This window comes from Dipodomys merriami, unplaced genomic scaffold (genome assembly GCF_024711535.1).
Source record: "Dipodomys merriami isolate MVZ:Mamm:240054 unplaced genomic scaffold, mDipMer1.0.p SCAF_2, whole genome shotgun sequence".
Lineage (NCBI taxonomy): Eukaryota > Metazoa > Chordata > Mammalia > Rodentia > Heteromyidae > Dipodomys > Dipodomys merriami.
The window spans coordinates 90,132,137-90,204,225 of record NW_027203381.1 but is presented as its reverse complement, the minus strand read 5'-3'; the positions used below and the strand labels follow the sequence as shown (position 1 = coordinate 90,204,225).

At 34.6% G+C, this 72,089-nt stretch overlaps 6 protein-coding genes across 6 annotated transcripts; 2 read left to right on the top strand and 4 right to left on the bottom strand.

Annotated features, from left to right (window-relative positions):
* Positions 1–6,036: 6,036 nt before the first annotated feature.
* On the bottom strand, positions 6,037–6,966 carry LOC138831704 (olfactory receptor 5H19-like). Its single transcript, XM_070028753.1, has one exon. The coding sequence runs from the start codon at positions 6,964–6,966 to the stop codon at positions 6,037–6,039; it is 930 nt and encodes a 309-aa protein (XP_069884854.1).
* Positions 6,967–15,345: 8,379 nt separating this feature from the next.
* On the bottom strand, positions 15,346–16,293 carry LOC138831703 (olfactory receptor 5H8-like). The gene has a single exon (XM_070028752.1). The coding sequence runs from the start codon at positions 16,273–16,275 to the stop codon at positions 15,346–15,348; it is 930 nt and encodes a 309-aa protein (XP_069884853.1). The 5' UTR covers positions 16,276–16,293.
* Positions 16,294–25,835: 9,542 nt separating this feature from the next.
* LOC138831702 (olfactory receptor 5AC1-like) lies at positions 25,836–26,768 on the bottom strand. The gene has a single exon (XM_070028751.1). It carries the CDS (start codon positions 26,757–26,759, stop codon positions 25,836–25,838), a length of 924 nt encoding a protein of 307 aa, XP_069884852.1. The 5' UTR covers positions 26,760–26,768.
* Positions 26,769–45,348: 18,580 nt separating this feature from the next.
* On the bottom strand, positions 45,349–46,266 carry LOC138831701 (olfactory receptor 5AC1-like). Its single transcript, XM_070028749.1, has one exon. The coding sequence runs from the start codon at positions 46,264–46,266 to the stop codon at positions 45,349–45,351; it is 918 nt and encodes a 305-aa protein (XP_069884850.1).
* Positions 46,267–54,965: 8,699 nt separating this feature from the next.
* LOC138831700 (olfactory receptor 5K3-like) lies at positions 54,966–55,895 on the top strand. The gene has a single exon (XM_070028748.1). The coding sequence runs from the start codon at positions 54,966–54,968 to the stop codon at positions 55,893–55,895; it is 930 nt and encodes a 309-aa protein (XP_069884849.1).
* Positions 55,896–60,707: 4,812 nt separating this feature from the next.
* On the top strand, positions 60,708–61,646 carry LOC138831699 (olfactory receptor 5K3-like). Its single transcript, XM_070028747.1, has one exon. It carries the CDS (start codon positions 60,708–60,710, stop codon positions 61,644–61,646), a length of 939 nt encoding a protein of 312 aa, XP_069884848.1.
* The last annotated feature ends 10,443 nt before the right edge of the window (positions 61,647–72,089 follow it).

The following is a 72,089-nucleotide window of genomic DNA, read 5'->3' as shown; positions in this document are numbered from 1 at the left end:
CACATATTTATTTATGTTCTTTACGGTTAGAATAAAAACAATAAAATACAATTAAGAGGAACAAATCAATTTCCTAACTAGCTATTTTTCTTACATTTCAGTTCTTTCCTTATGAAAATAAATATAGAGATAATTAACTTATAGTTTTCTTTTTCCTCTTGTCCATTCTAGTATTCTGTAAATGCAATCTTAAATCACTAGAACTCAACAAAAGAATTAACTTTCTATGCAAATAAGAGTAGTTTAGAAATCATTTTCCTACCTTAGAAAAAATTGTAGAGAAGTTTAAAAGCAACAGGCTTTAAAAAGGTACAATCTATAAAAGTCAGAGAGAGCACAGCCAGGACAAAATTACAGGAAGCAATTCTAACACATTTGTACACTCTGAGACTTCATTTCCTAAGCTGAAGCAATGTTACTCTATAAATATGCCTTCAAAATAAACCAGTTGTACAACCATTTACTCTTGCTAAAAGTCAAGTGAGAACTGAATTCCCCAAGAGCCAGTGGGTTCCTATAGGACAAAGGGAAACCATTCTACTGGGCATTGCAGACTTAGACAATCTAGGGAAACTTTAAATTGCTCCATAGTGTTTTTACAGAATTAGAATTTATAAATATAAAGTTACCTCAGACAATTCTGCTTAAATTACTAATATTCTATTGTACATCTCTATTTTCCAGCACAAGTGAAATTGCTGAAATGTTTAGGAAAACTTTTACTTTACATGTAAAATGTAGTCATCTGAATGTTTCAGCTTATATAATTTTGTAACACTCCTTCAATCATAATTTTAACAAGGCCAAAGATCTATTCTAAAGTTATAATAAATCACAGCACAAATTCCAAACATGTGCCTAACTAACTCTATCAGTTTATGCTGAAATCTGATGAAAATGTTTACCAGTTATGATGGAGGAATAAAGAAACAAAGATGAGAAATACATGGAAAGTGCATTTGATAAGGTCTAACACCCCATTATAATGAAAGCTCTGGAGAAATGAAGAATCCATGGAACATTCTTCAATATAATGAAGGCTGTGTATGACAAACCTACAGCTAGAATTATACTTAATGGTGAAAATCTAAAGCCATTTCCTCTTCAGGAACAAGACGAGGATGTCCACTCTTTCCACTTCTCTTCAATTTACAATGCCTAGCTACAGCAATCAGACAAGATGCGAACATAAAGAGGATACAAATAGGGAAAGATGAAGTAAAATTCTCCCTCTTTGCAGTGACATGATCTTGTATTTAAAGAATCCCACGGACTCCACTCCCAAGTTACTCAAGCTGATTCAAAACTTTGGCAAAGTAGCAGGGTATAAAATTAACCCTCAAACATCAATGGCTTTTCTGTATGCCAATAACAAGGAAAGCATGGCTGAAATCAGGAAAGCAACTCCTTTTGTAATAGCCCCACAAAAAATACAATACCTAGGAATTAACTAAACAAGTGAAGGACCTCTATAATGAAAACTTTAAAAAAAACCTGAAAAAGAAAATTAAAGCAGAACTAAAGACGTGGAAAAACCTCCTATGCTCCTGGATTGATTGGGAGGATTAACATCGTGAATGGCAATATCGCCAAAGGCTACCTACAAATTCAATGCAATACCCGTCAATATCCCAAACTCATTCTTTTTTATTATTAATTTTTTATTGTGAAAATACTTTACAGAGGGGTTAGAATTACTTGAGCAAGGTCATGAGTACATTTCTTATCAAGCACTGTTGCCTCCTCCTTTGTTTCCCCTTAACATCCCTGTCCTCCCATCTCCTTTTCTCCCCGCATCTTGTACATCTCATTGTTGGATTGGGTCCACCTGTATCCATATTTAAACAATTTGTTTTTTCCCTTCCCCTCCACAAATTATACCAACATCAAATACAGTGAAAACAGGGGTTATACCATGGGGGAGGGACATACAAAGCAACAAAATAATCATCTTATAAATATATTAGAAACAATAGCAAGAAAGAAAAACCATTTGAGTCCTTATCTTGGGGTTCATTTTGCCTAATATCAACTTATCTGACTGTTTCTGCTTGTCTCAGAACTATACTAGTTATTGCAAATAAGGGAAACCTTGGGACCTATGTTTCTTTGGGCCTGGCTTACTTCACTTAATATATTTTTTTCCAAGTCTTTCCATTTCCCAACCTCATTCTTTAATGAAATAGAAGAAGCAATCTCAAAATTTATATGGAACAATAAAACACCCCACATAGCAAAAAAAAAACATCAGAAAGAACAGTGATGGAGTAATATCAATACCAAACTGCAAATTCTACTACAAAGCCATAGTAATCAAAACAGCTTGTTACATTCATCCATTGAGGGACATCTAGATTGAATCCATATCTTGGCTATGGTAAAAAAAAAAATCAAAGAAGATTGGGAAGATAGGATTGGATCAAATTTAAAAGTTTCTTGCTGGCAAAGGACGTAGCTAACAAGCTAAAGAATTCATAACCTGAAATATTTTATTATTTAAAAAAAAGTTAAATAGCAAAAAAAATAGGAAGCTCACCAAATGGGAGAAGATTTTTACCAGTCATATATGAGACAAGGCCTAATATTCAAAATATAAACCCTCAAAAAATAAACCCTCAAAGAAACAACACAATTAATTAATGGGCCAATATACACATGAGAAAATGTTCACCATCTCTGGCTAAAAAAGAAATGCAAATCAAAACACTGAGATTCCACCTTGCCACTGTAAGAATGGCCAATATCAAGTAAACTAACTATAACAAATGCTGGTATTGATGGGCCAAAATGGAATTCTATTGCATTTGTTCAACCCCTCTGGAAAGCGGTATGGAGGTTCCGCAAAAAACTAAACATAGAATCTCTTATGATCCAGCATTTTCACTCCTGGGCATTTATCCAATGGAACACAAACCAGGCCACACTAAACCTACCGGCACTGACACAGTCATTGCTGCATTATTTACCGTATCCAAAATGTGGAATCAGCCCAGAGTCCTTGATTTTTAAAGGAATAAAGAAAGGAAGCATACCCGGAAGGTTCTTGGCACATATTTAGACATATCTGTGTTCATTTGTCATAGCTAACTTTAAATTCAGACTGAGAAAATATCACTCTGAATTTATAGGTCTTTGCATTATTCATGCTATTTCTTTGGGTATGCTTTGTATAATATTGTTACAGATATGTTAAAAAGAAAAAAAAGCTTAAAAATATCTTAAAATATGCATATACACATAAAGATATATATGTATTAATTTATATACATAAAGCTATACATAGCTTCCTTCATATCTCCAGGTTAGGAAATTAATATACTCAGAATACATGCAGAATAACTCCATTTTATTAGTATTTTCATGAAGTAGATTAAAGCAAGCTGCTTTGTAAATAGCTGCATAAAATGGATAAAATTTCCTATTAGACATCATCCTTTCTATGAGAAATGATCTCAAAATATTCTCAATGAGGAATAAACCTTCATTAGTGTAGAAGAAACTCCATTTCCTTATGTCATGAATTTAGTCTTTGATTCTTACTAAAAAAAAATTGTCCAGATAATTTTAAAACAGCATTCCAATGGAAACAGTAGAAATTTAAGAAAATGCATGTAATCATGAAGGAGAAAAAGTAACAGCCACTTGGAATGTAATTCATTTTGTATTTCTGGGGCTTTAGGGCTATCTCCCAGAGGAACTAAAGCAAAGTATATTAACTGCTCTAATCTTGTAAAGCTTTAGAATCCTGCAATAATGATACATGTTAAATATTTGTATGGTTTGTATTCTTTACTTATTAATATGTAATAGCTTCTTTATGAAACTTTGTCATGTTCTACACACACACACATACCTAAGTATTACTGAAAAGAAGTTGGATTCATGATAGTTTTGACTGCCATAAGTTAGCAAGTTGAGTAGGCATGAAGCAGTGAATACAACTTAATAATTTTTATAGTTGAGAAATAATGTGAGCCAGGCACCGGTGGTTCAGGCTTGTTATTCTAGCTACTCGAGAGACTGAGATCTTAAGATCAGGGTTCAAAGTAAGCCCAGGAAGTAAAGTCCATGAGACTCTCATCTCCGATTAACCAACACAAAACTGAACTCAAAGAGATAGAGCCTTGAGTAAATGAGCTCAGGTAAAGCACCAAGGCTCCAAGCTCAAGCCCCACAACCAACAACAACAAAGAGAATTAATAATTACAATTAATACTTGCAATTAATGATTGTGATGCAGTGTCAAGTGTGCCTAGAAGGCATATATAAGTCATTAAATTGCTTTAAAGAGTGATCTTTTCATTTGTCTTTGGATCTTTGGTACTCTGTGGAAGACCTACAAGTAGTCTCACTGTTATATTTTAGTAAGGTCTTGAATAGAATATATCCTTTTAATAATAAATAAAGCTGTAGAACTTTTTGTATAGGACAGCAGGTTAGGGAATTTTTTAAGGGATCTAATGAATGACAGCCTATATCTGAGAGAGTAAAGTAGGTCCACAAGTCATGCAGAGCCCCTTTTAGGTATAAAACCAGTACTATTCACATTTGGAGAATTGTGGAAGAAATTTATGAGATGAATCTAGTTACATTGGAAATGACCCAAGAAAAGGCACTCCGACACACAAAGAAAATAGGCAACATATTCACTGAATATACTCTCACACACATATGTGCATATACATATTTGTATATGTACACCATTCAGGCACACAGAGTGGTAGTAATGACAATCCATTAACTGTTATTGAAGAAAGGTATAATGTAACTAGTACTTTAATTGTAAAGAATCATCTGGCAGCAATGTTTGGAAGAAAGAGAGTGTCGGGAAGTTGGAGACAAACATATTGAAAGTTTTACAAAAACACGGGTGAGTAGATTCGGCAGGAAATGCCTCAGTTGTGCGTGGAATCTTCATGCTGGGAGAGGTGAAGAGCTTGGTCTTACTAGTCACAGAGAGGGTCAAAAGCTAATGATCAAGGATATTACTCAGGATAAATTTATAGAAATGCTTATTTTTACATCTTTCTCAGAAACTTCATGAACACTATGACATCGTATCATTTGATCACTACAAAATACACTTAACACTCCTCATTTCAACTATACATACATAGATATTCCTGATTTCTCAACACTTTAATCTTTAAAGATAACAAAAAATAAAGGGTCTAGGATAACCAAGAGCCGTTGCTTTCAATTTTCTACTCTCTTTGTACATTTCCCTTCAGTTTAAATTTCGGCTTAATTTCTTAATATCATGAATTAGTGGAACTTTTGAGATTTTTAGAAAATACAGGAATAAAACTACAAGGAAGACATTGTGGAGAGTGAGGGTACCTGACTTGTCCTCAGGCCTTTAACCACACTGGGCACAATAGGTAGAGAACACTCACTTACAATTTTGCCATGTCATAGTTCTGTTATTTTCTCTACCTTTCTGATTATTCCACTGTGTGACACCTGAGCTCAAATCTTTCACTTGCCACTAGAGTACAATGTGAGACTCTTTGATAGTTAGCCACATTCCAGGGATTTGGTCTGTTCCTCCTCTATACAAGTAAATATGGTGTTTATCCAAGTTATATTACTGGGATAATATCTAAGACATATTTTTAGCAGAAATTACAGAATTTTATAGGATAATACATTTGTTAATGCACCTAGAAAAATTTGGGTTGTCACAAAATTACTGGTTTGCTTTTGAAATATATATGCAGATATTTTAAAGACCATTCTTAGGTACCTCTAAGTTACCTTATTAAATGCCAGGCTTATTATAATTGCAAAAGTCTTTAGACAAAGAACAAAGTGCAGCCACGTTAAACATATGCTATTTTGTGGATTTTTTTTACAAAAGAGAAACAGTAAAAATATGATTTCTCTGTATTGGGGCTTAACTCAGTCACTCCTCCAGCCCTGCTTTTTTGCTACTTATTTTAGAGACATAAGTCTCACAGGCTATTTTGCCTAAAATTGCTTCCAACAGTAATTCTCTGAATTATATCCATCCATCCAATAGCTTAGGACACAGTTTTAAACATTTCTTTTCAAGATTTTTTTCACTGAATCTATGACTTGCTTATTTCTCAGACTGTAGATAATGGGATTTAACACAGGAATTATGACAGTGTAAAACAGAGAGTCCACCATGTCCTGATCCTCTATCTGTGGAGAAGCAGGGTGCACATACATGAAGAGAAGGGGCCCATAGTATAAAGACACAGAGAAGAGATGGGCCCCACAGGTAGAAAAGGCCTTTCTTATGACTTTGGCAGATTTCTTTTTTAAGATGGTAAAGAGAACAAGTGTGTAAGAGACAAGAACTATCAAAATAGTAAACACCTGAATTGAACCAGAAAAAATAAAAACAATTATATAATTAATAGACGTGTCAGTACAGGAAATCTTAAATAATGATATAATGTCACAATAAAAGTGGTGTATTGCATTGGAATTACAGAAGGTTAATCTCAACAAAAAACCTTCATGAAGTAAACCGTGGAAAAGCCCGGCTAGAAATGATGAGGCTATAAGTCGGATGCATAGTTTATTGGTCATTATCACTGGGTAGTGTAAGGGATTGCATATGGCAGCATAGCGATCATAAGCCATGGCTGCCAAAAGAAAACATTCGGTAGTTGCACTGAGATTAAATAAAAAAAATTGTGCCATGCATTGGGACAGAGAAATGGTATTCATTTTCGTTAAGAAGTTACCCAGCATCTTTGGAATCACAACCGACGATATAGATGTGTCCACAAAGGCTAAACTCCCAAGGAAGAAGTACATGGGGATGTGAAGGTGAGGGTCCTTCCAGATAAGAGCAATCAGACTGAGGTTCCCCATGACAGTGACCACATACACTCCCAGGAACAGCAGGAACAAAGGGATCTTCCACTGTGGTCGCTGTGTGAGTCCTATGAAAACAAACTCTGACAGCAGCGTTGCATTTTCCCTCTCCATGTTCTCACAGGATGTCCCCTGCAACAAGATGAAATACGAGTAGTAGACCATATGAAGTGAATACTTAGAGGAGTAGAATTGAAATAAAGGCAAAGATTCAATGGAATGAAAATTTGATTTTATTTACCATTATTGTACTAGAGGGAAATTTTTTCAGAGATTAATAGATATAATAATTTGATTTCTGTTCATTCAAAGTGACCACAAATAAACAGGCTTGAAGACTGAAAATTGTCCTCTAAACATGTGGAAAGAATGTAGGTGTTTTAGAAAATCTGGGTCATGGAGACAATGTCAAAGGAAAATACATTTGTAAGTGTTTGGTGATAGTGTGAATTGAACACTGAAAAAAAATCTAATCTAATTGGAATACAATCATGATTTTTAACTCACTGAAATTCCCCCCTCTCTCTCTCTCCCTCCCTCTCTCTTTCTCTGTATATATCTCTCTCTCCCTCTCTGTGTATTTCTGTGTGTCTGTGTCTGTTTCTGTGTCAGTAACTGGACTTAACTAAACTAAGGCCCTCTTACTCTCACTCATTTTTTATGCTCATGGCTGACATCCTTCTACTTGTGCCACTCCTCCAATCTAGCATTTGGTTGGTTAATTAGAGATGGACACTCAAGTATCTTTTCCCTGTCCTGACTTTGAACCTCAATCCTTAGATCACAGCCTCCTGCATATCCAGGATTACAGGTTTAATCCACCAGTTGCTTAGTTGAACTCTTAACATGGGTGTAAGCATTGAAAAAAATATTATAAATTATATCTAGCTAATCATAAAATAGCAGATAAAATGGGTTTCTGGTAAGAAATATTGTTACCAGAAAGATTAGTCACAAGTTCTTTCATTTTCAAAGCTTCTTAACCAGATTATATATGAGAACTGTCTTGAGATATATATGAAAAATATATATTATGAAATATTTCAGTAGAAATTGATTCAGTACTTTTAAAATAAACTATAATCATCTGGATTTTATAAACAATCACTAGATGATTTAAATTTATGTAAGGTGATTGTACTATGACAATGGAAGTAATGAGGTAGACACAGCTAGATTAAAAGATTTAATAGAGACTCTAGTAGGAAGTGACACAGTGAATCAGTTAGTGAACAGACAGTTATAAAACAATGAATTGGACAGCTTGATACAATACTAACATTCTACAAGTAATGTCTACTACATATATAGAATGCATGTACCTCATGGCATGAATCTAGGAAGGCTTAACAACAAAAATCTTGTAGAGGATTGAATTAGAGTCTTATCTATTTCTGAACATGCAAGGAGAAAAAGACAAGGAAAAAGTTTACAATTTACACTTTGGCCAACACTGTCCATTTTCTACTACCTAATTTTACCTCAGGCAGAAGCTCAAGGCCATTGTAAAAACCAAGCCCGTTGCAACAATGAGAAGTACAAGTTGTCACGTCGAAAATGAACTTTACAACCTTGGTGGGGGGGTCGGGGGAGGGAAGGGGAAACAAAGGAGGAGGCTACAATGCTTGATAAGAAATGTACTCATTATCTTGCCCATGTAATTGTAACCCCTCTGTAACCCCTTTTTTATTTCACAATAAAAAAAATAAAAAATAATAAAAATAAAATAAAAAAATAAAAATTCCTTTTCTCTGTATCTTAAAAAAAAAACAAGGAATAAGAAACTGAGTTTTTATTCCTGCTAGAATCAACAATAAATGGACTTATCTAGATTGAAATCTACCCATACTAATTTTGGATGGGATATAAAGAAATGAAGAAAAATATTCAAATACTAAAATTGTTACCAACAAAAACAACATCGCAAAGACTCCCACGTAAACATCTTGCATCTTCCACGGCTTTCACACTCAGTCCCATTTGAAATTCATCAGCATTTAAAACACTCATGGAACTGGTGTGTGTTAGAACCTGAATTTGGATATTGATTGACTGATTTCTTCTGTTCCTGAATATTTCTTTCCTGATTATGTCAATCCCAGTAGATTTTCTAAGTTAAAGCCAATTTCCATTCAAAACATACCTTCCAGTTGCAAAGAGGTAGCTCTAATGAGAGTTAAAGATGAAGAAGGAATACTCACCAGCGTATTATTACTGGAAAGTTGAGGCTTCCAGTTCTAAAGAGAGAATACACACTGTGAATGACACTGTGAAGACCATCGCTAGAAGTGAAGATAACCACTGTAATAGCACCAGGAGTTAATAAAGACAATTGAAGACCAAAATTAAGAAATTTTAGTGGCAAACTAGTGAGACTAGCTTTCAGAGATGGTATCACGGAATAATTAGAAACAAACAGGAAAGCCAACAGGCTAAACAAATTAAGGGAGAATTTGAGGAAATCATCAAGTAAGAAAAAGCACAAAAGAGGTAGAAACAGAAATTTGGATGAAAATGGAAACAAAGCCTGAAAGGAAATAGGCAGAGTGCAATAAGAACATGGATGGATGTAGGAAAAGGAGTCAGAAGACAAAGAGAGTAAGCATCAGAAAGTTTGAAGATAAAATGAAGGGCAGGTCTCAAGTGCTTGAGTGTGAATGCTGGTCCTAAGCTTGGTGATCATTGACATTTTCCAGTCATAAGAACTATTTTTCTTTGCGGTAAATCATGATATACATTACTATAGAAATATGCTTTTTAATTTATATATATTATTGCAAAAATACTGAATAGAGGGGTTACAGTTACATGAGTAAGGTAATGAGTACATTTCCCCTTCATCTTGTATATACATTTTTCTAATTTGGGGAAGGGAAAGGAAATAACAAAATGCTGATATAAGGATACCGGTTGACTCATTGTAACAATAAAATATACAAGACACTATGTTGAAAATGAACTTTACAACTTTGCAGGGGACAGGGAGGGCGGGAGCGTTGGGGAGGTGGGGAGGGAAGGGATGGTAGGGGAAAAACAAAGGAGGAGGTAACAACAAACCTATAGAAATATATTTCTGATATTTTCCTATATGTTTTCTACATTTTCCTAAAATAATCATTTATTTTAAATATGACTGGAAATTTTGGTTTGACAGTATGTACATTTGATAGTATGTATATATTTTCACTTACATATTGAAATGTTATTTTATCTGAGGTATTACAGTAATTGGCACTAAATTTGTTGAGAAATCTTATTGATTTTATAGTTTATTTCTTTCCACAATATTTTCAAGAGAATCAAATAGAGCCAAAAATCGCATTACACACACACCTATTATATCATATATTCTGCATAATATATATAACTTATAGGTGAAACATATAGAGATATATACATAGTAATATCTATAATATGATGTCAATATTTTGACTTATAAATAGTAATTGTTTGCTTCCATTTAATCACAAATCACATGATAATAGAAGATTATCAGCATATGTCCATCTAGATACTTAATAAAATAATAAATGCATAAATCTTGTGTATATTAGAGAACCTAGATCACTGAAGGAATTAAAATTGAAAATCTGGTTTTTTGTATACTATATCAGAATAAGTATTCTCTGCATACCATTCTTTCTCTATTAAATACATACATATTAATATACATATAATATACATATAATGTATCATAGGATACAAGTATGAAAGAGTAAAGAGTTAAGTCACAATTTTAATCAGGCCATGTGATAAACAGAATAGTATTTGTAGTGGAAATCTTTTTATCTAATGATCATCAGGACCTGAAACTTTATAAGATATTTAAAATTAATATTTCATTTTACCAAAACTTCAGGTCATCATTAGGTTAAATAAATAATAAAGGATGTTAAAAAAGAATAATTCAGACTTATTATGTATTCCTAGCTAACCAAAAAGATCAAACACATGGGTAATTCTTTTTTATTGTTGCTGTTTTCATGTACAACTTACAAGCCAAATATGATTTTTTTAGAACTTGAATAGAACTTGAAACATTTTAGAAACAATATGAAGGAAACTATTTGTCTCTTACCCATGTCTTGATCCTTCAAAGTTATCAGTCTTTCTTAATCATAGAAAAACACCATAGCACAAAAATATCCCTAACAAAGGCAGCAATTCTTTCCACGGTGATTTATTTTGGAGGTTTCATTCCCCAAGCACAAAAAAAAAATGATGTTTATATAAAGGTTCTTCAACACAAGAGTCACCCAATTGTACCTCCTCATGAAGAGAAAAGGTTGGAGAAATTCCCATGAGAAAGCCTTAGGGATCCCTGTAGACCACGGATGCTGTTCTGTTGAGCATGGTGGATTTGGACACACATCCCAAGTCCACATGGCCTGCCAGGCATTACAGATTCCAGTATCGCAAATATGCATTGACTCCAGGCAAATGCAGTTCTGACCTTTGAAAATATGTTGATGCCATTACTTCCGGTTGCAAATGATATGCATGATTTATGTAGGCATATGTTATATATAAAAAAGTATGGATCATTTTTATTTTTCCTAAGCTAATGAGAAAGTTATTTGTAGGGCCTGGGATTAAGTTGAGGCATTTGAAAGTAAAGCTGTCCTTCTATCTACATAGTTGAAATTGGAGGAATAGAGCTATCTTCCCCATAAATCTAAAATCTGATGAAAAACCATAGTAGGGGGAAGCAGAAAGTAAACATGGGCACAGGACTGCAGTGGAAGGTGGGCTGAACCTGAGCTCCCCAAACATGAGTGTCTCAACACGCCCAGGAAGCTTGTTGAAATACATATTCTATTGCAATGGTATGGGTCAGGCTAAGCCATCTTGCTTTACAGTAAGAAGACTGGATGGTAGAAAAGGCCTTCATCACAGAAAGGCCAAGAGGACTAATGAGCCTCAATCACTGAGGAAGCTAACAAGTACAAATGTGATGGCTTGAGAACCCCGAAGCAAAAGGAGTTAGGTGTGGTCAGAAAAGCAGCATGGGACTTCAAGCACTGTGCAGTTTCCTCCAACATAGAAGAAAACCACTTGAGGAAGTAGGAATGTAATATGCTCATATTTTCCCTTTAAGTATGAATACAGAACTTGTCAAGAAACATTAATTCAGAAAAAAATATTCAGTTTAATATCCGTGGCCTTTAGATTTGATCTCTAAGTAGAATATTCTCTATGTTTTTGTTGTTTTTTTTAATTTTGAAAATACTGCACAGAGGGATTACAATTACATGGGCAAGATAATGAGTACATTTCTTATCAAGCATTGCAGCCTCCTCCTTTGTTTACCCTTCTCATCCCTTCACAACCTCCCCCGCCCCCCCCACCCATTCCTCCCCCCCCCCCACCAAAGTTGTAAAGTTCGTTTTCGACATGAAAACTTGTACTTCTCATTGTTGCAACAGGTCCACCTGTATCCTTATTTAAACGACTTGTTTTTCCCCTTCCCCTCCACAAATTATACCGTCATCAAATACAGTGAAAGCAGGGGTTATACTGTGGGGGAGGGACATACAAAGCAACAAAGAAATAATCTTATAAATGCGTTAGAAAGAAATGCATGAAAGAAAAAAAAACATTTAAATGCATATCTTAGGGTTCATTTTCCTAACCACCTTATCTGACCTTTTCTGCCTGACTCATACATATACTAGATATTTGTCTTACTTCAACCTCTACAAACCACAGAGGAAAATCAGAGTACATATTGCCAATCAGAGCAATATTGAATACTTTTGAAATCAAATTATAAAACAAACTCCTGTTATCTATTATCCAATGTATTTTTAGTGACTTAACAAGTGATGGGTTTCATTGGACTCCTCTGAACTTTTCTTGAAAGCAATAAAATTGATCACATTTGTCTAAAAGTAGAGCTTCTCAGTCATTCCTGGGTATCATTTACTGATGAGGCTATACATCATGAAAAGATTCAAGATGATTGTGTAGGCCCTGCCTTTTCTCTTTTCCTTCCCTACCCTCTCCAATTATCAATCTTCCTGGGTGACAAGGAACATGTCAAAAAATACACTAAACAAAATTTACTGTCATGTTAGGCAAAATCAAGGAGTAAATAATATGATGTATGGAGGTCATTCTTAATTAAATCACAATTTGACTCAGATTGAGTCCTCCCCTAAATTATTTATGAGCCTCTCTGTGCTCATCATTTTTATTATTTACTACAAAAATATAGCAGTACAGATTGCTGCTTTAGATAACCTTTTCAAAAGCATTCATTGAGTGGCATTTCACTGAGGTTTGCATTCACATTGACACATAATTGAGAAGCCAGCATGACTTGGAGCTGTTATTTGGTATAGATATATCTCTTCAGTGAATTGTCTCTTCACATTTTTGTCCATTGTTTATTTGGGCTAATAAATTTCTCGAACATATTTTAAGTGCTTATCAAATATGTGACATATACATATAACTTTTCAATTTCAAATGAGTTATGTAAGAGTGGCATTGCAGTAGGAGCTGATTTTCTACATAGAGAACTGTATGAGCAAAATGAGTGTCTGTGGGAGTATGTCCAGATTGCATCATTCATTTATAATAGTCAAGAAAAATTTCTAGAGATACATTTGAATTTATTTTGAGAGGGACTCCAAATAATTCAGCATGAGTAAACATAGTTGGGAGAACACACGCTTAAATGGATACTAATGGTTCATTTTGGTAATCTAGCTACTCAGGAGCAGGATTTGAGAAGATCAAGGTCGTTAACTGAGCTCAGGCAAAAGAGTTCATGAGACATTATCTCAAAGAATAGCTGGAAGCAATGGCATGTGCTTATTGTTCCAGCTTTGTGAGAGGCTGAGCTCAAGAGAATCAGAGTTAGAAGTCATCTTGGCAAAAAAATAAATTTTTTTAGAAAAAAGCTTACAAACCCCATCTCAACATAAAAAGTTAAGGATTATGAACATAACTGCCATTCCCAGCCACTGCTGGAAAACTAAGTAGGAGGATCATGGTCTAGGCCTGGCTCAAGGTAAAGAGTAAGACCTATTTTAAAACAATCACATACAAAGGGCTCAAGGGATGATTCAAGCAGGAAAGCACCTGCCTAAGATGCTTTAATCACCGAGTTCACAGCTCACTACTGCACAGTTTATTATATCTTGTGTACACACATATGGGAAACTAAATTATCCAAATATTTTATATCTTTATCGGATTTATCTGTATTTATATATTCAGATATTTATATATTCAAATTATTACATATGTACATGATTGGTTGTCAACAACAAAACTTACTGAAAAAATAATATTCCTTAATCAGACTTCTGTATAAGAACAAAATCTGGAAGAGGATTATATAATATGACAGAGGGAATAAGTTACTAGAGTTTTACCAAGTACATATATGAAAACTTTTTACAGAGTGGTCCTGATTGGTATCAATCAAAAAGGGGTGAGGGTTGAAAGGAAGACACTCATTGATTAAACTTGGAGTGTATAAAATAACAGGAAACCTAGCATTTAAGGCTTTTCACAAGTGAGGCCTATGCACATGCTCATTTCTGTCTTTCACAGATACCCACTGAGCACTATGGCTTCACATTTTCTTAGTATTACTAGATCTTTGTTAATATATTTCAGTAATATATTAGAGTACGTACAGAGATGGTTCTGATTTCCTGTTCATGTGGATATTTTTTAATTCCAGAAAAGTGGAATATATTGTTCCTTTTCTGCCACTTTTCAATGTCCATGTAAACCTAATGCTTTTATTTCAACTATTAGTTTCTGAATGAGCAAAGCTTCTCATATTGCATGAATCTTAAAAAAATAAATCTGCAAAGGTGTTCAAACAACCTCACATAGTCTCTCTCTCCATCTAGACAAACAAAACAGAGTAGCCTTAGAGTTCTGTCATACTTTCACTGTGTCATTTTTCTCAATATTTCATTCCAAGTCCTATTTTTTTCTCGACGGCATATGTTAGTTGAATATTTACAAAAAAAATTCATCATTAAATAATTTGTTAGAAGAAAAGAGTTGAAGAATAGTAGATTTCCTGACTCATAACCAAGATGGACAAACACAAACTTGCCAACAAGATAGAATATTTGTGATAAATTTCCATCTTACAGAAAATTTCCAACCATAAAATAGATCCTTTACATTGGTCATTTTGAAAGAAACAGTATTTTAGAAATTTTTCTATTAGTAAAGTCACAATAAAGAACACATACCAGAAAAATGCTTTTATGTAATTACTTAGCATTCATAGATGCTTTAAACTGAATATTTTCTGATTTAAAATATTAATATTTTAGAGAATTTATTGTGTACCAATTTACATCATTAAATAGCTTGAAGTGTTAATTTAATTAGAATTGAACAAGGATAGGAAATTTACAATGGTAAAAAGTTTTGGAACATTTCAAAACATGCACAACTAACTGCAAAATTTTTGTGAGTGTGTATACTAAACAGGGAGATATAATAGTTTCAGAACTAAGAAGTTTTCCTTAATGTTTTTCTCAGGGAATCTATGACTTGCTTGTTTCTCAGGCTGTAGATCACTGGATTTAACACAGGGATTATGACTGTGTAAAATAGAGAATCTATCATGTCTGGGTCATCTGCTTGCTGAGATGTGGGGAGCACATACATGGTGAAAAGGGTTCCATAGTACATAGACACCGATAGGAGATGGGCTCCACAGGTGGAGAAGGCTTTCCGCACACTTTTCATAGACCTCGCTCGTAAAATGGTGAAGAGCACTAGTGCATAAGAAATAATAACCGTTCCAATCGTAACTACCTGGATTAAGCCAGCAAAAATAAATAGTATTAGATAATCTATAGAAGTGTCAGTACAGGAAATCTTAATCAATGGCATAAGGTCACAATAAAAATGTTGTATTATGTTGGAATTGCAGAAAGTTAATCTGAATAATAAAACCTCATAAATTGAAGCATGAATAAGTCCACCTATATAGGACAAAACTATTAGCCAGATGCACCGTGTATTGGTCACAATCACTGGGTAAAGTAAAGGGCTGCATATGGCTACATAGCGATCATAAGCCATTGCAGCCAAGAGAAAGCATTCTGCAGTTACCCAGATTGCAAAAGAGAAAAACTGTGTCATACATTGAGAATAAGAAATCATCCTACTTTCATCTGTGAAGTCCACCAGCATCTTTGGCGTGACTGTGGACGATAAGCAAGCATCCACGAAGGCTAAATTCCCAAGAAAAATGTACATGGGGATGTGAAGGTGAGGGTCCTTCCAGATGAGAGCAATGAGACCAAAGTTCCACACAATGGTAAGCAGGTAGATTACTAAGAATACTAGAAACAAGGGGAGCCACAGCTCTTGATGTTGTGTAAGTCCAGTGAGAACAAATTCTGTCAGAAATGTTGAATTTCCCCTTTCCATAGCTCCAGAGGATGTCTTCTGAAATGAAATAACATACATGGAAAAGGTCAGCCAATAGGACTAGAAAGTGAATACTTGAGAATGAACCATGTTATCAGAACTATGTTTCTTTATTTACTTATTTTAATATTTTTATTTTCTTTCATTAGCTGTACCAAGGAGTTGCCACTCAACAGAGCAGTTTATGAATCCAGGGCCTCTTGACCAATGTCACCGCTTAAATTCTCAGCCACCCCTCCTGTCCCATCCCTTCCCTTTTTACAGCTTGACTTCATCTCATTTACTCCAAAAACTGTTATCGATTTACAGAACTAACCAATTCCTGAAAACAAAAGTGTCCAGACCCTACTACACATATCCTGCACCTGCAAAGACATTGACAGTGTTTGTTTCAGGGCTCATCTTCCTCCTGTTATTGAGATATAATCACTTCACACAGTACATTAAAAACAACAAATACAAAGAAAAATCTCTTGTTTCCATATCTTGGAGTTCATTTCTCTTTGCATCATCTTATAAGGTCATATGCACATAGCTATTGAGCTATTCTGCTCATCTGTTAGGACTATCTTAGACATGTATTAATTATTACAAATGAGAGAAACCATGGGAATCTATGTTTCTCTGGGTCTGGCTTACTTCACTTAATATGATTTTTTTCTGAGTCTTTCCATTTCCTTTTGAATGGGATGATGTCATTCTTTCTGATGGAAGCATAGTATTCTATTGTGTATATTCTATTTGTGTATATTGTGTACATTTTCTTGATCCATTTATCTAGGTTGGTCCATACCTTAGCTAATAATGCTGCAATGAACTTGGTTGTGCTGGTAGATTAGCATAGCCTTGTTTGTGGTCATTTGGATAAATGCCCAGAAGTGAGACTGCTATTTCATAGGGGATCTCTATATTTAGCCTTTTGAGGACCCTCCATACTGCTTTCCAGAGTGATTGAACAAGTTTATACTCCACCAAAAGTGTTGTATCATTCCCTTTTGGCTACATTCCCACCATTGTGTAAGTTAGTTCTTTTTGTTTGTTTTCCCTTTTTGGTTTATCCCCTGTTGTCACTGTATTTGATTTCGGTACTCTGTGTCTTGTTATAAACGTTTATCTGATTTGGGGAAGAGAAGGGAAACAAAAAAATAATGGTGAGCCAAAGGATAAAGAGTGAACCAATGCAACAGTGACACTCACAAGACAATATGTTGGAAATGAACTTTACAAGGTAAAAGAGGCAATGCGGGAGGAGAGAAACTGGGAGAAAAACAAGGGAGGGGGTAAAAATGTTTGACAAGAAAGGTACTCATTTTTTTATGTATGTAACTGTAACTCCTCTGTACATTACCTTTACAATAAAATTAAATTAAAGAAAGAAGCTACAAAAAAAAAAAGAGATGTGATTTGGCTGTTTATTGGCTCCTGTGTTTCTTCCTGTTCCTGTCATTTTAGCTAGATGATTTCTCTCATTCTATGTCAGAGCCAATGCCAATTAAAAATCTCTTTTCTTACTTTAATTCAAACCTTTGTACAGACAACAAAACTTCTGCTGGGAGACACACTGAAAACACCACAGGAAGGAATAGGAGAAACTCTAGGGCTCTTTGGCACAGGCAGAAATTTTCTTAATAGAGACCCAGAAACTCAACAAATCAAAGAAAGGTTGGACAAATTGGATGGCATGAAGCTGCAGTGCTTCTGCATGGCAAAGGACATAGCTAGCAAGATCAATAGAAAACCCACGGATTGGGAGAAGATCTTCACTAGCCATAGTGAAGGACATGACCTCATATCTGAAATATACTTAGAACTCAAGAAATTAACTCCCCCAACAACAAATCCTCGAAGAAACAACCCCCTGATTAACAAGCCGGTTAAAGACTTAAAGAGAAACTTCTCTGAAGAAGAAATAAGAATGGCCAATAGACACATGAAGAAATGCTCAACTTCTCTACCCATAAAAGAAATACAAATCAAAACAGCATTGAGATTCCACCTCATCCCAGTTAGAATCGCTACCATCAAGAAATCTAATAACAACAGATGCTGAAGGGGATGTGGCCAGAAGGGAACCCTATTGCATTGTTGGTGGGAAGGTAAACTTGTTCAACCACTTTGGAAAGCAGTATGGAGGTTCCTCAAAAGACTCCACATAGAGCTCCCCCATGACCCAGCAATCCCACTTTTAGGCATTTACCCAAATGATCACAAACAAGGCCATACTAAAGCTACCAGCACAATTATGTTTATGGCAGCACTATTCGCTATTGCTAAGATATGAAAACAACCCAGATGCCCCTCAGTAGATGAATGGATCAAGCAAATGTGCTATATATACAACGGAATTCTATGTCTCCATCAGAAAGAATGATATTGCCCCATATTTGTTAGGAAATGGAAAGACTTGAAAAAATTATATTAAGTGAAGTAAGCCAGACTCAAAGAAACATAGGTCCCATGATTTCCCTTATCTACAATAACTAGTATATGTCTAGGACAAGCAGAAGAGATCAAAAGCTATGTACATATGACCATATAACCTGATTCTAACTGAAACAAAGCCCAAGATAGGGATACAAGAGGTTTTATCTTTGTTGCTGTTTCTTTTAATGTACTTATAATGTACTCTGTGATTTTTTTTGTTTCTTTGTATATTCTTGGTACAACCTCTGTTGTCACTGTATTTGATTCTGGTGTCCTGCATCTTGTATATACATTTTTCTGATTTGGGGAGGTGAAGGGAAATAACAAAATGCTGAAATAAGGATACAGGATGACACATTGTAACAATGATGTGTACAAGACAGTATATTCAAAGCGAACTTTACAACTCTGTGGGGAGGGGGAGGTTAGAGAGGGAAGGGAGGAGTTGGGGAGTGGGGAGAAAAGGGATGGTAGGAGAAAAACAAAGGAGGGGTAACAATGCTCCATAGGAAATGGACTCATTACCTTGCTCATGTAACTTTAACTCCTCTGTACAGTATCTTTACAGTAAGAAAGATATTTTTTAAAATAAAAAAAAAAACCTGCTGAGGAAAGACAACCAAAACATTCTGATGAGTGATAGAAGAAAAGTTCAGGGAGAACACAAGATAGTTGAGTGCCAAAAAATAGAAGAAGGAAAGATACTAAAAATGACAAATGACAGTGCCAAATGTGAAAATAATGTTCAAGGAAGCAAAAGAATGAAGAGATAAGTCTTCAGTTCTGAAAAACAAAGAATGAAGAGAGATTACTGAGATTACTCAGTGAAATTTATATGTTGTTAAATGTTTAAATCAATATTTTTATATTGGTAAATATATATCTTCACAATCGAGTAATTATTATATCTGTATACAATATATTTGAATATATTATACATAGATATATTCATACACCCATACATATACATATATATAACATCTAGGAGAAAGATATAGATAAGTTCATGTTTAATTTATAAATTTTAAGTTTGAATTCAAAATTGTAATTATCCTAATCAAAAATGTTTTTAGATAACTATTATAATTATGTAAATCTGTAAATATAATTTTGAAGCATTTGTCATTAGAGTTCACAAGAATGTAGCCAGTATTCACAGAGGGGATAAACAGTTAACAGATCACTTTTTCTGGAATCAATCAACTTATAAATATTTTAGTTACCCATACTTTTGTCATGAGAATAAAATATGCTTACTCAATTCTTCATTTCCCATGCAATCCTGAATAATTTTCATATTTTAAAAACTAAATATAAAATTATCACAAGTTAAGAAAAATTAAACTTTATAAATCTAAGAAATTCATTATAAATATTATAAAATTATTTGTTCTTACCAATATCTTCTAAAAAATATGGAGATCCTTTAAAATTATTAAGCTTTCAAAAAGTACATTGTAGCACAAATGTTACTGCAGCTCTGGTCCCTAATCTTTCCACAATGATTCATGGTGAAGGCTTCACTTCCCAATCTAGAAAAATATCGTTTAGATAACTTTCCTTAAATACAGTTGTAAGCCAGTTGAATGCCTCTGGGGTTTTGCCAGGACTAGAAAGCATAGGGAAAAAAATCTCCTACAAGAGCCTTGGAAATCCCTTCAGGTAAATGTGAAGATCTCCAACTGGACATTCTTGACATGGATATTCTTGGAAAATCCAAGTCATCCCATGGGGCCTTACAATGTCTAGAATACTAGAATATCAAGAAAATTGCATTAGTTTTGACAACTGAAATTACACTTGGGCACATGATTCAACCACAAGTGTCATTTCTGATAAGTTTATTCAAATCTCAGCTTTTCTATGTACATGCTTATTCACTATTATATATGCTTATTAGCAAACTAGCCCCTATTTATTATTTTAATTATATGTCTATTACCTTTAAGTAATTGGAGAAAGGAGATATTATTCAAAATGTCAGTTACCAATATTACCTAGTCCTACCAACTGCACGCATCCCATCAATTTTACTAGCATATATTTAAGTGTATAAACATTTGTTGAGATTGCTTATAGAATATGTAAACCCACATACTCTTTTTTCTCAGAGTTCTACTAATCAAAGAATAATAACTGCACACAACTAAGAAAATAGGTGCTGGTGAGGATGCCATCAAAAGAGAACTCTAATATACCATTGGTGAGAATGTAAACTTGTTCAACCACTCTGGAAAATAATATGGAAGTTCCTCAAAAGACTAAACATAGAGCTTCCTTGTGACCCAGCACTTCCACTCCTGAGCACTTATCCAATTGACCACAATCCAGGCCACAAAAGGTACCATAATAACTATGTTTATTGTAGCTTTGTTTACCATAGCCAAGATATAGAATCAACCCAGATTCCCCTCAGTGATTAAGAAAATGTGGTATATATACACAATGGAATCCTATGCTTCCATCAGAAAGTATACCATTGCCCCATTGTAAAGAAATTGAATATCTTGGGGGAAAAAATATTTAGCGATGTAAGCCAAACCCTTAATTTGTAGTAATTAGAATGTGCCTATAAATCTACAGGCAAACACAATGGATGGCAAAAGACAAAAAAAATACACTCTCAATTAAACAGCACTCTAAATTTTTACACAGTGAAACCAAAGAAGGATATTTGTATAAGAAGATCACAAAGGTTCAAAAGCTATGTGTTTATGATCATATAAAATAATATTTGTCAAAATGAACTCCAAGAAATGGAAACAAGAGGTTTTTTATTTTACATTTTTGTGGGTTTTTAAAAAGTTTTCCTGTTTGTGGCTGTTTTATATTTCTATATCTTTTGTCTTGTATGTAAGCTTATCTGATTTGGGGGGATTACGGGGAAGCACAAAAATATTGGGACACCAGAATCAACTCCAAATGGATCAAAGACCTCGGAGTCAAAGCAGACACCCTGGAAACATTACAGGAAGGAATAGGAGAAGCCATAGGTCTCCTTGGCTCAGGTCAAATTTTCTCAATAGAGACCCAGAAACACAACAAACCAAAGAAAGGTTGGACAAATGGGATCGTGTGAAGCTGCAGAGCTTCTGCAGGGCAAAGGACATAGCTAGCAAGATCAATGGAAAGCCCACGGATTGAGAGAAGATCTTCACTAGCCATACAACGGACAAGGGTCTCATATCGAAAATATACTTGGAACTCAAAACTTAACTCCCCCATCAACAAATCCTCAAAGAAACAACTGCCCAATAAATAAGTGAGCTAAAGACTTGAGAAACTTCTCTGAAGAGGTAATAAGAATGGCCAATAGACATATGAAGAAATGCTCAACTGCTCTAGCAATAAAAGAAATATGAAAACAACATTGAGATTCTACCTCACCCCAGTTAGAATGGCTATAATCAAGAACTCTAACAACAAATGCTGGAGGGGATGTGGACAGAAGGGAACCTTACTTCATTGTTGGTGGGAGTGTAAACTTGTTCAACCACTTTGGAAAGCAGTATGGAGGTTTCTCAAACGACTCCACTTAGAGTTCCCCTATGACCCAGCAAGCCCACTTTTGGGCATTTACCCGAATGATAACAAACAAGACCATAGTAAAGCTACCAGCACAGCTATGTTTATTGCAGCATTATTTACCATAGCTAAGATATGGAACCAACATAGATGCCCCTCAGTAGATGAATGGATCAAGAAAATACGATATATATACACAATGGAATTCTATGCCTCCATCAGGAAGAATGACATTGCCCCATTTGTTAGGAAGTGGAAAGACCTGGAAAAAATTATACTAAGTGAAGTAAGACAGGCACAAAGAAACATAGGTCCCATGGTTGTGGAGGTAGGGAGGGAAGGGATGGAGGGGAAAAACAAAGGAGGAGGTAACAATGCTTGATAGGAAATGTACTCATTACCTTGCTCATGTAACTGTAACCCTTCTCTACGGTATTTTTACAATAAAAAGTATTAAAAATGGTGGGACACAGGGTGAGCTAATTCAGCAGTGATACTCACTAGATACTATGTTGAAAATGAACTATACAACTTCTGGGAGAGGGGACTCATGGGGGGAAATCTGGGAGTAAACAAGGGAAGAGATGACACTGTTCAAAAAGAAATGTATTCATTACCTGATTGATGTAACTGTAACCTCTCTGTATATCACCTTTATAATAAAAAAGAATATAACCCTAGTATCAACTCCTACTGATCCCCAAATCTATGCAATCATGCATTCATTGTATAGAAATGAAAGGTATTTACAAAACATGTCTAATTGTTTTAATACATAATACAAAATAATGGTATGAATGATTTGTATACGGCATTCTCTAGAGAATAACAGGAATATCTGTACTTTCTGTTGTGATTCACTTCACTGAACATTTCAATAATCCAAGCCAAGTAGGACAATTAATGGTCAAAAATCACCAAATAAACTTAAATTTTAAGTCATCGTAACAGGTAAATGCCATAATTTCATGAGTTGATTGCTAAAGTGAACAAGGATATGTTTGAAAGATTATACCAGCTTCAATCACATGACAAACTACAGAAATAAAGAATGTTACTATCATGAAATCACTGGTTTGTATGAATATATGTGTGCATGTATATGTATCTACTTCTTTAGAGCAAATACTACTATAATTTCCTTAATTGTATTACATAAAATATGCAGCCTTATTTCTTAATATTTAAATATTGTAGTTTGACTATGCTAGATTTATGTTAACAAAGATCAAGGAAATCAAGCCTTTTGCGTGGCCTTTACCTCTTTTTGAGGGATGACTGAATGGAGAATTTTCTTTTGCAATAGAATCAGTGAACACCACATATATTTGCTTTCTTGAAAATTCAGTCTGCCTTCTTGAAAATTCAGCCTAAGCATGCAGGTTGGAAAAACTAATCACATTTCTAATACTTATCTGAGAGCAAGATACTTCAATTATGAAATAGTTCTTTCTAGAATCTATGGACAATATCTGTTTTTACAGATACTTCATATGCATGAAAAAATGCATCATGATGATCAAGATACATTGTACTCAAAATAATATGTTGAATTGGAACTCTTTTGTATAGCTACTTGGAGATAATAAATCTTATAAATAAATTTTAAAAAAGAATCTATAGACATTTGGCCCTATCCTTTTGTCTCTGCAACAAATAGTGTAGTGACTATGGGTAAATTAATAAATGTATTATCTACAAGGAACCCAGGTAACATCTCATATCTTATCTTCTAATTTACATATTCACTTCATCTACTGATGAAGTGCAGTTGAAAAGAACTTGTGTATATACATATGTATTATGAATAGCTTCTTATTCACATATTTTATACTATCATCTAAAATACAATTATGATAAATAGATACTTTAATAAAAAGATACATTAATACCTAATTATTTAGAAAAAGCATGGATTTATTTCTTGAAATCTCAATCCAAAGGTATATTTCTTTAAGACCTTTAAATTATTTTTTCTAGTATTACTTGCCTTAAGTATATATGCCCAAAATAAATAGAGATCTAGAGAACTGTGATTGCTTTACTAAAGGAGGAATTGAATTATCTATGTCTATCTGTCTATGTCTCTGTCTGTTTTAATGTAATAAATGAATACCGTAATACTATGACAGTCAATATTTAACCATGTAGGCACACATGTATATATTCACACACACACACACACACACACACACACACACACACACACACACACACACACACACACACACAATTCAGTGCAGCAATTTTGTGTTGGGGTTTGAACTCAGGGCCTCAGTCTTACTGAGCAGGCAATCTAGCACTGAGCCACACTCCAGTCTTTCTTTCTTTTTTTTTTTTGGTCATTCGTGGGTCTTGAACTCTGGCCCTGAGCACTATCCTTAAGCTCTTCAGCTCAAGGCAAGTGCTTTACCACTTGAGCCACAGCACCAATTCTGGTTTTCTGGTGGTTTATTAGAGATAAGAGTCTCACGGACATTCCTGGCCTGGCTGGCTTTGAACTGCTATCCTCAGATCTCAGCCTCCTGAACAGTTAAGATTACAGGTGTGAGCCACCAGTGCCCTGAACCTCCAGTCTTTCTTTTGTGCTAGTTTCTCTATTTTTTTATAGATCCACAGACTTTTATTTTAATTCAACAGAATATTATTTATACAGAAAGAAGTACTATTAGAAGCTACAAGTGGCAGAACATGGAGAATATAATTCTCAGAAATATAAGCTAGACCAAATAAGAAATTACATACAAACATCAACTTGATTCATGGTTGCAAGAAGATGGAACAAGTCTTAACTGCTTTTGAATGTTCTAGTTATTTTTGAGATAGGGTTTAACTGCCTGGATCAATTTTAGGTTTGCAGTTTCAGCTGGGATGACAGGTAAGCTCCACCATGCCTTACTTTCTCCATTTTCATGGAATCCCATGGATTCTCTGCCTAGAATAGCCTTGAGATCCCCTAGGAAGCTTCTGTTATAGGCCATCAACACATGGATTCACTGTAAAATATTTACTTCCATCACTTTATAGTAAAAAGTCTTCTCCCTTTCTGCCACATAATTTCATGTCAAATTCACAGGAACAACAAGACAGTCACAAGGAGGAGATCTGAATTCAGCATTTTACACTACCCAAATCTCCTATTTATAAAATTGGAATATCATGCTACATGTAATATTCTTCATAACTGATTGAAGTAGAGAAAGAAAAAAACATTACTAACTTGCCAGTCTGGGACAGGGACAGGGTGAGGGGGGCAAAGAGGGAGGCTAGGATCATTTAATAAGCTGCCTTGACATGCTAGCTTCAATTGGAGATATTTTCACCACGTTATTCTCAGCAAAATTTCTAATGACTACCTGCAACTCTGGGAGTCAGGAGGAAATAGTTATTCTGAAAAGGGTAGATGCTCAAATAAAACGGAATTTTAAATAAGCTAGAGTACCTAAATAAGCTACTTAGGAATATGATTATGGGTGGAATGAAATACAGGAAAATATAATACAAAGCCAAGTTCTTTCAAATTACAGGGAGAGTCCAAGGAAATGGCAGAATGGCGGCTAATCCACAGCTTTGGAGTTCTCTCTCTGAGTGTGGAATGTAAATGTGATCATTTATTTGTTCATAATTCTTCTTGAGGCACCTACAACCTCTTTGTTCCTCAGGCTGTATATGAAGGGATTTAGCAGGGGAATTATTATGGTATAAAACAAAGAATACATTTTGTCCTGCTCTTCTGTTGGCACAGACCCTGGGCGCACATACATGAGGAAGAGAGTGCCGTAGAACAAAGCTACAGAGAGCAGGTGGGCACCGCACGTAGATAGGGCTTTGCTTCTGCCCTTCTCAGACTTCGTTCTCAGGACAGCAAAGAGGACATAAGAGTATGAGACAATGACTGTCAGAAAGGTAAAGACTTGTATAAAGGCAGAAAAGATTAAGATCATAACCATGTTAATGGTAGGATCTGTGCAGGAAATTTTGAGCAATTGTAAAATTTCACAGTAGAAATAATGGATGATATTGGACTTGCAGAAGGCTAATCTAGTCAGCAAACACACATGAATTGCTGAATGTACAAAACCAACAAAATATGAAAAATATATAAATTGAGCACAGTGTCTGTTGGACATCAGCACTGGATAAAGCAAAGGATTACATATGGCCACATAGCGGTCATAGGCCATGACTGACAGGAGGAAGCATTCTGTGGTTGCACTGGAACCAAAAAGGTAAAATTGGATGAAGCATTCAGACAGGGATATCTTATGATTCTTAGACAAAAAATTCATGAGCATCTTAGGGGTCACGGAGGAAGAAGTACACGCATCTGCCAAGGCCAAGCTGCTGAGGAATAAGTACATGGGGGTGTGAAGATGGGGGTCCTTCCAGATGAGAGCAATCAGCCCCACGTTACCAACCATGGTGATGAGGTAGATGAGTAGAAACACCAAGAAGAGGAGCACCTGCAGCCCTGGCTGGTCTGTGAGTCCTGTGAGGACGAACTCAGTCACCAGTGTTAGATTTTCTTCAACCATATCGGAACTGCACAATTACTATAATGAAAGAATAATTGTTAAACAGATATATGCATCATAAGAATGGCTGCCCTTGTGAATGTGTATGACTGACATATTCCTAAAAGTGCTTCTTGCCTGATAAGTATTTTTTTAATTTTCCACATGTTCTCTTTTATATATATTCACGTCCTTAACATAGCTTCAAAATAATTCATCTAAATGACATGTGTGCTTATTGTAAGTCCTTTTCAATCTAAAGACAGTTTTAGAATTGTATATGCCTATCAAAAAAGTGTCCTAATTATATACAATAAGATTCTGAGAAAGTAACAAATAATTTTAGAAGGTTTTATTCTGTAGTTTCAGTAATATTTAAATTTTTTCCTGAATTGTTGTACTTGTTGGCATTATTGTGAGTGAAACATTTAATGTTTGCTTCCAGTAAGAAAGTTTCAATACTATTGCTCAGTCTCTGAAGAAACTTAGACAAAGATCTTTATTATTTTTGAAAATAATTTTATCACACTATTTACATTTATGAAACATTTTCATTTTATATTTATACCTGTCACTGTATATAATGTATTTACTATGACAAAATGTTCAAAAACATACTCAAATTTTAAAGTAATATTAATGCTATTTTTCTTTTTTGTATGTTTTTATTGTAAAAATATTGTACAGAAGGGTTGCAGTTACATGAGCAAAGTAATGAGTACATTTCCTATCAAGCATTGTTGCCTCCTCCTTTGTTTTTCCCCTACCATCCATTCATAATTATGAAATATTAACTTATGTTTATTTAAAATTTTGAATTCTTGTTTGCAAATATATGCCTATAGAGAGCACCAGTACACCTAAGATTAAAATATCAATTTAAAATTAAAAACCAAAAAAGATGTTTTCCTGAATGTCTGATTCAATTTATTTATAAACACCAAAGCCAAATACTGCTACTCCTAATCACAAGCAATATATGATTCTTCCCAAAAGGATAAGCTATATAACATTTTCCCCAAGCATTTTGTAATATATAAGGAAAATCAAAGCATCTATGCATTTCCTATCGAGCATTGTTACCTCCTCCTTTGTTTTTCTCCTACCATCCCTTTCCTCCCCACCTCACTAACTCCTCCCCCGGGGAAGTTGTAAAGTTCGTTTTCAACCTAGTGTCTTGTACATCTCATTGTTACAATGGGTCAACCTGTATCCTTATTTCAGTATTTTGTTATTTCTCTTCCCCTCCTCAAATTAGAAAAATGTATATACAAGATGCAGGGCACCGGAATCAAATACAGTGAAAACAAGGGTTATACTGTGGGGGAAGAACATACAAAAGAAACAAAAAAATCGCATAGTACATTATAAATACATTAAAAATAACAGCAAGAAAGATAAAACCACTTGTGTCCCTATCTTGGGGTTCATTTCACTTGTCATCATCTTATATGGTCACATGTACATAGCTTTTGAGCTTTTCTGCTTGTCCTAGACATATACTTGTTATTGCAAATAAGGGAAACCATGGGACCTATGTTTCTTTGGGCCTGGCTTACTTCACTTAATATAATTTTTTCCAAGTCTTTCCATTTCCTAACAAATGGGACAATGTCATTCTTTCTGATAGAGGCATAGAATTCATTGTAAATATATATATATATATATATATATATATATATATATATATATATATGTAGAGAGAGAGAGAATTCATTGTAAATATATATATATATATATATATATATATATATATATATATAGTTATGGTGAATAATGGTGCTATAAACATACTTGTGCTGGTAGCTTTGGTATGACCTTGTTTGTGTTCGTTTGGGTAAGTGCCCAAAAGTGGGACTGCTGGATCCTAGGGGAGCTCTATGTGGAGTCTTTTGAGGAACCTCCATACTGCTTTCCAAAGTGGTTGAACAAGTTTACACTCCCAACAGCAATGCAGTAGGGTTCCCTTTTGGCCACATCCCCTCCTTCATCTGTTGTTATTAGATTTCTTGATTATAGCCATTCTAACTGGGGTAAGGTGGAATCTCTAAAGTAAATCCCCAACAACAAATCTTCAAAGAAACAATTGCCCAATTAATAAGTGGGCTAAAGACTTAAAGAGAAACTTCTCTGAAGAGGAAATAAGAATGGCCAATAGACACAGAAAAATGCTCAACTTCTCTAGCCATATTCTGATTTTTTAAACTACATTTCAATGATCGTTAGAATGTGTCATCCTGTATCCTTATTTCAGCATTTTGTTATTTCTCTTCCCCTCCATTAGAAAAATGTATGTACAAGATTCAAGACACAATCCAATACAGCAACAATAGGTGTTGTACCATGGGGGAAGAACATACAAAGAAACAACAATAACAAAAAAAAAAAAACACATAGTACATTATAAGTACATTGAAAAGAACAACAAGAAAGGTAAAATCTCTTGTGTCCTATCTTGGGGTTCATTTTGCTTAGCATCAGGTTATATGTTCATATGTACATAGTTTTGACTTCTTCTGCTTGTCCTAGACATATTCTATATATCTATATTGCAGATAAGGCTGCTTGTTGGTGGGGCGGAATTGGGGAGGTGGGGAGAAAAGGGATTGTAGGGAAAAAACAAAAACAAAGGAAGGGGTAACAATGTTCGATAGGAAATGAACTCTTTACCTTGCTCAAGTAACTGTAACCCCTCTGTACAGTATCTTTACAATAAAAATATTTAAAATAAAAAATAAAATAAAAAACTACATATCAATGAGATGTTAGCATCATAGCTTATATCTCATTTTTTAAAAAAATTGACAAAAATAACCTGGATACATTAAAATTTCCTTGTAATTATTACATTAATATTTTAGCTTTCATTTCAAGACCTCAAAGTTTATTTTAAACCTTTATCATTTTTCCTATGTACAGAGCAATAATTATAAATACATGATACATATTCAAATTTTGGTTACTGATTCTGTCTTTAAAAGTCTAGAATTTAAGGGTTCATTTTCCTGACATCACATTATCTGACCTTTTAGTTTCTTACTTTGATATATTGTTGAATAAACACATTGCTGAACTTTAGTAAACTGAATCATAAAATACTTCCATTCTCACCCAATTCCTGTAAAACACTGGACAACTGGAAATGTTCACATTTTTTCAAAAGAACATAAAAGAATGCAGAAAGCAATGCTATTTGTTTATTAGTTTAAAGAAATCTCCACCATGGTGGACAATAGAGTTTACTGCTTCTATTTCAAGCTCATTTTTAAATGTAACTGGGATTCTCATAATGTTTTTGAGAAATTCCCAGTAGGATGAAATCAAAGTTGTCCTACTGGGCATTGTGAGATAATTGCTAATCACCAAATTACACACAGCAGTAGTGACAATTACAACGACATGTTGTGTCCTCAGGGGTCACTATAAACCTTACTTGTAAAGTTATCGCTAAGGAGAGTTTAGAATGAGCTTGTTGTAATTCTCCTTACATCTCTTTTTTTTAAATTTTATTTGTGAACATACTGTACAGAGGGGTTACAATTACATGGGCAGGATAATGCGTACATTTCTTACCAAGCATTGCAGCCTCCTCCTTTGGTTTACCCTTCACATCCCTTCCCAGCCTCCCCATCCCCCCAATCCCAATCCTTCTCCTTCTCCCCCCTTCCCTCCCCCCCCACACCGACGTTGTAAAGCTCGTTTTGGACATGACAACTTGTACTTATTGTTGCAACAGGTCAACCTGTATCCTTAAACAACTGGTTTTTCCCCATCTCCTCCACAAGTTATAATGACATCAAATATAGTGAAGGCAGGGGTTATACTGTGGGGGAGGGACATACAAAGCAACAAAGAGATAATCTTATAAATGCATTAGAAACACATGCATGAAAGAAAAAAACATTAAAATACATATCTAAGGGTTCATTTTCCTGACATCACATTATCTGACCTTTTCCACTTGACTCATACATATACTAGATATTGCAAATAAGGGAAACCATGGGACCTATGTTTCTTTGGGCCTGGCTTGCTTCACTTAATATAATTTTTTCCAAGTTTTTCCATTTCCTAACAAATGGGGCAATGTCATTCTTTCTGATGGAGTCATAGAATTCCATTGTGTATATATACCACATTTTCTTGATCCATTCATCTACTAAGGGGCATCTGGGTTGGTTCCATATCTTAGCTATGGTAAATAATGCTGCAATAAACATAGTTGTGCTGATAGCTTTAGTGTGGTCTTGTTTGTAAACATTTGGGTAAATGCCCAAAAGTGGGATTGCTGGGTCATAGGGGAGGTCTATGTGAAGTCTTTTGAGGAACCTCCATACTGCTTTCCAAAGTGGTTGAACAACTTTACATTCCCACCAACAATGAAGTAAGGTTCCTTTCTGTCCACATCCCCTCCAGCATCTGTTGTTGTTAGAGTTCTTGAATTTTGCTGGTGTAACTGGGGTGAGGTGATATCTCAATGTTGTTCTGATTTGCATTTCTTTTATGGCTAGGGATGTTGAACATTTCTTCATGTGTCTATTGGCCATCCTTCTTTCTTCTTCAGAGAAGTTTCTCTTCAAGTCTTTCGCCCACTTATTTATTGGGCAGTTGTTTCTTTGAGGATTTGTTGTTGGGGGGGTTAATTTTTTGAGTTCCAAGTATATTTTAGATATGAGACCCTTGTCCGTTGTATGGCTAGTAAAGATCTTCTCCCAATCCGTGGGCTTTCTATTGATCTTGCTAGCTATGTCATTTGCCCTGCAGAAGCTCTGCAACTTTATGCAATCCCATTTGTCCAACCTTTCTTTGATTTGTTGTGTTTCCCGGTCTCTATTCAAAAAATTTTGGCCTGAGCCAAGGAGACCTAGGGTTTCTCCTATTCCATCCTGTAATGTTTTCAGAGTGTCTGCTTTGAGTTCAAGGTCTTTGATCCATTTGGAGTTGATTCTGGTGCAGGGTGATATATAAGGATCTAGCTTTAGTTTTCTACATGTAGTTAACCAATTTTGCCAGCACCATTTACTGAAGAGGCTGTCTTTGTTCCATTCTATTGTTTTAGCTCCCTTATCGAAGATTAGATGGCTATAGGTCTGTAGGTTCATTTCTGGGTTTTCAATTCTATTTCATTGGTCCTCAGGTCGGTTCTTATGCCAATACCAAGCTGTTTTGATTACTATGGCTTTATAGTAGAGTTTGAAATTTGGTATTGATATTCTTCCAGCAGTGTTCTTTCCGTTGAGGAGCGTTTTTGCTATTCGGGGTCTTTTATTGTTCCATATGAATTTTTGGATTGCCTCTTCTATTTCCTTGAAGAATGAGGTTGGAATTTTGATAGGTATTGCGTTGAATTTGTAGATAGCCTTGGGAAGTATTGCCATTTTCAGGATTTTAATCTTTCCAATCCAGGAGCATGGGAGGCTTTGCCATTTTTTTAGTTCTGTGTTGATTTCCTTTTTCAAGATTTTAAAGTTTTCATCGTAGAGGTCCTTCATTTCTTTAGTTAAGTTAATTCCTAGGTATTTTATTTTTTGTGGGGCTATTACAAATGGAGTTGCTTTCCTAATTTCAGCCATACTTTTCTCATTGTTGGCATACGGAAAAGCCATTGATTTTTGGGGGTTAATTTTATAACCTGCTACTTTGCCAAAGTTTTGAATCACCTTGAGTAATTTGGGAGTGGAGTCTATGGGGTTCTTTAAATACAAGATCATGTCATCTGCAAAGAGGGAGAGTTTTATTTCTTCTTTCCCTATTTGGATCCCCTTTATGTCTGCATCTTGTCTTATTGCTGTAGCTAGGCATTCTAATACTAGATTGAAGAGAAGTGGAGAGAGTGGGCATCCTTGTCTTGTCCCTGAGTTAAGAGGAAATGGCTTTAGTTTTTCACCATTAAGTATAATGCTGGCTGTAGGTTTGTCATATACAGCCTTTATTGTATTGAGGAATGTTCCATGGATTCCTAATTTTTCCAAAATCTTCATCATGAAAGGGTGTTGGATCTTGTTGAATGCTTTTTCTGCATCTATTGAGATAACCATGTGGTTCTTATTCTTGCTCCTGTTGATGTGATGAATAATATTAATTGATTTGCATATATTGAACCAGCTTTGCATCCCTGAAATGAATCCTGTTTGATCGTGGTGTATGATTTTTTGGATGAATTGTTGATGTCGATTGGCCAAAATTTTGTTGAGAAGTTTTGCATCAATATTCATCAAAGAAATGGGTCTATAGTTCTCTTTCTTTGATGAGTCCCTGCCTGGTTTTGGGATGAGGGTTATGTTGGCTTCATAGAATGTGTTCGGTAGTGAGCTTTCTCTTTCAATTTCATTGAAGAGTTGGAGGAGTATTGGTGTGAGCTCTGCTTTGAAGGCCTTGTAAAATTCCACTGTAAAACCATCTGGTCCTGGACTTTTCTTAGCTGGGAGGTCTCTTATTGCTATTTCTATTTCAATGCTTGATATGGGCCTGTTAAGATAGTTTAACTCATCTTGGTTTAGTTTTGGCATGTCAATATTTGCTAGGAAAAGGTCCATTTCTGTCAAGTTCTCAAAATTATTAGCATTAAGTTTTGAGAAGTATTCCCTTATAGTGTTCTGAATCTTGGTTGTTTCCGTGGTGATGTTTCCATTCTCATCTCTGAGTTTAATAATTTGGGTGTGTTCTCTTCTTTTTCTGATAAGATTTGCTAATGGTCTGTCAATTTTGTTAATTTTTTCGAAGAAATAACTCTTTGTTTTGTTGATTCTTTCTATAGTTTTTTTTTGCATTCTAATTCATTTAATTCTGATTTAATTTTGATTATTTCTTTCTGTCTACTGGATTGGGGTTTATCTTGCTGCTCTTTTTCAAGCAGGTTTAGATGTGTCATTAAGTTGTTAGTTTCAGATCTCTCCAATTTGTTGATGTAGATGCTCAGAGCTATAATCTTGCTTCTGAGTACTGCCTTTGCTGTGTCCCAGAGGAGCTGGTAATTTGTGTGTTCATTTTTGTTGAATAGCATGAACATTTGAATTTCCTTTCTAATCTCTTCCATGACCCACTCATGATTCAGTAGTGTGTTGTTCAGCCTCCATGTGATGCCGGACTTTCTTTGGTGGCTTTTGGTGTTGAGTTCTAATTTTATTCCCTTGTGGTAAGAGAGGATGCAAGGTATAACTTCAGTGTTCCTGAATTTAGACAAGTTTGCTTTGTGGCCTAAAATGTGGTCTATTTTAGAAAATGTTCCATATGCTGCTGAGAAAAACGTGTATTCTGATGCTGCTGGGTGAAATGTTCGGTAGATGTCTGTTAAGTCTAGTTGATCTATGCAGCTGTTTAGATCTGCGTTTTCTCTGTTGAGTTTTTGCCGAGTTGATCTATCTAGTGGGGAGAGTGTGTGTTAAAATCCCCAACAATTAATGTCTTTGGATCTATAGGGGATTTGAGGGAAAGTAGTGTTTCTTTGATAAATTTGGGTGCTCCATTGTTTGGCGAATAGATATTTAGAATTGTAATATCCTCCTGAAGGAGAGATCCTTTAATTAGTATGTATCGACCTTCTTTATCTCTTCTCACGAATTTTAATTTGAAGTCTATTTTATCTGGTATTAGGATTGCAACTCCCGCCTGTTTATGGGGGCCGTTTGCTTGGTAGATTTTGTTCCAGCCTTTAACATTGAAAATGTGTTTGTTTTTACGGGCAAGATGTGACTTCTGCAGGCAGCAGATAGAAGGGTCTTGTTTTTTAATCCAACTAGACAGTCTATGTCACTTAATTGGAGAGTTCAGTCCGTTAACGTTAAGAGATAAGACTGAGAGGTATTTGGGAGTTCCTGCCATGTTATCCACCTTCTTGGGGGCTGCAAAAACTGGGTTCTTCCTGTGGTTCTTGGATTCTCAGTTTGGGTGCAGTTTCTTGGCCTTTATTGCGGTCTTGTTGGTTTTCTATGTGTAGGACATCTTTAAGAATCTTTTGTAGGGCTGCTTTGGTGGAGATGCATTGTTTCAATTTTTCTTTGCTATGGAAGGTTTTTATTTGGCCTTCAGTTATGAAGGAGAGTTTAGCTGGGTACAGTATTCTTGGTTGATAGATGTTTGTTTTTAGGGCATGGCGTACATCATTCCAGCCTCTTCTTGCTTTGATTGTCTCTGCTGAGAAATATGAGGTGATTCTACTTGGTTTCCCTTTATAGGTGATTACCCTTTTCTCCTTGACAGCTTTAAGGATCTTTTCCTTGGTCTGAGTTGATCCTGTGTGGATTATAATGTGACAATGGGATGTCCTATTCTGGTCTGGTCTATTTGGAGTTCTAAAAGCTTCTTGTATCAAAATAGGCCTATCTTTTTGTATGTTTGGTAAGTTCTCTGCTAGGATCATGTTAAACAAATTTCCTAGACCATTAACTTCTGTTTCTAGGTGCTCCTCTACACCCATTATCCTCAGATTAAGCCTTCTGATGGTGTCTTCCAGGTGTTGGATAGATCTATCATATTTCTTGGACTTGTCTTGGATAGTTGTATGTTCTTTCTCTATAATATCTAGGTTGTCTTCAATCCCTGAGATTCAATCTTCTGCATGGTTTAACGTGCTGTCAAGACTCTCTACTTTGTTTTTTTATCTCTTTTCCTTCTATTTGGTCAGCTTTGATGGCTTCAAGTTCTTTGCTGAAGCTCTGTTTTAGGTCTTGTATGAATTTCTTTACTTCCTTAATTTGGTGTTCAGTGTTTTTTCTCAAATCACTTAGTTGATTGGTTATGGTTTCTTTGGACTCCCATTCCTTCTGTTGGGTTCCATTCAGCATTCCCTTTGTGGTCTCCCTGACTTCCTTCAGCTCTTTGTTAATGGATTCCATGAATGCCTTTAGTGATCTTTGTGTATTCTCTACCTGGTTTCTCAATTCCTGTATTACTCTTTGATTAGCTTCCTCCAGTTCGTGGGATTCCTGTAGTTCTCTTTCCTCCCATTCGTGGGATTCCTGCAGTTCTCTTTGAGTGTTCTCAGCCTGCTCACGCCATTCCTCCCTTTCTCTTTGAGTATTCTCAAGTTGTTCACACAGATCCTGTATCAGTTTTTGAGTAGCTTCCTCACGCTTATGATATTCCTGTATAAGCTTTTGGGATGCCTCCTCTCTCTCCCTTACACGCTCATACAGAGTCCTTTGCAAGTTGTCAAACTTATCATTTATCATGTTTGCCAGCAGTGTTTGTAGAGCTATTTGGGAACTCTCCTCTGGATTATTCATTATCTGTTCTGACCCCTGATTCCTTACATCTCTTAATGGTTCCTAACTTAACTATAAAATGAACTGATTTCCATTTAGAAACTTTAAATATTCCTGAGAGTTAACATGTCCTTTTTTGAAACTAATAGCTTTGTGGTCACATCCCCAAACCTGCCCTTCTTTCAGGGATGAGTGTATCATGAAGCAAGGATATTAAACATTCATTATGCAAGCAATTGAACCAGGAAACAGGTGAAAAAACCGCACCTCAGAGTCCAACCATAGCAAAATCCTTTTGGTTTTATCCAAAGAAGTATCTTTTTTATTGTGAAAATACTGTACAGAGGGGTGACAATAACATGGGCAAGATAGTGAGTACATTTCTTATCAAGCATTGCATCCTCCTCCTTTGTTTACCCTTCACATCCCTTCCCAGCCTCCCCCCGACCTCCCTACCCAATCCTCCCCCCCACCACCAAAGTTGTAAAGTTCGTTTTCGACATGACATCTTGTACTTCCATTGTTGCAATGGGTCTACCTGTATCCTTATTTAAACGACTTGTTTTTCCCCTTCCCCTCCACAAATTATACCGGCTTCAAATACAGTGAAAACAGGGGTTATACTATGGGGGAGGAACATACAAAGCAACAAAGAAATAATCTTGTAAATGCGTTAGAAACAAATGCATGAAAAAAACATTTAAATACATATCTTAGGGTTCATTTTCCTAACATCACCTTATCTGACCTTTTCTGCTTGACTCATACATATATTAGATATTGCAAATAAGGGAAACCATGGCACCTATGTTTCTTTGGGCTTGGCTTACTTCACTTAATATAATTTTTTCCAAGTCTTTCCATTTCCTAACAAATGGGGCAATGTCATTCTTTCTGATGGAGGCATAGAATTCCATTGTGTATATATACCACATTTTCTTGATCCATTCATCTACTGAGGGGCATCTGGGTTGGTTCCATATCTTAGCTATGGTAAATAATGCTGCAATAAACATAGTTGTGCTGGTAGCTTTAGTGTGGTCTTGTTTGTAAACATTTGGGTAAATGCCCAAAAGTGGGATTGTTGGGTCATAGGGGAGCTCTATGTGGAGTCTTTTGAGGAACCTCCATACTGCTTTCCAAAGTGGTTGAACAAGTTTACACTCCCACCAACAATGAATTAAGTTTCCCTTCCAAAGAAGTATCTTAAATCCAACTTATTTTCCTGTCTCAAAATTGACCTCAAAATACAAGAATTATTCATCTTGATTATATTAAGAAAGCTCTAGTTTCACACTATCAACACATATTAAACAAATCCTCCTTTTACAGTCTTCAATGGAATCATCATTTCACCAGCAACCTACAAACACACTGTGTGCACATTTAATATGGAAGTGATTTCCCTTTCCATGTAGGATCATAACTCTCTTTCTTCTTTCCTTCCCTTTCTTCCCTTCCTTTCTTGGTCCTTTTCTTTCTTTCTTTCTTTCTTTCTTTCTTTCTTTCTTTCTTTCTTTCTTTCTTTCTTTCTTTCTTTCTCTTTCTTTCTTCCTTCCTTCCTTCCTTCCTTCCTTCCTTCCTTCCTTTCTTTCTTTCTTTCTTTCTTTCTTTCTTTCTTTCTTTCTTTCTTTCTTTCTTTCTTTCTTTCTTTCTTTTTTCCTTTCTTTCTTTCTTTTTTTCCTCTTTCTTTATTTTTGTTGGGTACTAGGGTTTGAATTCAGGGTCTTGCCATTGCTATGTAGTCATTTTACCACATGAATTATACACCTTGCCCTTCTTTGCTTTAGTTATTTTTCCAAAAAGCTCTCAAATTTCATGCCTCCTGTGTAGCTTGCAGTACATAGGTGCTTCATCATATCCTACTTGTTAGCTGAGATGAGAATTTCATCAGATTTTTGAGGGTTGGCCTAAAAACATTATCTTTTAGATCTCTACTTCCCCAGTATCTGTAATTACAGGTGTACTCCACCACATCTAGTTCAATGGCTCAAATTTTTAATCATAAATATCTGTCCTTACACTGAAAAAAATAGAACCAATACCTAATAACAAAAGTTAAGAATCTTTTATGTATTATTCACAACTGTATGTATATATCTACATATGCATACATATTATGTATATAATCAATAGTTAATGTATACATAATCTTCAGTATTTGAAGGGATTGAGACACAGAACTTAAATTATTCTTTATGAAGATATAACATACATGTCCTAAAGCTCTATACTATTCTGGGATTCTGATTTATAGACCAGCTTTTTCTATTTTTTATTTTTATTGTCAAGGTGATGTACAAATGGTAATAAGTACATTCCTTGTCAAACTTGTCACCCTTTCCCTTGTTTTTCTTTCCCTCCTCCCCAAACCGCCCCCCTGCAAATGGACAGCTCATTCCAACATCAATATTGTCTTGTGAATATTGCTGTTGCATTGCTTCCCCCCCTCGATCTTTGTCCCATTCTGTTGTTCCCCTTCCCTTCCCTAATTCAGATAAATGCATATACAATACCAGGGTACCAAAATCAAATACAGTGACAACAGGAGATGTACCACAAGGGGAAGAACATTCAAAAGAAACAAGAAATCATATAGAACACTCAAAACAACAACAACAAAGAAAAACCTCTTACGTCCATGTCTTGGAGTTCATTTCACTTGGCATCGTCTTATATTAGGCCAGCTTTTTCCTACTTTATACATCACTGACTTCCTTCAATGTTAATACACTCATCTGAAGCATTTACAAAGACAATCTGCAAGGGACTCATAATTGTTTTATAACCCATAATTGTTTTATAACCCATAAAATAAAATTAGTCCTGGTATATGAGAAATTTGAGATTTCCCCCAAGAGTGAAATACATTTACAATTTAATTTATTCAAATAGATGCATCCTGCTTTGTAGAATCATTTGTCAAATGATTCTAGCCATCTAGAAGGTACACATCCTATTATACAGAAACAATGAAAAGTTGTGTACATGTGTATTTAAAAAATCCATCTAAGATGTACAAATGGTCCTTGTTCCTAAATGCAACTTTGTGTTTTTGGAGTTTCAGAAATGTATGCATTAGGTGAGGATGCCAGGCAAGTATAAACAGATAGTATCTGATAGAAAAAAATTATTCGATCTTAATGTGAATGAGGAAGGAAACAAAAATAAAATAAGACCTGTCTTAAATGAGTCTAGATGATACAGGCTGCTGTCAACCAGGTGAATGCTGTGATGGCTATACTGAAGTCATAAAAGATCCAATACTTACATCTGAAAAGTAGACTTCAAATCAAAATTGGTCAAAAGAGATAGAAAAGGTCATTTCATATGAATAAAGGAAATTTTCAATCAAGAAGGCAAATTCCAGGGCACTCAACTTTGTCAACTGAACACTAGTGAACTGAAAAATAAGATTTTGTATCTTTAATAATTTCCTTTATCATATTGTGCACTGTTTTTATTGGATTAATCTATTTGTATTCTGTCGATATTTGTATCCTCTTTGAATTCATTTAGGCATTTAAATATCATTGACCATCTTTTCCATTTTTAATTCTTTTGATTTTTAGTTCTTCCTCCTTTTAGTAGTATTAGGTTTCTTTATTTTGGAATTGTTAGTGCTTTAGGTTGACATATTGCCTTGTTTATTCACAAACTTAGAAATTTTTCAATGGGATTTATGTACCTGAATTTGTTGGAAGTTTCAGTCTCCCATATCATTTGGTTAGAGATCCTGTAGATTGCTTAAGACTGGATAAGGACTAGGTTATGACATTTCCCATTTGATGGATTGGAGGAATGAGTCTCAGTTATCAAATAATCACTTTCATTGTTCATAAATCTGTGCTCTAATATAACCAAAAAATTCTGCTCGGGAAGAAGAAATTTGTCTACAAAAGCTATTACAGATGTGAAACTTACAAATACTACTTATTTGTTTGTTCATAGAAGGAAGGGGTAGGTTCTAGGCCTGTTAGGAGAAACTAATTTTTAAAAAACGAAGGGTGGTAGTAGTGAGAAGATAATGTTTGGGGTAGGGAAGGATTAGTGCACTGAAGATCATTGAATAGGTAAATGTGCTCAACAGAGAGAGAGAGAGAGAGAGAGAGAGAGAGAGAGAGAGAGAGAGAGAGAGAGAGAGAGAGAGAGAGAGAGAGAGAGAGAGAGAGAGAGAGAGAGAGAGACAGATCCCAAAGAGCCAAGAGGAAGAAGAGAAAAGAGAGAAAGAGGAAAACAATATAGGATGAAAAACAATCACACTGGAATTTAAATTATATAACAGGAAAATGAAAAACAGTTGAATGATATTTGGATAATGCAGTTGCCTGGTAAGAGTGCAGGTAATGAAGACGTATCAGTGATAGAAGAAGAGGAATAGAAAGATATAAGGGTAAGAGATTCTACCTGAAGGAAAACCAAGAGGGGACTTAGAAAGAAAATAAACGTATGGTTGAAAATGAATCCTGGAAAGCAGGTGTTGTGGGGTAGGAATGAGTTCAGAGAGAAGGAGCAATGCTGGGAGCAGCAGGACGAAGGGTGGCTGTGGAAGAGTACATGGCCATCCTAAAAGTCAAGAACATGAATGTCTCTATGGTAGACAGGAAAAAAGAAACCAGAAACAAAATAAGAAGAAATGTACTCATTACCTTACTGAAATGTACTCATTACCTTACTTATCACCTGTACAATAAAAAATAAAACAAACTAATAATTTACTTGCATTCTATACATGTTTGTATCTTCTTCGAATTCAGCCAGATATTTAACCATCACTGAGGATGCGGAAGGAAGATGTTGGAAAGATAACAGGGAACAGCTCTCTGTGAAGAAGCCGTGTTTTAAGGTCCCCTCAAGCTTTCCACATCTAGAGAGTCACTCCAAGTAAGTTAAAATCATACAGAGATATACACCAAAGAAGATTATAATCTGTTTGCATAAGAAGACACAAATCGGTGGAGGCAGAGGCCTTGCCACAACCAACCTACAATGGACACAGTCACAACTCACCCCAACACAGATGGTCCGAAGCATCCAAAGGAACTGTGAGAATCCCGCAAAAGACATCCCTTCCCAGAGAACAGCATCTGGACAGGAACCCCTCACACACCCGAGGAGAATGCCACGTTAAAAAATACATATTTTATTGTAAAGATGCTGTACAGAGGGATCATATTACATGAGTATGGTGATGAATCCATTTCTTGTTGAGCATTGTTACTCCTTCCCTTGTTTTTCTCCTACTACCCCTTCCCTCTCCCACCTCCCCTATTCTTCCCCTCCTAAACTCCTCCCCAAAGTTGTAAAGTTCATTTCCAATATAGTGTCTTGTGGGTATCATTGTTACAATGGGTCATCCTATGTCCTTGTTTTAGCATTTCGTTATTCCCCTTCCCCTTCCTAAATTAAGAGAAATATATATATATATACAAGATGGAAATTACATACAATTGCCTACAAAGAAGCATTGTTTATTTATATACCAATTTCCCCAAAACTAAAAGCTAGAGGAAGTAGTACTTCTCTGACAAACCAATTCTTCAAAACGTTTTGAAATTTTTTGTATGTTTTTTATCGTAAAAATACTGCACAAAGGGTTACAGTTACATGAGCAAGATAATGAGTACATTCCCATCGAGTATTGTTACCCCTTCCTTTCTTTGTCTGCTACTATCCCTTCCCTCCCCAACGCCTCAATTGCTCCCTCCCACTCACCCCCCAAATTATTTTTATTGTGAAAATACTGTACAGAGGGGTTACAATCACATGGGCAAGATAATGAGTACATTTCTTACCAAGCATTGTAGCCTCCTCCTTTGTTTCCCCTTCCCATCCTCCTCCCCCCACCCAAAACTCCCCGCCCCCCCCCCATCAAAGTTGTAAAGTTTGTTTTTGTCATAACCACTTGTACTTCTCATTGTTGCAATGGGTCCACCTGTATCCCTTTTTAAACATTTTCAACATAGTGTCTTGTACATCTCATTGTTACAATGGGTCAAATATTTTTTCCTTTCTTGCTGTTGTTTCTAACGTATTTATAATATACTATGTGATTTCTTTGTTTCTTTGTATATTCCTCCCGGTATAACCCCTTTTTTCACTCTATTTGTTAGGGGGCGAGGCTGCATCTCCTACATACACTTCTCTAATTTGGGGATGGGAAGGGAATAAACAAAATGCTTAAATAGGGATACAGGTTGATCCATTGGAACATTTTGAAATTTTTATCTTGTTTCCAGGGAATTTCCAGTAGGGGGGAGCCAGTGTTGTTCTACTGGGCATTGTGAACTAATCATTGAATCATCTGTACAGCAAGATGACTGAAAAAAGAATCTGTGTCCTCAGGGTTCCCAGGAGCTTGTTTATAAACCATCACTGAACACAGTTTAGATCAGCCTGCAGTCATTTGCCTTATTTTTCTCATGGTGCTACAAGCACATTATCTAACCAGATTGATTTTTATTAGGAAAGCACTGTTACTTTAGAAAAAATATACCCAAATCAGAGATTAAGATCTTTCCATATTCCACCACTAAAACCATTTGTTTCTTGTATCTATGTTGTAATCAGGTCTACTATCCTAGCTACTCAGCAGACTGAGACTTGGAAGATGACAGTCAGTACAATACCAGCCAAGGAAGAACAGTCCACAGGACTTGTACACCCATGATTTGTGTAGCACTCTCTATCACAATAGCCAAGCTGAGGAATCAAATTTGATCCCCTTCAACTTGTGAATGATGAAAACAATGTGATATCACACATATTTATAAATATACGTATATTACATGTTTGTAATCATGGAGATGTTTTGAAGAGAATGAGGAAGAGTGATAGAATAAGAAAAAGATGAGGGAATATACAGTATTGAAATACAATGTGTCTATGTATGATTATAACATAAAAATTCATTGTTACCTATTGGAAATGTGGGGGAGAAAAAAACAGAATAAAATTCTCTACTTGGTAAGTCATGCCATAAATTGGTAGCATTTTTCCTTAAAACTATAAAGTAGACAAATAACAGACAATATCTATGGACTGATTTTTACCAGTCATTTATTATTAGCCACACAGCATTATTCTTCCAAAAAGAATTAAAAAGAAGTCTTTTTCAGGACAAATAAACAGAAGTTATGCATGTGTTAGCTGTCTACATATCAATACAGATAGACACACATAAATACATATGCACATACACATATATATGTGTGTATATAACATGATTATGATCGTAGGACTGTTTGAAGGGTACAAGCAAGAAGGGGAGAGTGACAGAGAATAAAGAAGTACAAAGAATTTAGAAATATAATGTGAAAACATAAGAAAAGTCACTTCTTCAGTAAGTAGTGATATATATATATATCACACACACACACACACACACACACTATATATATATATATATATATATATATATATATATATATATATATATGACACAGGTGTAATCCTTTAAGGTCGTGCTGCAAAGAAGTAGTGGCCTTTCTTGAGATAATAAAGGTAGTTAAGGACAATGTCTATGTAGTGACATTTTTAAGTTTCTAAAATTAGTATCTTTAAGTAGTTGTACAAAGGAGTTGCAATTTTCAACTAAGTAGTTTATGAGTATAATATCTCTTGATCAATGTCGCCCTTCCATTATTCTCACCCATCCCTCCCCTCCCCGCTCCTGTCCTCACCTTCTTAATTTTGTAGGATATACACTGGATCACATGGCCACGTTTAAGAAATGAGAAATTTTTGCAATTGGCATGACTGAGGTCAACTTCAGGCATAACTTTTGTGGAGATTCTGCATCCCCAGGAAAAGGGCTGTTGGCATCAGAGCCCACACCGCTGGGCACACAAGGAAGACTCATGAGGAGGAACCGGATTCTGAGAAGACTGAATCATTAACGTAACACACTGTGACTGAGGTCTTCTGTTCCACCTTACAGGAAGCAACAAATCACTAGATAATCTTAAAGCTAAATGTGCTAATGTCATGAGACAAGCAGATTGCTTACACAGCAGTGTGACCAAGCTTACACAGTTTCTATAACAAAAAGAGTCATCTCTATGTCACTAATTATGAATTGACCAAACGTTATCTGCTCTTTTAATGTGGGTGTCAAATTCTAAGACCTAACAGCTTTCAACTGGCATCAATGTGTCAAGAATATGCATTCAAGTCTGTCATGGACATCATGCTTTGTAATGTCAAATGCATGTATTTTCCATAAATTACTATTTGTTATTTCCACTTGTCACATGTATCCTGTCTTTCACAGATTTAAAAAAAATAAAATAAAGTTTACCAACCTTTCCTTTTATAAAAAAGGTATATGCATTCCATAATATCACTTAATAACCTAAAATGTAGTTTTATAAGAACTCACAATTTTTCTAATCAAGTTTCATTAAAATATGTTCAACTACTAATTTATGTAACTGATAAATTTTGATAAAGCTTGATATGCAATAAAATTATGTTACACTTCAAAAGTATTCTTAATTTTCATAGAAATATTTCTTTTAAGTATATTAGCACAACATATCTTATTACATTTGGTTTAACAATATTATTGTAGTTCATATTTAGTTTTATGTTTATACATGCTGACTAAAATGTACAGTTGAAAAGGAATTAACCATTCTTTAAATAAATAAATATTTATTAAGTACATATTTAATATATACGTAATATGTTATATGTACATTTACTAATTATAACAAGCATTTATTAAATATTTATTGATTAAATATATGTAAGAATGTACTTATGTATTAATTTTTCCTTTGCTGGGATATACATTGGAAGTACTTTGTCATTAAACAAGTAACATTAGTTTCAGTTTCATGATTTCAGTTCCATTTCATGGTCTGATTTTAAATTCAAATAACAAATAAAAGGGACCTATCCTTAATGGGCTTACTATTTTGATCAATGTAATAAATTATCACAAGGACAACTATAATTAATCTAAACTTTTACCTCATATAACAGCATATATACTCTCTTTCAATTCAGGCACTCTTGTGTGATCATGACCATGCCCACAAAAGAAAATAGACAATCTGGGGTTTGTTGAAGGAATTAGTGACTTTTGCCAAAGGTGTTCTTTCATTCTGTTTATTTTGTTTTGAGACAGAGTCTTGTTGTGTAGCCCAGGCTGGATGCCAGTTCCCAATCCTGCCCCAGCTTGCTGACTGCTGGGATTACCAGTTCTAACGGTTAAATGAGTGAGAATTCAGACAGCAAGGGAATGAGGGTTTCTACCACTCAAGAACAGCAGGTTAAACTAATATATGAAACCCTGCTTGACAAGGAGAGATTAACACACTTTCATGTGCAAAACACAAGATAATTCATTAAAATATATTATGAAAGAAAGAAAATAGAGCCTGGGAAGGTTTCTGAAACAGTTATTTCATTACTTTACTAAGTGCACCTAAAACTTCTTTGTTTCTTAAACTGTAAATAAAAGGATTCAGCAGAGGGATTATGATAGTGTAGAACAGAGAGTACATTTTATCCTGATATTTATCGGGGCCAGTCCCAGGGCGCACATACATGAAGAAGAGAGTGCCAAAGAACAAAGTCACAGACAGCAGGTGGGCACTGCACGTGGAGAAGGCTTTGCTTCTGCCAGTCTCAGATCTCTTTTTCAGGATGGCAAACAGGACACGTGTATAAGAGACAATGATACTAATAAAAGAAAATTCTTGTATAACAGTGGCAAATACAAAAGCTACTAATGCATTAATAGATGGATCAGTGCAAGAAATTGTAAACAGTGGCAAGATTTCACAGTAAAAATGGTCTATTACATTGGACTTGCAGAAAGTTAGTCTGAATAATAATCCAACATGAATTAAAGGGTGCAGGAAGCCAATGACATAGCACACACTGATCATCCAGGTGCAGCGTCTATTGGACATCACCACCAGGTAGAGCAAAGGGTTACAGATGGCTACATACCGGTCATAGGCCATCATCATCAGGAGTAATATCTCTGAGGTTGCACTGTAACAAAAAAAGTAATATTGAAAGAAACACTCCAACCTGGAGATCATGTGATTCCTTGTTAAAAGATTCATAAGCATTTTGGGGGTCACAGAAGATGAGGTGCAGGCATCTGCAAAGGCCAGACTCCCAAGGAAATAGTACATGGGTGTGTGGAGATGGGAGTCCTTCCAGATGAGCAACACCAACCCTAGGTTGCCCACCATGGTGATGACATAAATGAAGAAGAAGACCAGGAACAGAGGGACTCGCAGCTCTGGACGCTCCGTTACTCCTTTGAGGAAAAACTCAGTCACCAGAGTCTGGTTCGCCTCCATGATGTCCCCTCAGACTGCTCTCTGCAATGAGAGAGGGGTCAGAAAAATCACCAGTTGTCATGCAAAGACTTCTGGGATTGCACTGTGATACTTACATTTCAGATTTTCATTAATCTAAACATAGAAAGATGCCATTTTGTTCTTTGATGAACACACATAAAACATGGGGATTTTACACCTATTTTTAAGACAAAAGAATTTTTGTAGTATATAATTACTTGAAAGATGAATGGGGTAGCTATTACTAGATATCAATTACCTGGTTTATAATTTGGAAGACAAAATGAATGCAATATACATAGTAGGAGATATTTTGCAAGAAATTAAAATATTTTTAAAATATAATGTTTTTCAGACTCAAAACTCTTCAAATAAGACAAGTTCATTAGTCTTTTATTTCTATTTATCAAGAATTTGATCATATCTTATAAACTGAACCAACTTGTCTGTATAGTTATTACTATTGGTTCACATAATTCTTTCATGTTAAGATACTAATAAATCAAGTAATAATCTTGTGACTTAAATATTTATTTCTATTATTTTCTTCTCTTCCTCAACATCCGAGTTGTTTTAAATTTATGAAAACATATAACCTTTTAATATTTTCTTAAATATTTTCTTAGTAAAATATATGAAAAGAATATTCTTTGTTTAAAAAAAAGTCATTACTGGGGCTGGGAAGGTGGCTCAGTGGAAGAAGGCTTGCCTCGCATGCATGAGGCCCTGGGTTTAATTCCTCAGCACCACATAAGCAGAAAAAGCCAGAAGTGGTGCTGTAGCTCAAGTGGTAGAGGGCTAGCCTTGAACTGAAGAGCTGAGGGACAGCATCCAGGCCCAGAGTTCAGGCCCCATGACTTACCAAAATAATAGTAATAGTAATAATAATAATAATCTCAATGTTAAAAGGAAACACATCCATGTACACACCCATATATTCTAATGGTTTACTTGCATATTAAAGTTAAGCTGAGGAGTAATCACTAAAATACCAATTTTAAAACTATGCAGTTAAATGAGTATGTCTTATATGTCTATATATTTCCAAGGAGGTTGGAATAAGTTTCTATTTCTGGCTTTAAATATAAGTGAAAAGGAAAAGGAAGGTAAAAAATAGACTAAAAATGTATCCATGAGTTGAATAAGCCTGGACAGTAAGTGATAATAAGTCCTGTGGCAATTTAGGTGTCGCTAAATTATCAACAACTCAGTGCAACATTTTCACACAATATTCCATCCAGATCTGTGCCTTAGTGACCTAAACTAGGAAGTACCCAAGTAGAAACACCAGTACTTAGCTGTTCTCCCCTTTACTGGAGAATCTATTCTGTAGAAAAAAGATTTTCCAACTTTATTTGCAATACAGACACAAAGGCAAAAACATTTGGACTTTTTCTTTGTTTTAAAATACACTAGAGGAGAACTGGTAAGGCTCATAGCGATCATTGTCCCGGCAAGCCATAATCCAGTCTCCAGAAAATATTAACTCATCTTTTTATTTCATAGCCACCAGGGAGGCAATGCTGAATTCTGTTCTGCAATTGTGTTGAACTCTGTCATTTCATGTATTTTCAGGAACACTGGCTAAAGCAAGAAGCAGATGAGGAGGCGTAGGTCTCTCTGAAATACATATGTTGACATGATCTGCAGTGATTGGAAAAGCTTACTGTATGTGGAACATTGTCAAAGTCAGAATGATTTTCACCTTGAAAGAGGACATAATCAGAAAAATCTTTCTAAATATTTTCTTAATTAAAACTTTTGTTAAGAAAAAAATTAAGAGTTTCTCAGTGATTATGTATATAAGAGTACTGAACTTTGTTAGAAGTCTCATTGAAACGTGGTTTTCCAGGATGCATTTTTACCAATTGTCCATGAGATTAACATTCTTCAGTACTTTGAATAAGTAGTGTGAAATAAAGTGTAATTTTCAGAGTCTACTAAACAATCATATAACTGAGTTCAAAATTTTGTTTTACAAATATGTAACTATGTGTCTGTAAGAATTAATAGGAACTAGACAACATGTTTTATTTTACATTTTGATTTTATGATTGCTTTCAATCCCTTTGGTCAGAAATCACAAAGTCTTGATAAGAAAAGTTTTTAATTTTACAATATATAATGGTAGTACATTAGAAAATTGCATTCTCACCAAATTCCTATAAGACGTCTGAGAATGGATGTCATAGACTTAAATCTTCATGGATACTGTCAAAGGAAGGTACTAGAGACAATTGTTCTGATTTTCATTTTCTTCGAAAGCAGTTTGAAGGGAATGGTATTTATTTCTCCCTGTCTTAAACCCTGCTTGTGAAGTGAATATTAGAACTCCCTCAATGCTGCCATGAGACTCCCAGTAGGGCAAAGCCAGTCTACTGGGCATTATGGACTAGCAAGCCAGTAATTAATAACACAGAGATTACAATTGTTATCTTTACATTACGTTATCTTTATTTTAAAAACAACTACCTTACAGATTAATTAAAAGTGCAAAATTGCATTACTTTAAGATTCTTTAGATAACTTCAGAAAAAATTGACTAGCCATGTAATTTGATTCTGAGAAATAAAGAATAAACTAATTCATAAGGAAAATGTTTTGTGAATATAAATTCAGTGCTGTGAAATAACTGAAGTCCTAGTATATGTCAAATAAGAGATCTAACATATGACCCCAGTGATTTTGTTTTTTGTCCTTCCTTCCTTCCTTCCTTCCCTCTTTCCTTCCTTCCTTCCTTCCTTCCTTTTACCCTTCCTTTCTTCCTTCCTTCCTTTTTCCCTTCCTTCCTTCCTTCTTTCTTGTCTGTGTCTTCTGTCTTTTTTCTGCCTTCCTGCCTTCCTTGCCAGCCTTGTCTTCCTCGCCTTCCTTCCTTCCTTCTTTATCACACAGGATTTCCTCACTGACTTTGAATAGAATGGCCTCAAACTTGTGACGTTCTTTTTCTTGCCTCTACCTTATATTATAGGTATAAACAACCAAATCCAGTCTTACCGTATCTTATGACAGTAGAATGACAAAAAACACAAAGTAAACAAATTTCTGTGGGCTCACTAGTTATTGAGGAATATGGTTATCGTAGTAGTGTGTATTTCCTTTCACTTTTTACACCTTTTATACCTTCATGCCTATATTTGTGCTAGGTCCTTGTGTTTTAATTTTCATTCATCGGTTGGACAGTGTTACAGAGCATTCACTCTGCATCCACTCCAGCATAGTTTCTTACTTTCTGGATGATAAACATTATGACTGTGTAATAAAGAAAACATGAATATGTATCAATAGGCAATGACTTAAAGTCCTTTGGGTGTATAGACACTGAGACTTATTTTAAAAGAATATAAATTCTAAAGGTTTTAAATATATATATATATAAATATATATATATATATATATATATATATACTTTAAAAGAATAATGCAGAAAACAAAACCTTGAGCTAACATGTAACCCTGAGGAGACTAATTCCCACAAAGCATCTGATCTGTAAACCCAAATCAAATTAATAAAACTTAAAGAAAACTACACTTATCATCATACATTTTACTCATAAATTAATACATTTAATTAAACACCTCTTTACAGATATATAAAGATAATAAAAATAAAAAGTTAGCTTAATTAAACAAAAAGAAAAATGTACTCAACAGACTAATTTTTGAAACAGTAAAAATATCTAGAAGGACTCTTTCATATAGGAAGGCACCTAGGTTTCACTTTCTGCATAGAGAAACTTTCCTGTAGAAAATATTTCTATGTCTTAGTTGAAAATATAAATAAAAATGAATTTTGTTTGGAGGTTTCATTAAGCGTTAAGACACACAAAGCAGAAATTATCCATGTTTGTGGAAATCATTGAGTCATATGCTATCATCATGAGTCCATATAACAAAATCTTTCTTTTACATCTTCTATAAAGATAGGGATAAAATTAACACTATACTTTTGGTGCCCTTTTGCATTCTGACTGTTTCAAAGATACTTTCTAAGCCAAGAGGTAGATGAGAGGGAACCTATACCCCTCAGAAACACCAATATTATTATGTTGCTGTTATGTGAAAATCTTCCTTGTATTGGGAATTTCCAAAGTAGATGTCACACTGAATTTTACTTTTACTGACATTAATTTTAAAAGAAATCAAGACATTGGTTCAATAAAATTTTCTTACTGAAGGATGTGTGAACTGAAATGTGAAAAATAAAACATTCAAAACCTTGAATTTCAGTTCTTGTAAAAAAAAATGTTTTTGCCTGAGCCAGGGTGTATAAACCTTATATTAAGGTCATTATTAAAATGCTTTGGAATTTACAAGTTCATTTCCCTCAAGAGTATCTAAGACTATGGTTCTTAACTTCTAAGCAGCATAGAGTAAAATGGTATTGTAAGGCATACAATATTGTAAATGATACAATCTCTGTTGAGAAGCATACAATTTATGTTACAATCACACTTACCTGATTGTATTTTCAAATCTTTATTCAGAAGGTATGTAACTGTGTATTCACATGGTTTAAGAAGAATTGGACAAAATGTTTTATTTGGTTTTCCTAGATCAGAACTACTTTTGTAGATATTTGCCCTAAGAAAATATCTTTTCCATATACTAACTTTTCAAGAGAAACACTTGGTCCTGAAATGATATATTTTTACAAACTCTTTTTTAAAAAGCTATTATCTTTAAGTAGTTGTACAAAGGATATGCATATAACAACGTAGCTTATTAATATAGTGCATCTTGATTAGTATCACCTTCTTCAACATTCTCATCCCCTTCAATCCATCTTTCCCTTATTTTTCTTAATTTTGTGATATATATAATGAATTCTTGGCTGCATTCTCCCCTTTGTCTACCCCCTTTCCCTCGTTCCCCACCCTCAAGTACTCATTTCCTGATGTCAATTTTGTTGGGCTTTTGTCTAGTCTTTTTGAAAGATTATACTATTTGAGCTGTCCATGGAATCTATTTTGCTTCAATTAATTTATTTGTACCCACTTGCATACCACACAGTGTTTACTTACAGATTTATAGGTATATTCTATCTATCACAAATGAGGGAAACCATGCAACCTTTTTTCTCTGGGTATGGTTTACTTCACTTAATATAATTTTTTCCAAGTCTTTCCATTTTCTTATAAATGGTATGATAGCATTTTTTCTAATTGATGCATAAAATTCTATTGTGTGTATATACCAATTTTTCTTGATCTGTTCTTCCATTGATGAGTATCTGGGTTGAATTCATATCTTGGCTATTGTGAATAATGCTACAATGATCATGGTTTTGCTGTTAGTTTTAGGGTGGCTTTGTTTGTGTTCTACTGGAAATTGCTGGGTCATAGAGAAGCTCTCTGTGTAGTCTTTTGAGGAACTTCCATACTGCTTTCCAGAGTGGCTGAACAAGTTTACATTCCCACCAACATGGTATTAGAATTCTCTTTTGGCTGCATACTTGCCAGTACCTATTTTCTTAGTTGTGATGTACAGTATTATTCTTTCACTAGTAAAACTCTGAGAATTTGGTTGTGAGAATTTCAATAAAATCTTAGTCGTTTCTCACTACTTAGTTTCTAAGATTCTTACTACTAAGTTTCCTGCTTGGGTTAAGAAAGTATCCCTAATGTTTTACAATTGTTATCCCAGAATAAGAACTAAAAGTTTCCCCAAAGATACTATATATAACACTTTGCTTTGTTTTTTTCTGTATGTTTTCTGTTTATATTTAAGTTAAAATTTTTAATCATACTAAGTCATAATTTTGGCTACATGTCCATGCCAACTATGTAGCTATTTTGATAAACATGAAACACTTGGAATAGGTACTTAATAGTATTCACATACATTTCTACAAATGATGGTTTTCGTTGAACCAGTGCCAGGTTATTATACTTAAAATTAATTATATGTATTTTTATTATACATATGGTTTTAACTTTAATCTCTTTTTAATATCTTTTTTATTTTCTTTAAGTACTTGTACAAAGAAGCTTCCATTCTTATAACTTATAACTTGTTCTTTACAAAACTTCTGGCATATCAGGTAATTTGTGCTTTGTTTTAGCTATGCCCTTTGTGATAGTATGCTAATTATATACTCAATACATCATATCTGCGTTTATGTTACTCTTGGTTTGTCTATCTTAAAGAAATCAATTTTACTACTACTTATTTGATAAACAAGGGATTTACTCTATATTAACCTTTTCTCTTGTTTTCTTTCTTTGCTTTTTACTTTTCGTTAGCTTCATTATTAATAAAATATTAGACTTACAGAGGTATAATAAAAATAGTTCAAAAAGTCCCATGTATACTTTATCCATCCTATCTTATTTTGAATATGTTATATAATCATAATCATAGTACGCTTACCAAACTAGAATGGTAATACTAATCCAATAATATTAAACTAACCTACAAGCTTTATTTTATAACTCAGCAGTATTTCCCTAATGTTATGTTACTGTTCCATAATTTAATTCAGTATGTCATTTGCATTATCATCTCTCCTTAATTTCCTCCAGTCTGTGATCATTTCTTGGCCTTCCCTTGTCATTCATGATCCTGACAATTCCACAAAGGTTTGTCCAAATCAGGCATGTATGAGTAAGCCTGTGATCTTAGTCATGCTTGATTCAGAGAACAGGGAAATATATTCAAAGCCAGGCTTGGCAAAACTGTGGTTAGACTAGATCACAAACCAGTGGCTGAGTGCAGCACTATGTGCCTGCTATCCACTCTATCCCTTTCATTCCATTCAAAAGCCCATTCTTAAAATCCTTTTATTTTTAAATCCATCTTCCCCCTAGACACCATGTAACAAATTCATCTCTATCATAGATCTAAATATACTTACATACATTTGGACTACTACTTGATTTCTAGTTTAATAATATTTCAAATTACTGTACTTCAATGGTACAAGGGTGTTATGTTCTCTAGATGTAAACTGTATTTTCAGCGAGTTTGTTGTCTCTGTTATATGTTCTAACTGATTCATCCTAAAGCAACTTAACACTAGGTGGAGCTGTAGTTTGTCAGCAATACCACTTGACTATCACATCACTTTGCCATAAAACTACTCTAAGAAACAGCCATGATATTTTTAGGTTAGATCAGTGGTTGGATAAGAGTCTCTCACTTTCCTGTTTCACCAGTAAGTACCAAGGCTATCAAATATATAAGCTTCAACCAACCCACTTTACTACACACAATAACCAAGATGATCACCAGATTTCAGTGAGGGTCATTTATTTTATTCCTACTGTTTCACAGTATATCTTTAATTAATATCAAGTGGTTTGTATTTTAGGACTTAGTGTCCCCAAAGAAATGCACTGATGTCAGGGAAATTCCTTTAGGATCTGAAGAAGTCTTTAAATTTGCAAGTATAATAGACATAATTACTACCACTGACCTAGTATGTGAGATCTTCATTTCCTTAAACCAAGCTTTTTGGAAAACAAGGTACATATATATTCTAACACCTTAACAATAAAGCAAACAGTGCACTAGCAAAAACCTCTTTGTGAAATCTAAGTAAGGGAAGCTTCAAATTAAATTTTATTGCTAATTATACTGCTCATAAATACATGTCTTCACATTGCTAAAAAATTTTCATTGTTCCTAAATTTAATTATTTTCTATCTTTCTATAGTCAATATTGAGTGGTATGTGGTTCTAAGATGAAGTAATAATATGGTAATTCATCTGTATTTCTAATTATAAAATTTCAAATTATATAGGTAAAATTACAGAAAATCAATTAAGTAATAAAGGCATGCAGACAGAGTAATTTGTCAATGACTTTATAGATTATATACAGTACTTTTATATTTTAGAAGTTTTACATTTAATGCTTTGGAATAAATAAGTTTTTATTGTTTTCTTTTTAATGCTTTGATTATGGAAATATAAACATTTTCACCACAGAATTTATATAATAACGTTCATCAGTTATTATGTCCCAATGAATCATTTAAATAACAAATAAATAACAAAAATCAAAAGAAATTTTGATTTCAGAATTTAATTTCAACTTTATGCAGAGAATTATGGAGATAATTTCAAGTAAATTCCTGAAAAGTGGTAAATAGCTTTCAATGACTTTTCTCATTTTGTGTTAAAATTCAGAGAGTAACGATCCATCGTTTTGCTAGCTTTCTAATTCTGTCCACATATATATTCTTATTGCATTTTTTAAACTTTACTGTAAAGGTGAGGAACAGTGGGGTTACAGTTACATAAGATAAAGATCAGATAAAGAGTACATTTCTTTTTAAATACTGTTCCCCCTCCCTAATTTTCTCTTGATTACCACTTCCCCCCTCCTGTTCCCCTTCCTACAACTCACCCCCCTCCCAGCCCCCCCTCCCACCCACCCCTCCAGCCCCCCCCCACAAGATTATACAGCAGGACAAAGGACCAACCAATGCAACAATGATACTCACTAGACACTGTTGGAAATGAACTTTACAACCCTATTGCATTTTATGATGAAACAGAAAAAAAGTTCAAAATGTATATTTTAATTTAAAGAAAGATGCTATTTAAAAATTACTGATTTGTATGGTATTTTCACAATTAAAAAAATAAAAGAAATTTCTTTAACTGTTATGAAAGAAAAAAGGAGCAAAAAAAATTTAAACATTCAACTAAAACCTTGTATCTTCATAATTCCTATCTTGACAGACAAGGTAATAATGAATGGGAACAACTCCTACACGACTGAATTTACCCTCACAGGATTTACAGATAAGGAAAACCTAAAGATAATCCTGTTTGTGGTGTTCTTTGCCATCTATCTGGTCACCATGGTGGGGAATCTTGGATTGGTGGCCTTGATTTACATGGAACGCCGACTTCACACACCAATGTACATCTTTCTGGGAAACCTGGCTCTCATGGATTCCTGCTGCTCCTGTGCCGTTACTCCAAAGATGTTGGAGAACTTATTATCTGCAGACAGAAGGATTTCCCTCTATGAATGCATGGCACAGTTTTATTTTCTTTGTTTTGCTGAAACTACAGACTGCTTTCTTCTGGCAGCAATGGCCTATGACCGCTATGTGGCCATTTGCAGCCCTCTGCAGTACCACACCAGAATGTCCAAGAAACTCTGCATTCAGATGACCGCAGGTGCCCTCATTGGTGGAAACGTTCATTCGAGCATTCACGTAGGACTATTATTTAGGTTAACTTTCTGCAAGTCAAATCACATCAATCACTTTTTTTGTGACATCCTTCCATTATATAGGCTTTCCTGTGTTGACCCTTACATTAATGACTTGATGATACTTATTTTGTCAGGGTCAATTCAAGCTTTTACTATTACTGTAGTCCTAATATCCTATTTCTACATTCTTTTCACTATATTCACAATGAAATCCAAAGAGGGAAGAGGTAAAGCCTTATCTACCTGTGCATCCCACTTCTTGTCTGTGTCAATATTCTATGGCTCTCTTCTCTTTATGTATCTTCGACCCAGTTCAGCTAATGAAGGGGATAAAGACATATTTGTTGCTGTTTTTTATACTGTAGTAATTCCTTTACTAAATCCCTTTATTTATAGTCTTAGAAATAAGGAAGTTACAAATCTTGTGAGAAAGATTATAAAAAAGATAATTTTATAACACTGTAAAGCAAGTACCTTCTGTCACGGAAACGTTATATATATATATATATATATATATATATATATATATATATATACATATATACATATATATAGTATATGTGGGGGGAATATCATACAGAGGTGTTACAGTTACATGAGCAAGGTAATGAGTACATTTCTTATCAAGCATTATTGCCTCCTCCTTTGTTATTTCAACTTAATAACACACATTATTATTTTAGAGGTAGTAAAAACATTTTTTTCTCCCCAACCCCTCCCCTCCGCCTCCCCGCCCCCGCCGCGCCAAAGTTTGCCACTTTGTATTCAGAACTTTGACTCATTAAAATAGGGTGGCATCCATCTCAAGATATTTCAGAAAGACAACATTCTATTAAAATATAGTTGCCAATATAAGTAATAGTAGGATCCGTCAGAAGTGAATTAAGGTATTGTAGTCAAAAATGACTCTCTTAAACAATTTACTCTCAATTTTTTTTTTTGCTTTTCATTTTTTTATTGTGAAAATACTGCACAGAGGGGTTACAATTACATGGGCAAGATAATGAGTACATTTCTTATCAAGCATTGTAGCCTCCTCCTTTGTTTCCCCTTCCCAACCCTTCCCATCCTCCCCCTGCACCCCCACCCAATACTCCCCCGCTCCCCCGCCCCCGCACCAAAGTTGTAAAGTTCGTTTTCGACATAACGACTTGTACATCTCATTGTTGCAATGGGTCCACCTGTATCCCTATTTAAACGATTTGGTTTTCCCCTTCCCCTCCACAAATTATACCGACATCAAATACAGTGAAAGCAGGGGTGATACTGTGTGTGTGGGGGGGGGACATACAAAGCAACAAAGAAATAATCTTATAATGTGTTAGACACAATCGCATGAAAGAAAAAAAAACATTTGAGTACATATCTTAGGGTTCATTTATTAGAGTATTTTTGTGACATGGTTGTGATATGTCTGTCTGTGATTAAAAATTATGGTCTTCATAATAAAATTATTTGTGTGTTAATTTTTACATAGAGTTTGTAACTTTGCCATCACATGTGACACTCTATTGACTGATTATCTATTAAATCAAAGTGTTTGTGCCTTTGTTAGTCATTTGTGCTTTGTTAGTCATTCGGCTTTCCCAAAGCCTGAACTGACTCCAGTCAAAACTCTGAACACCTTCATAGCATTTACAAAAGATGAATATATTTGCAAATAAAGAATGAAATCATGAATAGCTAAACAAAAATAAACAAATATTAGGAAAAAAATTTAATTGAAAATATACTATCCTCTGGACATTAAGCTATATATGTCTTAAATACATATATGTAAGTGTGTGTATGTGTATAGATATATATATGTGTGTGTGTGTGTATGTTTGCAAAATCATTGCTATATATATATACTATATATACATATATGTATAAAACTGCATATTTACTTATATACATATCCACATACATGAATACAACAACCAAATACAACAGCTAGACTTTTTTAATAATTTTCTTGAATAAACTCCTATACATTAAAATAATGAGTAGCTTGTTTATGTTCATCCCAACAGGTATGATGGTATTGAAGTTGGCATCAATATTTCCTTTTTCTATAAGCTTGATTTTAGGGGAGATAGATAATTTCATTTCTGGTAATTGATTATTAAATAGCATTGAAAGTAAATTGTACCTTAAAATGAAGATGTTTTTCAAACCTACAGAAGAGGCTAGAAAATCTGGTAGTTAATATCAAATATCCTCTAGACCTTGTCATGATTGATCATGAAATTCATCATGTCAATTTCTATTGGATAGTTAATTGGATGACCTGATCTAATTATTACCTTATTACTTTGTCAGTCTTCAATTACTAGGTCATGCAAAGAAGAAATTTATGCTTTATATTCATGTGATATAACAAAATCAGGAAATATGTATACAAGAGGGTTCAGAATATAACAGGAATTATTCTGCTAATAAGCTATAATTCACTAGTGAAGAGAATAAAACCTTATTTCCAAGCAATAGGTGTATTAAGTTTGGATTAGCTTATGAGTATATTCCATAAACTTTATATGAATCTCATATGCCTTCACATCAATTACCTGTTTCTAATTTTGTAGTTCTTCTGAGACAAAAATATGATGAAACTTTTCAAAATAGATATCAAGCAGATATCCAGAGACATCTATTTTCTGACTTAATTATAAAGGGTCCAATAAAGGGTTATGTGTTGGATACTTCAACAAGGTTTCATGATGTTTTTACAGTTAGAATTTAATGTACAACCCCTCTTTTAATGGACATTATCAGTCAGAATCAAGCCCACTGATTTCCTTTCCCTATTGCAATCCTACCAATATTTTTTATGTATGTCTTCATCATCTACCTTAAATTTTATGTAGAATTTCACACAACTGCTGATGAGACTTACTTATGATATTATATAACTTAATTGACACCAGGGAGAAAAGTGATTATTTTCTGGAAAAGTGATGATGTATATTGTTTGTGTTCAATTCAAGAGTATTTTTAGAGGGTTGGGAGGAGTGGCTCAGTTGGTAGAGCACTAGCCAGTGAATGAAGAGGTCGGGAGCTGAGTTTGTGTTCCACGCTCAGAAAACAAAAAGAAGAGATTCTTTTTACTGAACCCAGAAATCTTTCTATCCTTATATTCTGTATCTTGGTTATGTTTTTTTGAAAACTGTATGTTACTTTGGTCATCATTCCATTGTGCACTCTTGAAAAATATCCATAGCAGAAATGTCTCTTTTATAATTAAATCAATAAATATCGAGGGCTATGAACAAATCAACAAGATGAAGATAACCATCAAACAAATGTTAGTTTGTTTTAATTTCTTGTCTCACAGGACAACTTCAATTAATTTCATGTGGTTTGTATTTTTAGGACTTTCAAAATGCTTTGATGTCATTGCAATGAATTCCCTTTGGGACTGGATGGAACAGTTTAACTTCACAATGTAAGGGTCATAATTAAGAACAATGACTGAAAGGTTGCCTCTAAGATTGTTATTCATCTCATCCTGAATACTTTGGATAGCAAAGTGCAAGTACACATTACAATTCTGACACCTTCACCATAAAGCAAACAACGCACTAGCCAAAATCTTTTCTCTGTAAAAAAAAAAAAAAAGAAGAAGAAGGTAAGGAAATTACATTAATTTTAGGCACTATATTTACTTTTCAAAATTAAAAAGAAGGTAAGGAAATCACATTAATTTTAGCTACTATATTTACTTTTCAAAATTGTTTTTACCTTTTCAATATTCTGAAATTTCAACTCCCATTTTTAAATGTCTAGGTTTACTTTTTTAAAAAGTGAATAGTATGTAATTTTAGGATGAGGTATTATACTGTTACTCATTTTATTTTCTAAATAACAAAAAATGCAAATTATGCCAGTGAAATTTAAATAATCCAGTCAAAATGTGTGGCATGTATATTAAATGTGATTTCTAATAACCATTTTTGGGGGAAACATATATATATGTATATATATATACATATATATGTATATATGTATATACATATATATATATATATATATATATATCTCTTAAGATGATTGCAGTGAAATTGTTTGCCATCAAGTCCACCAGAGTTGAGATTCCAACAGCTCACTAAGGATCCGTTGTAGAGTAATGGAAGAAAGTCAGCATTCCCAGATTAATAGCAAGGATCTAAGATTGTAATGAATTCTGTCTTCTCTCCATAGAAAGTGTTTGTGTTACTCAGGATTATAAGCAGGGCAGGTCTTGTGCATGTTATGAGTCCTATGACAGCTATGCCCACAGCAGCCCCATAGTACTGCATAATTCCTGTCTCAGAATTATCTAAATATAAACCTGAAGACATGTATTAGTAATAAAGAAATAGTAATGATACATTTAAAAGCAAAATCAATACAGCTTTTAAAGAAGAAATTATAAATTTTCCTGTCTAAAAGACATGCTTCACAATTCAGTATGGGAGATTGGTACACCTGAGTTATTCAGACATGACTTTACTGTGTAGCACCATACATGAATTATGGCACATAATGGAGAAAAGACTGAGATATTTGTAGAAAATTGGAAATAATGACAAGAAATGGTGAGTCTTTATTAAAATAGATGTTATTGTGAAGAAAATCAATCACACGTAATAATATATTTTAATTTATTTCTTTATTTGTAATTTCACTTTTGTTCTCTTTGAACCAAAGTTATTTCACTTCAACATATGAACTTTTGTAACTATAATCCAACTTGATTCACGTTGTTTACTTCTTTAGCTTTCCAAAATAATTATCATTGAAGATGAACATTGTGTGAGCTCTGCTATATTCATTTAACATGTATCTCTAACATGCTTCCTAAAAATATACATTCTAGAAGAATGTATAAAATTAGTTTTCCACATTAAAAATAATCACCACATCTAGGATAGTGGATTGTAAACTTTTATTAGAGAGCTTCAAAAACTGATATTAAAATTATTTAGTAACAAAAACCCAATATATAGACCCCTGTATATAAAGATGCAAGATATAAAGAAACACATTGTACAGTTTGAACATCCTCCTGGGATTCTTACGACAAATGTTGGTGAATTATCCTCCTTGGATATGTTGGTGAATGTTGACATAAGAGAGAAGTCAATGATACTGACACTAAGAAAAGTAATGTCCAAGATTACAGGTAACTGTATTCTACTGACAGCCATAAAAACAGAAAATAATCTATCTTTTTTTAAATGAATGAAAATAGAGTGCTCTCAATTTGAATTTATATCTAACCATAGTCTCAACAGATGAACTAAGGATGACTGAGGACAACCACTCCTCCATAACCGAGTTCATCCTCATAGGATTCACAGATCATCCGGAGCTGAAGTTCCTCCTGTTTGTGGTGTTCTTTGCCATCTATCTGGTCACCATGGTGGGGAATCTTGGATTGGTGGTACTGATTTACATGGAACGCCGACTTCACACACCAATGTACATCTTTCTGGGAAACCTGGCTCTCATGGATTCCTGCTGCTCCACTGCCATTACTCCAAAGATGTTAGAGAACCTGTTTTCTGCAGACAGAAGGATTTCCCTCTATGAATGCATGGCACAGTTTTATTTTTTTTGTTTTGCTGAAACTACAGACTGCTTCCTTTTGGCAGCAATGGCCTATGATCGCTATGTGGCCATTTGCAGCCCACTGCAGTACCATACCAGAATGCCTAAGAAACTCTGCATTCAGATGACCGCAGGTGCCCACATTGCTGGAAACGTGCATTCGATCATTCACGTAGGACTATTATTTAGGCTGACTTTCTGCAAGTCAAATCAAATCAATCACTTCTTTTGTGATGTCCTTCCCTTATACAGACTCTCCTGTGTTGACCCATATATCAACTCATTAATGATACTTATCTTGTCAGGATCCATTCAAATTTTTACAATTACTGTAGTCTTAATATCCTATTTCTATATTCTTTTCACTATATTCACAATGAAATCCAAAGAGGGAAGAGGCAAAGCCTTATCTACCTGTGCATCCCACTTCTTGTCTGTGTCAATATTCTATGGTTCTCTTCTCTTCATGTATCTTCGACCCAGTTCAGTTAATGAGGGGAATAAAGACATATCTGTTGCTATTTTTTACACTCTAGTAATTCCTTTATTAAATCCTTTCATTTATAGTCTTCGGAATAAGGAAGTAATAAATGCTATAAAAAGAATTATGAACAGGAAACAATTTAACATTTAGCAATAATTATTATGCCTTTCAACTCAATAATACTTTTTATAAATCAACATATTGAAAAACATAAAAATTCCACTTAGTACTCAAAATATTAACATAGTAAAACATGTTGGTATTTTATTTTAAAAAATAAGGCTCTAGTATATACCTGAATAAGTAGGGTGTTGTTTAAACTTGGGTATCTTTTTGTAGTTTAAAAAATATCCATTTAATGCTGGACTAGAAGTTAATATAAATAAAGGTTGCTAGGAAATTTCTTAATCTTAAAGCATAATGTTTAAGTAGCAAGTACACCACAAGTTTTCAGTCATTGATCATTGCAAAAACCATATGATGAGAACAAATTTTATATTCTTTGATTATTAAATTGACTACAGTTATTTCAAGTTTTCTTATCAGTGATATTTTTATATTTTATATTAGTATCTAACATTTTCTGAACTAGAATAACAATTCCTGATTATAAATTGTTGCTTAAAATGAGGAACTTCATAGTGACATCCCAATGTATTTTTATATACTGTTCTAATTTGTCTATCTTCTATGTCACTATAATTGCTGAATATATCCAATAAATCTAGTGCTTTCTTCATGGTAGTAAAACTGTTTTGTTGGTCATTGAAAATACCAACATCTGCACTAATTTCAATTTAAAAATATTGATATGTTCCCAGAATTTATGAAAGATGGACATATTTTTCAATTGCAAATGAGGAAGAAAATGGTGCATATCCTAAATATCTGATTCAAAGTACTTCTTAATCAGACAAATGTACAAACACCTAAGAAAAGTAATTTACTTGGATATGTTGGTGAATGTTGACATAAGATAGAAGTCATTGGTACTTCAAGGCCCACAACCAACAACAACAACAAAAAAAGAAGTCATTGGTACTGACATTAAGAAAAGTAGTGTCCAAGATTACAGGTAACTATGTTCTACCAACAGCCATGAAAATAGGGGTGGGGGAAAACCTACTGTTTAAAAAAAAATGAATGAAAAAGCTGGACACTGTTGGCTCACGCCTGTAATCCTTGCTACTCAGGAGGCTGAGATCAAAACCAACCCAGGCAGGAAAATCTGTGAGACTTTTATCTCCAATTAACAACCAGAAAACAATAAGTGGTTCTGTGGCTCAAGTGGTAGAGTGCTCGCCTTGAGCTGAAGAGCTCAGGGACAGTGTCCAGGCCCAGAGTTCAGGCCCCATGACTGACAAAAAAAAGTGAAAATTTGAGTGTTCTCAATTAGAATTTATATCTACCTAACAAACAGATAAACTAAGGATGACTGAGGACAACTACTCTTCCAAAACTAAGTTCACTACCTATAAGGTACTCTCCAAGAACACTTATTAAGCTGTCTTGTCATGCTGAATAAAAACCTCATGCACTGAAACACTTATGGGCTTGGCCAAGCTCATCCAGGCAAGTCCAATGCATCTGAATTTGAATCATGCTTTTTCTGTATATGGCTTCAGGATTCAGATAATGGAAATTATTGCCCCTGATGTTTGGTGATTAAATAATATGAGAAATAAACTGTATCATAGGACAAACACTTAATAGTTGCTCCAAAAAAGGAACCTGACCAGGTAATGTTTCTGTGAAAGTCTAGAAAATGAGTCACTAGGGTTGGGAAGTAGGAGTTGACAAAAAGCAGAGAGCCAACAATGTGACAAACTATTTTAGAGGTCTTGGTGACTTATGGTACTGTGAATAGATCAGGTCACTGAGATCCTTCAATTCCACTCTGTAAGAATCAGAATTTATATTGAGGCATCAGAGACCATATTCTTCTTGGCAGCAGAGTAATTTCAGAAAACTGATTTGGCGATTGATTGATTTAAAAAGGTATAGAATGAGATAATGGTATATACATATAATAATTCATTCTCTTAAAAGTTATGTCTATAATATTATAAAACATAATAAATAATTCAGCTCTATAATAATGAACACATAAATGTTCATGAAAGAATAGTCAAAGAAAGGAGAATGGGACACAAAATCAGCTTGTAATTGTTGGATAATATAATAATCCTACACCTTTAGCATCAACCATGTAACACAAGATTTCATATTATCAATATTCAACCAATGCATGTCATTTGGCAGTCAGTAGATACTTCCTACAAAATGGTTTTAATAGGATTGTGCTCATTTTCTATAATGAAACACTTACTTTTAAATATTAATGTTTTAATTTGCTATTTAGAAATGACTAAATTTGGTAAATACTCATAGATATACTCACTACAAGAAAGCAATTTAGGTTCTTTAAATAAAGAGTACAAAAGTATTAGTAGATTTATGTGGTAGTATAAATCTCAACTTTAGTGGACAATTTTTCAAGTCCTGATACTTTCAATATGCATATATTAACATCCTGTCTGGCATCTTCATTTCCCACTTAGCCTCATCCTTTATTCTGGTGTTCTAGAGTTTATAAAGTCTAATACTTCTCCACATTCCCTGATTCTTCCTTCTGTTAGTTCAAATGTACTGTTGGTATTTATTTCACTTATTGGCCTCTTCAACTACAAATTTTTCATTTATTTTTACTTTCTTTTTCTTGGTAGTCTATATGTGATATAATATTGCCTTCAGAACTCCATTTACTTACTCCTGGTTCTTTTTATCTTCTAATATATTAATTATGCCTCTTTTGAAACATTTAATGCTAAATTCTATGTCTTCTTAGTCTCACAAGCATTTTTATTGCATGTTTTATTCCATGTGTCACAGTTTTTACCTATCTTATGATTCTTTTATTGGTCTAATATGGTGGAGGACATAAAGATGGAATACAATATTTGACTTGGATTGTGAAAAATGGATAATGAATGATTTTAAGATATAAATATAAGTGTGCTGTGGATAAGACTTCTCTGGTAACTCATTACTTTAGCTAGTAACTGTAATTGTAACTCTGTAACTACATAACCCTGTCACTCTGTAACTCTGCTTCTGCTGTTTTCTGAGCAATGGGAGCCCTAACCAGCTGACCATCACCACCCTTTGTTCTATTCCCCTGCTTCCCACAAGCAAAACCTTGGCGGGGAAATTTAAATTAAGTTGCCTATTTCTTGTAACAATCATTGGCTAAAACCAACACCCAGCCTCCCCCTTTCCCTGCCCTAGTCCAGAATGCTTAAAAGCCCACATGGGCTGGCACTCTAGGATCCCAACTCCAGGTGTGGTCCTGACCTGTCAGCACTTTTCCCTCAATAAAATCTTTTACATTTCACTGCGGACTGAGTGGTCTCACTGCCACACCCGCTACAGGTCATTTGAGGATAAAATATAAGAGTCACTTTTACTCATTCACTCACTCTAGGAGCTTGTTAATGCTTGTTTATGATTGACAAACTGGCTGGAATATTTTTGTGAAGACTATTGTTGTTTTTCACACCATGTGGAGACTGATACTGCTCTTCAAAAGGATGCAACATTCAGTGTAGTATGCACACCTTGGATGACTATCCAGTTAGCACAGGTCTACTTCATTTTTTTATTATGTTGGCTAATCATGCTATGATTATTCCTCATTCATGTCCTGTTAAATCAAGCCCCATTACAAAGAGAGTTCCTCACAACATGTCTGAGATTCCTTCTAGCTTCCTCTCTTTTGTTGTCTTAGGAAAACCAGTTAATCTATGGCATAGTTAATGATTAGTATTATTTGTTACCAACGTGCCTTGCACCAAAACATTCATTGTTTACATCCTCGTATTGAAAACAACATAATGAAATTCATGCATGGAGAGAGGTCTGAGAGGAATGGGTAAATGGAATGGAGGTGGTGAAATTGAACAAACTACATTTTATGTATACATGGACATAGTACAATGAAACTACTTTGTACAGTAAATATACACTCCTTCAAAGATAAAGGAGGGAATACTAATAGGTGTGAGTTCTCTACATTCTATTTTTGAGACTGGGGCTCCAGATCTGGAGTTGGGGACAGTGGCTTAATTCTCCTTGACTGACACAGCTAATATAGGACACTGGGTAGAAGTGGTGGACTCTTCTCAACATGCACAGTATTAAACCTTTGCCTCACAAGTAAGCTGAGAGTGAACGTGACCAGGATACTGCCATTAAATTTGTTCATGTCACCCTCACAAATGAGGATTGGGTAGAAGAAGGGATCCTGGAACTCCTGGGAAAACTCATCTGGAATTTAGCTTCTGTAAACACATAGCTGATGGAGGTGAAAGGAATTTACCACTAGGTGGGAGGGAGGAGGCAGGAAAGGAAGGAGCTGTGTGTCCATGGAGAAGTATGAGTCATGCTGACCTAAAGCCAAGGGACAGAGAAAGCTTTGATTCAAATGTGACAGAATCTCCCTGTTTTCACCAAAATGGAGTGACTATTTCTGCTTCTTTAGTTACTTAACTTTAGCTCAATTTCAAAGACATTAAAATAGGCTTTTACTATAAGATTTTCTCAATTGGAGCTGGTCCATGAGAATTCTCATGTTGCCATTCTACAATTAGAGCATTGCTGTAGATTTTCAATTTGATTTTACCCAGTTGGAAGTGTTCTCTCTTATTTCCAGTTTAGTAAAATATTTTGTATCATACATTTGTATGTTGGTTTTGTCAAAAAAAATTCCTGCATAAATTCACATGATAAATGATTAATCTTTTAAAGTGAAAAGAATATTTTAATGTGTTGGGTTACATTTAAATATTAATCAGCCTTACATGGCTGAAGCAAATCCCCTTATAATGGAGTATAAGAAGCCCACTTTTAGCAGGCACCCTTGGCTCGCGCCTATACTCCTAGCTACTGAGGAGGCTGAGATCTGAACATGGAGGTTTGAAGCCAGCCCTGGCAGGAAAGTCCATAAGACTCTTATCTCCAAATAACCTGGCAGGAAAGTCTGTGAGACTCTTATCTCCAAATAACCACCAGAAACCCAGAAGTGATCTGTGGCTCCAGTGGTAGAGCACTCGCCTTGAGCTGAAGAGCTCCAGGACGTCCTGGAGTTCAAGCCCCACAACTGACAAAAAAAAAAAAGAATCCCATTTTTAAAGTAGACTATATAGCTTGTTTAAGGATGGAGAGAGATGACACAGGAGGAGGAAAAGATTGCTTATAGAAAGAGGTATCATTCAGCCTAAATATTGCCAGCTGGGTAGTTTTGTGGTTGTGCCATGTTCTGACACAGAAAATTGAGATTATAAAAATTAGTAATTTGCCAAAAAATATAAATGACCCAAAATTATTAAGTTAATCATTTATTACTTGAATGGTAAATTGAGCAAAAAAAAAGCAGAAATCATGAAAAAATAGAAGAAAACTTGGATCTGAATAACTCAACAAAAATAAATAAAATAAAATGCAGTCAAGAGGACCAACAATGGACAAAACATAGTTGAATTTTAAATTGAAGATTGGTCTTTTAAAATAAACTAGTTAGTTTTTGGATGCCCCCTCACAGACCACCAGAGACCATGATCAATGCAAACAGCAAAGAGTCGTTTATTGCAAGCTCGAGCTTGGTCCTCAGCATACTCGGTGACCAGTGAGGCTAAGAGACCCTGAGCATAGAATCCAGCACAGTTTTTATAGTATTGAACAAACAACTTTAAGGAACTTTTACATAAGAAATTACATGATTGGTTAACATTTAAAGCAAGCTAAGCTGGGCAAATATGATTCGTTGACCCTTACAGAAAAATATCCTTGGTCCATAGCTTGACCACAAACAGTTATGAGTCACACCTGGACCAACAGTATGCATGGCATGTTTCACCCCGGGCTCTGAAGAACTGGTTGGTCGGAACATTATATGGGTTTAACTGAAACTCTTAGCCCATGGTCACTCAGGGGCAAAGTCACTCGGTGGCTAACACCTGCCTTAAGCAAACGCCATCTATGGCTCCAAGAATTGTGCATAGCTTTCTGTCATAAATTCCTGGCATTGGGGCTAAAGTGGGTCATGAGTTAAGTCGCAGAACTGAGATGGGGGTCTTAAGTAAAATGGAGTTGCTTAGATTTCTCATTCACCATTGAAAAGAATAAGGTTATGTAATTTGCAGGAAATGGCTGGAGCTGTGTGTCATGACAAACAATATAAGCTAGAAAGAGAAAGACAAATAGCATATATTCTTAATCTTGAACTGAAACAAAAACAATCCAAAGAGGAGTGAGAGTGATGGAAGGAGAATGAAAAGTAGGAGGAGAAAAGAAGGGAAGGAAGGAAAAAATAAGAAGGAAGAGGATGCACAATTGACTATAAATTGAGGACTAGTGGGAGAGGAACTTGTGAGCAGAGGATAGGAGGGCAATTATGACTAAGTGTTTTATATGTTTATATGAGAAGAACATAATGAAGGTTAATATTGTTTTTAAAAGGGAATAGAGAATAAAAAGGAATCGCATGTTATATCAGCGTATGTTATATGTGTGGGGTGGGGATATCACGATGAAAACTCCTTATAAAATTAATACATACAGGGAAAGTGGCTCAGTGGTAGAGTGCTTGTCTTGCATGCACGAGGCCCTAGATTCAATATTTCAGCACCACATAAGCAGAAAAAGCCTGAAGTAGAACTGTGGCTCAAGTGGTAAACCTTGAGCAGAAGAGCTGAGAGAGAGTGCCCAGGCCCAGAGTTCAAGCCCTATGACTGACAAAAAAAAATGTTATACAAATAAAGGAGAAAAAAAGAAAAAATGATGAAGAAATCATGAAAAGCTTATGACACACTATTAGGAGAACAAATATATGCATTATGGATATTATAGAAAAGAAAAAGGAAGCTTTTTTAATAAAGTAAAACTTTTAATTTTTAGAATAGATAAATATATTTGTATAACAAATGGCAATTGTGAAAAATTCAAATGACCTAAGATAAAATCAACAATAAAGAAAAGATCCTCACTGGGCAATATTATGCTCAACAGGACCAAAGTTAACAGATACAATGATAAATGTTAAAAACTGCAAAACACACTCAGTTAGGCACAAATCAGCTAACCACTAATGTGGTTTCAGGTGATTTTTCAACAAAAGTTGTACCCACAAGAGAACAGAATGGTATATCCGAAGCTCTGAAAGAAAAATAATTCACCCAAATAACCTATCATTCTGAAATGAAGGAGAAACATTCTTTTCCAGAAAATTGACAGAATGCTTAATCACAAGACTGATCTTTAAAAACAAATTCAAGAAAATCCTACACTAGATGAAAGAAAACATAAAATGCATTTATGAAGATATGAAAATATAAGAGCCAGTTGTAAATCAGACATAAAGTTTGAAAGAAAAAGAATCAAATTAACCAACTTTAAAAAATTAAACAAGGGTTAACAGGAGAGAGAAAAAAAATGGAAAGCAAAATAGAAAAGAAATAACAAAATGAGAGAAGTATTTTTAATGGTGATGCTGGTAATTGAACTCATGACTTCAAATATTCTGCATAATCACTCTAACATTGAGGTATATTCCCACCTTTCAGATATAAATGTATACCTATCAATAATAATATCAATGAAGATTAATGGGTGAAACACATCAAGTGAAATATTTAGACGGGTTGATTTAGTAAAATTAAAACCAAAGTAATACATTCAATAGTATGCTACCTAAGAGAAAATTATTTTCATAAAAAATGATATTCTTTATCAATCATTGTAAATTTCAAAAAGAGAAGGCAAATGAATGGATGAAATATTCTATGGAAATGAAAAAGAGTGAGCACAGTCTCTAGGCTCAGATACAATAAACTTTAATTCAAAAATAAGTAATCAAGGTCACTTTATAAGGAAAAAGTTCAAATTTACCTAGAGTAATGTAATTTGTAAAAGGAAGATGAAATGGTACATTCCCTGATTTAATTAGATACATTCTGTAAGTGCATCAAAATATTTCAAGGTGCCTATAAATAAGTAAAATTACTACTTGATAGTTAAAAATAAAGTATAAAACAGAAGTACTTAGAAAATAAATACATCTTAGAACTGATGAATCATGTTGCCAGTTTATATTTCAAAAATAAAAAGCTATATATTTTTATTCTTTTTGAAGCTTACATTATCTTAGCTATCACCAATATATCAGTAAGCAAAATTTCATAAATACAATGAAATTTTCATACTATTATTTTTTAGAGTGCTGCATATAAATACAATTTAATTTTTTTTCATGTTTACCTAATTGTCAGGAAAATTTAGGTTAAATGTTTTCAAAGTAATTTTATGTATGTATTTGATAGCTCTAACCCACCTTCTAATTTCCTTTTTGAATACTAAGTTTTTTTCATGAACTGTATTAATTGCATTCTATCCAGTGAAGGGTCAAAAAGGTATTTTTGCTGTTAATTTGATGAAAATGATGAAGAAAATTAGGGAGAAGGAGTAAAGAGAAGGAAGAGGGGGAAAAGGAGAAAGAGGAGGAAGGATGAGGAGGAAGAGGAGGAGAAGGAGGAGGAGGAGGAAATAATAGTAGCTTATGCAAATTAACCAAATGGGCCCCAAACAAACTGTAGTGAAATTACTTTATCTGCCCTGTCTTAAGTCATCTTAATTAATTTCATGTGGTTTGTATTTTTAGGACATAAGATCTCCACAGAAATACATTGATGTCATTACACTGAATTCCCTTTAGTATTTGACGAACAATTTAACTTTGCAGAAAAAGAGACATGATTACCAACACTGACCAGTGGGTCATCTCTGAGATTTTCACTCTCTTCATCGCAAATGTGTTGAATAGCAAGGTGCATGTACACATTAAAATTCTGATGCCTTCACCATAAATCAAGCAATTTACTGACAAAAACTCTTCTCTGTGAAACAAAGGTAAGACATTTGTTAGTTTTAACTATCACTGTTACTTACTTTTGGAAATCATTTATTTTTTAGATACCATAACTTTAGCTCTGCTAAAAATAAAGTGGCATGCGATTCTAGCATGAGATACAATACCGAAATTCATCTTCTTTTTCTGAATAATATAAAAAATTTAATATATACATGTATGCATGTATCTATGTGTATATGTATTTGGCATAGCTGGGATTTGAATTCACAGCCTCACACTTGAGCCATGTCTTTCTTCAGTTCTGCGTTTTTCTGGTTATTTTGTAGATGATGTCTAGGAAACTGTTCTTCCGGGGTTGTGTTTTTATCATCATCCTCCAGATCTCAGTTTTCTTCATAGTTAGGATTAAAATTATGAATCATTGGCACTCAGTTCATGATTTTAATTTTTTGATAACATTTTTCCATTGTCTTCCTTTGGTCATTTAACTATGGAAATAAAATCCATTTGATAGAATTATTCAATTCATATCTAACAATAAGTTACTTAAGATGAAACAGCCTATTCTATTAAGAATTCTATCAGGATGTAAATGGTTTACTCCTTTTTTCATATATATATAGATAGATAGATATAAATATCAATCTATAGATCTATATGGAGAGAGAGAGAAAGAGAGAGAGAGAGAGAGAGAGAGAGAGAGAGACAGAGACAGAGACAGAGACAGAGACAGAGACAGAGACAGAGAGAGAGAGAGAGAATTTGTGAGGCTTGAACTTTGGGCCAGTGTGCTGTCTCTTCGCTCTTTAGTTCAAGGCAAGTGCTTTACCACTTGAGTCATAGTGACACTTCTGGTTTTCTGGTGGTTTATTGGAGATAAGAGTGTCACGAACTTTCCTGCCCAGGCTGACTTTGACCCGTGATGCTCAGATCTCAGCCTCCTGAGAAGCTACGATTACAGGCATGAGCTACTGGCGCCCCGCTATCTTTTATTTATTTATTTTTTTGGCTTTGTATTCACAATTTTTTTTATTGTCAGGGTGATGTAGAGAAGGGTTACGGTTGCATAAGTAAGGTAATAATTACATTTCTTACAAACTTCTTACCCCTTCCCTCATTTTTCTCCTCTTTCCCTCCCCACCAACCCCCTCCCACATTGTACAGATCACTTCCAACATATTGTCTTATGTATATCGCTGTTGCATTTGGTTCTCCCCTTGTCCTTTGTCTGTGGCTCAAGTGGTAGAGAGCAGAAGAGCTCAGGGACAGTGCCCAGACCCAGAGTTCAAGCCTGACAACCAACAAGAACAAAACAAAAAGCAAAAACAAAACAAACCTTTTTATTTTTTATACATTAACAAAGATCAGCCTGTTAGCTACTTGACTACTATGGCATAATGCAGATTATCAGTGTGTGTGTGTGTGTGTGTGTGTGTGTGTGTGTGTGTGTGTGTGTGTGTGTGTGTGTGTGTGTGTGTCCCAGTCCCAGGGCTTGAACCCAGAGCCTTGGCATCTTTAGCCAAGGCTAGCATTCTATCACTCGAGCCACAGCTTCACCTCCAACTTTTTTGGCAGTTAATTAGAAATAAGAGTCTCAAGTGCTTTCCTGCCTGGGATGGCTTCAAATCTCAGCCTCGCAAGCAGCTAGGATTATAGATATGAGCCACTGC

What these genes read in the sequence shown, in the direction of transcription:
- LOC138831701 (XM_070028749.1), bottom strand. Translation starts at nt 46,266, where the DNA reads ATGGAGGCGAACCAGACTCTGGTGACTGAGTTTTTCCTCAAAGGAGTA.
- LOC138831699 (XM_070028747.1), top strand. Translation starts at nt 60,708, where the DNA reads ATGACTGAGGACAACCACTCCTCCATAACCGAGTTCATCCTCATAGGA.
- LOC138831700 (XM_070028748.1), top strand. Translation starts at nt 54,966, where the DNA reads ATGAATGGGAACAACTCCTACACGACTGAATTTACCCTCACAGGATTT.
- LOC138831703 (XM_070028752.1), bottom strand. Translation starts at nt 16,275, where the DNA reads ATGGAAAGGGGAAATTCAACATTTCTGACAGAATTTGTTCTCACTGGA.
- LOC138831702 (XM_070028751.1), bottom strand. Translation starts at nt 26,759, where the DNA reads ATGGTTGAAGAAAATCTAACACTGGTGACTGAGTTCGTCCTCACAGGA.
- LOC138831704 (XM_070028753.1), bottom strand. Translation starts at nt 6,966, where the DNA reads ATGGAGAGGGAAAATGCAACGCTGCTGTCAGAGTTTGTTTTCATAGGA.